The sequence below is a fragment of the Strix aluco genome, chromosome 31, assembly GCF_031877795.1.
Source record: "Strix aluco isolate bStrAlu1 chromosome 31, bStrAlu1.hap1, whole genome shotgun sequence".
In the NCBI taxonomy this organism is placed as follows: Eukaryota; Metazoa; Chordata; class Aves; order Strigiformes; family Strigidae; genus Strix; species Strix aluco.
Genome location: NC_133961.1, coordinates 1,762,026 through 1,834,114, shown reverse-complemented (window position 1 = coordinate 1,834,114; position 72,089 = coordinate 1,762,026).

The window sequence follows — 72,089 nt, the reverse complement described above, 5'->3', positions numbered from 1 at the left end:
CCATGACTACTTAAAACGTTACACTACTATCTTTTTATAAAACCCATTCTCCTGTTAAATTCCATTTAACTGATTAGGCCTAATCATTCCTTACCAAAATCACCAAAAATTCATTAAAATCAGCTCAAATCAATAACAAATCAGTAACAATCAGTAAAATGCTAGGGTGCAACATATGCTATGTTCTTAAGATAATGGATAAAATACTGTGTAGAAATCAAAGTTTATTCAATATTTAATATTTCAACCAAATTAAGTATTTGTAGGGTCTGTGACAGAATCTGGAGTCTCATACAGTGACACAAATCCACAGTAACTTCACTGAGACTAAAATAATTTTTCCGGAGTTGTGCTGATATCAGTGTTTAGTGTCTGGCTCTTCTAGTGATCAGGCACTGTTTTATTATCTTTTAAGATATTTAATACTATTCTTGTCATTCAACAGTTGACTATCTTGCGTTAATTGCACCTGCTAAATACTGGCAGTTATTTATCTCCAGTATTGTGTTAAAGGCCATTGTGCTGCTGGAAGACTGACTTTACAGGTAAGATGTAAAACTGAAGTCTTATCGCTCCTGTCTGCTAAAGATCCTACGACATGTTTTTGCAAGAATAATATGTTACCATCAGTTTCTTGTATAAACTGCAGTTAGCTTAATTACATTCTGCCTTCCTAAATTCCTTCTGTAGTGTCATTTTGATAAGACATTTTTCACTTTCTGTCTTAAAACTGTTGTGTAATACTGCTTTATGCTGTTAAACATCTGCTGTATTCCACCCCAGTGGTGTCTGATTCACGGGTAGATGAAGTGATTGCTGTGTGCCTGGTGTATAAAACACTTTGGTATCCTTTGGGATAAATATAAATGCAAAGTGTAGTCACCAAAGACTTTGTGGTTGTCACTGTGTTGCAAGTTATAGCAATTGGGAACATCACAAGCAGCAGTGATGGAACAGTAGAATCAGTTTTTAAATGGATCTGACTCTCAGCAGAAAAAATTGGTAGAAATAGGGATTATGACACACAGTTGAACAGCTGTTATCCCAGCTTTTAGAAGATTTCCTGACAATACTGATTCCTACCATTACCCTGACACCAAATAACTCTGGATGCCTCCTGAAAGAAGAAAGAGTCTTGGAGACCATGGAACAAAAAAGATCTGTCTAAATCCTCCTTCTTCAGCATATCTGAAATTTCCACGAACAAACTGGAAGGAGGGTAGTATACTCCCATGTATTGTACTTGTAAACTTCACATTTTTCATAACTGCCATAATAACAGTGATACAGAAACTGCTTCAGTGGCATTACATTATCTTGGTAATGAAAGGCAAAGGTATTGCAAGATGGTTGTTTGCCTTTGATTTTGCAAGTACTTTTCTCATTTTTTTAGACAAGAGGAATTTCTCCAATACTCTCCACTCTAATGTTTGCAGTGTTGTCCCTCAGTGAAGAGAAAAGTACCAAGAAAACTCTATTCAGAGAACTTTACAGAAAATTTCCTCCAACATCAGCCAATACATGTGCTTCTATGTCCGTTTTCTTTCATCTTTTTCTGTTGGTTTTCTTTCCCACAAGTGTCCATGAACCAAAGCAAAATTCACTCTTTTCCAAAGGATTATAACTGTTTTTATAACTGTGGGGTTTTTTTTCAGGCAGTGAAGTGTTTATCACACAACACTATAAACCCACTTTTGTCTTTCTGCATAATCTGAAGAATTAGCCTTGTCTCAAAATACTCTTGAAAGCACAAAGACATGTTTATCTTGTGTGTTTCAGGGGGAATGTGACACTTTGTAGTCCATTAGAATTCAAGTCACACTAGCATGCTGAAAAATACTTCTAGGTAGAAAATTACCTGTAAAATGACAAACAATTTAGGATACCTTAGATGTGCAGGAATGGCAACAACATAACTGGTTACTGAGCAAGAAGACTGAACTACTTATATATGAAAAACCTCTGCAGTACAGTGAGATAAATCCATATAAATTCTAATTATCGGGGAGTATAGTTCATAAAATTCTATTGCTGCCCATTGAAATTTTGAGCACTCTTGTTACTGATGTGTTTCAATTATAAATGAGAAACTTAATTTCAGTGTCTTGAGTAAATATTCTATCTTTCTTATAACAAATCATAAATTAATTTCAATATGCCCACAGACTCTGTAGCTATTGTTAAATCTACATATATATGCAATTTAGTTATGGGTGTGTAAAATAACGTGTCAGATAGGATCCAAAGAGAAAATTATGACAGTTTATGCAAGTGCTGGAATGCCAGTGATACCAGATCCCCCTGTTAAGATTAGGATGTGAATATGGCTGTTAAAATGTTGATGAAAGTAGCTCAGCTGTCATACAGAACGCTTGAGATAATAAATGCAGAGAAACTATTAGTAAATACAAGGGAACTTGTAAGCAAAAGGGAGGGAGAAAAAGTATAATGTGTTACTTCGTTCCCAAGTTTTAATGCACAGCAGAACTAAATGCATCATATTTATTATATCAGCCATGTCTTCTTCATGTGGTACAATAAAATGGTGCACTTAAATATATACTACAATGCAATATGCCACAAATGTATAATCCATCAAGAAGAATCTAGACTCAGTATGCTGCTCGAAACGTTTTGATTTAAGGATTTTTTTGTTGTTCTCATTAGCACTGAGGTGGGGGGGAAGAAACTCCAGGAACTTGATAAAGACAGGACTTTTCATTCTCCTTAATAAGCTCTCCTTTTTTCTGTTTTTTAAATATACTGACAGATACCATGACACATTGATCCTTCTATTATTGTTCTTCAGTCAGCATAAAAGGATGGCAATTTATTGACAATTAAATCTTCAAAGGGAGTATTGGGTTGGAAATTCTGCTGGATTTGAAGCAGCTTATTTGAACCTTTTGGACCTCATAAGTCTCTCTAATTAAATTCTAGAGTGAACTTTTTATTTTCTTCTGAGAATTACAGTCCTTTCCTACTAAATATATGACAAGAACAGTGGCTCTCTGTTTCCCTGATTCTTAGTGGTTCTTCCTGAAGCTGGTTACGGCTACTGCTATAGCAATAGTAAGATCTACAATGAGTAAATTGAGAGAATAGAACAAGAAATAATGCTTCTATATTTTAAAAATTATTCCTACACACATATATATATTGATTATAGGAACTCAGCAGGCTTTCTAAGCTAATTAAATCTCCAACAAGACATTGTTTTCTCATTCTTTTTCCCAGCTTCCACCTAAGCACATCTCTCAACATACAGACATGACTCTGTATATGCATTTCCTATTTTCATGGAAAAGAGAATGAAATTTAGTGGTGCTGCTTTCTCTATATCTTTCTACAGTGAGACAGAAGGCACTTCGGGGCCATTAACTTGCTGGTAATGGTGGGAACAAACCAAGGTCTCCTCAGAGAAAGGGTGATGGGGTTGCAAATAGAACTGACTTAAGAGGATTGCATGTCTCTCCTGAAAAAAAGTACCTTATATAAAGTACCTTGTCCAACAACCTTGTTGGCTATAATTCTGGCCAACACACTTCATGGAGCATTCACGGACTTTCTCCATGACAGGCGCCCTTGTAGTTATGGCTTGTTAATACTCTATTTAGCAGTACGTTATATTAAACTCTAGTTTTAAAGCTTAATTCAGGTTTAGGTGGAATAACTCTTGTGATTATAGACAAGGGAATTACCCTTGTGAATGCTCCATCAAGTCTGTTGGCCAGAATTACATCCAGAAAGGTAGTTGTAAAAGGTTCTTTCTTATGCTAAGGCACATGGAAAACAAGGAGGTGGCGACAGCCAAAATGGCTTCACTAAGGGCAAATTGTGCCTGACAAACCTAGTGGCCTTCTACAACAGGTTTATAGCACTGGTGCACTGAGTACTCTGAGTACACTGACTACTGCCCCATGCTTGGAGTGCTGGGATGGAGGGGGCAGGCGGGGCAGGCGAGGGGAGGGCTGGCAGGTGATGTGAGGGAGAGGTGATGGTGCAGGCCTGACAGTCAGCGAGGACGTGGTTGGGAGCCTCGGGTTGAGGATGAGGGAGATGGAAAACAAAGCAGATGTTCTAGTGGGTGTCGCTCAGCCGGGACACCAGCACTGCACGGTTCCTCTGGGGGAAGTTGGGAGAAATCTCTGGAGCACTGACCCTGGTCCTTGTGGCAGCTGTCAACTCTTGTTTGTTTTCTCCCCTGCCCAGTCTTGTGGCTGCCCACAGTGAAGCCAGGCAAGGGGATGAGGGTCCCTGCCTGGCTGGCAGCAACCTCCCTCGTTGATCCAGAGAAGGTGCCCTGCTGGATCTCCTCTTTGTGAACAGACTAGGACTGGTGAAGGATGTGGCAGTTGGAGGCCGACTTGGGCACAGCGATCATGAAATAATAGAGTTCTCTATTCTTAGAGAGGCCAAGAGAAGAGGCAGCAGAACTGCCATCCTGGACTTCCATAGGGCTGACTTTCACTTGTTTAGGCAACTGCTTGACAGAATCCCTTGGGAGATGGTCCTGAAGGGTATAGGGGTCTAGGAAGGCTGGACACTCTTTAGGAAGGAAGTCTTAATGACACAGGAGCTGGCTGTCCCCAGATGCTGTAAAAGAAGCTGGCAGCAGAGAAGACCACCCTGGCTGAACAGGGAGCTTTGGCTACAACTCAGGGAGAAAAGGAGAGTTTATGGCCTTTGGAAGAAATGGGCGAGCCACTCACAGTGATTACAAAGATGCTGTGAGGTTATGCAGGGCGGAAATCAGGAGGTTTAAAGCCCAACTAGAAATTAATCTGGTTTCAGCAGTCAAGGATAAAGAGAAATGTTTCTATATCAACAGCAAAAGAAAGACCAGGGAGAGCCTCCATCCCCTGCTAGATGCAGGAGGAAACATGGCAACGAGTGATGTAAAGACCGAGGTGCTTAATGCCTTCTTTGCCTCAGTCTTTAATAGCAAGACTAGTTGTACTGAGGGAATCCAGTCTCCTCAGCCAGAAGACAGAGACTGGGAGAACGACCCCCCCGCAATCCAGGAGGAGATAGTCAGTGACCTACTGCATCACATAGACACACACAAGTCTATGGGACTGGATGGGATACACCCGAGGGTGCTGAAGGAGCTGGCTGGGGTGCTCGCCAAGTCGCTTTCCATCATTTACCAGCAGTTATGGCTGACCAGGGAGGTCCCAAGAGATTGGAAATTGGCCAATGTGACACCCAAATATAAGAAGGGTCAGAAGGATGATCCAGGAATTTACAGGCCTGTCAGCTTGACTTCAGTGCCTGGGAAGCTGATGGAGCAGATCATCCTGAGTACCATCATACAACACATGCGGGACAACCAGGCCCAGTCAGCATGGGTTTATGAAAGGCAGGTCCTGCTTGACAAACCTGATCTCCTTCTACGACAGGGCAACCTGCTCATTGGATGAGGGAAAGGCTGTGGATGTTGTTTACCTTGACTTAGTAAGGCCTTTGACACTGTTTCCCACAGCATTCTCCTGGTGAAACTGGCTGCTTGAGGCTTGGATGATCGCACACTTTGCTGGGTAAAAAACTGGCTGGATGGACGGGCCCAAAGAGTTGTGGTGAACGGAGTTAAATTCAGTTGGCGGCCGGTCACGAGTGGTAGAACTGCACCAGTGCAGTGTAGAGTGAGACAATGACCTCCCTTGACCAGCAAGATGTGCTGTGCTTGATGTACCCCAGGACACAGTTGGCCTTTTTGCCTGCCAGAGGCAGGTTGACTCATATTCAACTCGCCATCAACCCAGACCCCCAGATCTCTTTCTGTGGGGCTGCTCTCCAGCCTCTCATCCCCCAGTTTGTATGTATAACCAGGATTACCCCACCCCAGGTGGAGAACCCATCACTTGCTCTTGTTAAATTTCATATGGTTGGTGACTGCCCAGCTGTCTAGCCTGTCCAGATCTCGCTGTAAGTCCTCTCTACACTCAAGGTTGTCCACAGCTTCTCCTAGTTCAGTGTCATCGGCAAACTTACTTAATGTACTCATGCGTCCAGACTATTTATAAAAACATTAAAGAGCACTGGCCCTAAAATTGAGCCCTGGAGAACGCCACTGGTGACTGGTCACCAGCCTGATGCAACCCCATTTACTATAACTCTTTGAGCCCTTCCCATCAGCCGATTGCTCACCCAATGTATTATGGGCTTGTCTAGCTGTGTGCTGGACATTTTGTCCAGAAGGACACTGTGAGAGGTGGTATCAAAAGCTTTGCTAAAATCTGAAAACCCCACATCTGCTGGCTTCCCTCGGTCAGCTAGATGGGTGACCTTGTCACAAAAGGAAATTAAATTAGTTAAGCAGGACTTTCCCCTCATCAACCCATATTTACTATGACCAATGACTGCATTGTCTCTCAAGTGTTTTTCAATAATTTCCAGAATAATCTTGTCCATATTTTTACCAGACACTGAAGTGAGACTGACAGGCCTGTAATTGCTAGGGTCTTCCTTCTTAACCTTTTTGAATATTTGGGCAAATTTTGCCTGCATCCATTCAACTGGGACCTCTCCAGACTCCCAAGATCATTGAAAAATAATGGAGAGAGGTGCCACAATAACATCAGTTAGCTCTTTCAGTACCCTGGGATGAATCACATCAGCCCCATAGACTCATGTGTATCCAGCTGGAGCAGCAAGTCTCAAACAAGTTCAGAGCCAGCTGGGAGTTTTTATCATCTCACCAGTCATGGTCTTCCAGCACAGGGCTCCAGGGGTCCCAGGGCTCCTTCACTGCTGTTAAAGACAGAGATGAAGAAGTCATTAAATGTCTCTGCTTTGTCTATGTCCCTATTTGTGAGATGACTGACCTCATCGAGCAATGTTTTGTCTGATCCTCCTTTTTGTTGTCCTTCACAAGTGCTGGCCAGCTTGAACTCTGGTTGAGCTTTAGCCCCATGAATTTTCTCCCTACAGTGGCGAACGCCATCTCTGTAGTCCTCCCATGTCACCTGTCCCTGCTTCCAATGTCCATACACTTTCCTTTTCTGCCTAACTTCTAGAATAAGATCCCTGCTCAATACTTTCCTCAAAAAATCCCCAAACAACCTGGTTTCCTTTATTTTCTTACACAACATGTTTGTTCTGAAGTTCCTAATCATGGCAAGAAGTCAGTTAGAGAATGCTTATCCTTTCAATTTTAAAACTAGTAGGTCTTAATATGATGGCTGTAAAAATAAATCACAGTAGATAATAAAATATATATAATTCATTAGTAAAGAAAAAAGATGCCCTTGCAAAGGTCAGCGTTTATAAAAATTATTTGTGTGGGAATTAATGGAATATTGGCTCAACATATGCTTTGTGATGCACTGTTGTGACTTCAGGCTACAATACTATGTCAAAGGTAATTTTTCAAAGTCATTCCATAGCCCATATTTTATATTTAAGAAATGTATCCAAGCAAGATAACTAATTAAAATTCTTGGAATTAGCTGAGAGATAAGACTACCGAGATTTTAACCACAAATGCAGAAGAACAAATTATTAAGAAGTTGCAAATATATTTTTATAAATTTGCTCTCCCCAAAATTTTTAAAATTTTGAGCTCCTGATGCATAAATTTAGATCAGCATCTCTAGTGTTAGAAAAACATCAGGTGCCTATTAGTATTAAAAGGCTCTGAAAATTTGATTCCAGCATATTCCAAAAACTCAGAAACTAGGAAGTCAATAAATGATTCATACTTTCTTTTAAAAAATATTAAGAACATAATGAAATCTTCTTGTGAGAAATTTGGAAAATCCAACCACGATTCCTAAAAAAAAAAAAAAAACAACCTATAATATTTAGCTCCTATCTCAGTTTCCCATGACACTTCCCACCTCTCTTCATTATTCCTCTTTGTGTCTTACTCCAAGAAATTCTCCCATTGCTCTGAAATCATGCTAGTGCTCCTCCTGTCATTTGACTATCTGTGTACTCTGGATTTTCCCTAAATGTATTTATTTCCACTTTGTATAATTCTTCTCTGCCACTAATCTATTGGGGGAAAAGTCATTGATTCTTTCTTTGCAATCCCTGTGAAGAGATGATGCAATATTATTGTTATGCAGAGTGGTTCTCTAATTATCTTTATTTTCTGGAGTTCTGCTGGAACCTTTATAATTTCTATACTACAACACAGATTTTTACTGGTATAAGTATGGATGAAATGCCCCAGGCCTCTTCTTTTCTTAAAAATAGAAATTGAGACTCTGTGCAGGAGTAGAAAATACTCTGGACTTATTCCAAACTAAAATGTAAAATGGACTTGGGAAGCAGAGGTGGTAGCAGGTTTATTACTAATATATATACACGTGTGTGTTTATGCGTTGCCATTCTATTTCTAGAGTGACTCTAGCGTTGAGACTAACAGAAGTTATGGAAGGTTTTACTGCCAGTGGCTACCTGAGGGAAGGGGCATTCTTTTTTCTATCAGTTCTAAAGACTCACAAGCACAATGTCCATCTGTGGGGGTTGAATGCTAATGGAGGTTAATTGGTCTTTCAGACAATCTATTTTTAAGGGTCACTCTCTGACCTTCTCTAAGAATTGTTAAGAAGTCCACTGTTGCTTTACAGCAGTGAGCCTTCCCGAGTTCGCAGGAATCTTTTTCACCTGAAAACATAAGACAAACTTGAAAATGCACATAGATGCAAAGGAGCAACATTAGCTCATTGAAAAAACAGAGTATCACATAGAGGCAATCTCCTTTGAATTGTTCACTAGCACACTTCTGTCTTTTAACCTAAGCCAAAGCTTCATTATAAATAAATAGAAAGAAAAAGTGGTGTCTATAAAGAGACTCCTGAGGGCAAGAAAACGGAAAAACTAAAGAAATCTCAAAATCCCTATGAGGACTAAACTGGAAATAATTACATATTTTGGCAATCACTTAAAGCTTCACACATCAGCCAACCTTTTAGCCTACACCCAGCAGTAAGTAGGCAGGCAACTCAGCAATCCCAACGCTGAATAATCATGCAGTGGGAAATAAACTTGTGAGTACAATGTGATGTTTTTCTAGGAATTGGATGGTGATAAATGATGATGATCAACCAGAAGATAAACAACAACAAGCAGGCTTAATGACAACATTGTGAGATTCATCGGCACCAATGCATTCATTGCCCACTGGCACAGCCCCCTGTATCTGTTGTTTTTCTTGTGCCAAATTGGAATTCCCTCCATAATTACTTTTTCCTCTCAGTCATCTTTATTATCCATTTTACTGTCCAAAAAGAATTTTTTTTTAGTTCAACACCAAGAAAAGCCATTCAGTTTTAACTTCATTTAGATGGAGACAGTAAGATACATAGACAGCCAGCCACATTCTAAGAGTTTGTTATATTTCTTTCTGTTAAAAAACCATACATATACAAACTATGGAAAAAAGAATCAAGGTTGGATTAATAAATATGTTTGGTATTGAAATCTCTGTGCTAAAAATGACCAGGATCTGGTGTCAATCAGAGGCAGAAGCGGTGCTGTGTTCACAAAATTATAGTTGGCTAGCAGCTTGGTCTGACTGGCTGAGATGTTTTGTTTGGAAGGAGGATCAAGGACTCAAGAGTGAAAAGATGCAGATGGGTGAAAGAGCTGGGAACCATCATGCCTATGGTGATGTTGGGGAGAACTATTAGTAGTTTGGGGCTCCATTTGCAGTCCTAATCATCCTTCAGTCGAGTTCACTTGCTCCATCAAATTGGTAAGCAAAAAATCACCAGCTACAAAAAAGAGGATTATTACAAAACATAGATAAAGCTGAAATTGCAGGCTATAAACATGCATACATCACTGCTTTATGTTTTATAACATACGCTTGTAAAACTAGAATTATTATAAAGCTATCTACAGTAAATACATAAAAAGGATATGTGGGAAAGGGAAGAAATCAAGCATAAAAATTCCTTTACAGCTTTGGAGATTGGGTAAGCATCCAGAAAATCAGGTTTTTAGCTAAATTTCTTATTAAGGCCTGCATTAAATATTTTGCACAGAATCTCAAACCGTTTGAAAGGAGTTTAGTTCTTGAAATGTCTGTCAACCTCAGTCTAAATCCATGGGATCTCACCAAATTAATTATGCTGATCACAGCTGGAAATCTAAATTCCCTTTCTCTGTTGCTACTTGTGACTGCTGCTCTTATGCTTTTCTTTCCCTGGAAACCATAAGAGTCTTATATTACTGTGAAATTTGGATTGTCCCTAACTTCTTGAAGGTCAACACTGATTGGTTCCGGGTGATTTTTGTGATCGCTGTGGAACAGAATCATTTTAGGCTTCTCATCTGACTAGCGAATTCCTCATAAAATACCTGAATTTTCCTAATGCGAGTTTCATGGTACTTCATTGCATGGTACACCAGACGCAGTGAATGCATGCATGAATAACAAGTCCTTCATTTTATTGGCTTGAGAGAAGCTTGGTTCATATTTACAGCAGAAAGCCTGGATTATTTTTCTTATTTCTTTTCCCCTGGGAAACATCCATTTGGTATGCTGTGTGAAATGTGGAAGCTGTTTGGTGCTCAGGAAATAAAATCAAGTTACTCAAAATGGCTGATGCTCTCTTTTTTAAGCACAAGGCGGCCATCTGCGTCCTTAAGACAAAACGTATTTATAAAAAAGTCTTCTTGTATCTGTTTAAATTTTGAGGTTGCTCCTGAGAAATGATACCAAATGAATTCAAAACGAACTCATTAGAAGAAAAAGAATTCATAGTAAATCAACTCTTTTCTCTCGCTCTCAAGTAAGAACGTACTGACTTTGGTGTAAGTTCAAATCATATATGCTCTATAATCCCAGAGTATTAAATACTTTACAAAAGTATTTAATTCACAGAGTAGTAAAAAAGTATAGTCTAATATACAAACAATTATTATGGAGCTAAAAGGAACCCAAACATACTACTACATTTAAAAAAAATATGTATTTCCTTGCCATAAATTTTTGAAGCAAAGGATGGAGAAGATTAAAATATTTTCACTGAGGCAATAACTACCTCAACATTAAGTTGTTTGAAAATGTTTAATTTGTGACATAAAAATAATCATGGATTACATTTAAAAATAATGTTTATGCAGCTTTCATTGTTGTTAATATAACAAATGAATACACTTTACTATGCAATGTATTAAATGAAAGCAGGAGGGGATGAAGCAAAAGAATATTTGATATTAAGACATTTATTTAGCGTCAGGTAGCACCCTAGATTTGAATAAATGGCCTGGGAATTAGAAAACTATTAAACAAACAACAATTATTGAACAGCTAGGTTTAATCTATGGGTATTACTAAAATCAAGTTTTGCCAGTACAAAAGTTTCTTTAAACGTTCTATGCAGGACATCCAATCCCCCCTCTAACTCAAATATAACCCCATACCAAAAATTTTATATATTCACAGAATCATCTAGGTTGGAAACGACCTTGAAGATCATCTAGTCCAACCGTTAACCGAGCACTGACAGTTCCCAACTACACCAGATCCTTAAGCACTATTCAAGACCATTCTGCTGTATGCAGCTACCACAATGAGAATTGTTTTAGATGCACTCCCTGAGACATTTTGGTCTCTTCATTTTTGCTTCTCTAAACATCTGCCTGTAGTATAAAATTTGTATTTTTTTTTCAGGATATTTCCCAAGAAGATCGCAATAGACCAAGCATAGATTACTAAAACTTGGCTTCATAAGGTACTTTTGTGATGTTTATACTTAAAGAACCAGAAGAGTTGCAGTAGATCAGGCCTGGAATTAAAAAAAGAAAAATACGTTTTTCTGATGAAAACCATAGGATCATAGGATAATTCAGTCTGGAAGAAACCTAATTACATTATCTAGTTCACTTCCAGCTCAAAGCAGGGTCAGCTATGAAGTCAGACCAGATTTCTCAGGGTTTTATCCACTCAAGCCTTGAAAGCCCCCAAGAATGGAGGTTGCACAACTCTCCAGACAACATGTTTAAGTGTTCTCACAGTCCGCACAGTGCAAGTTTCTCCTTCTATTCAGTCTGAACCTCTCATTTCAATTTATGCAGACTGTCTCTCATCCTTTCACTAGGCACTTCCATGTACAGCCTAGCTTCATCTTATAAATGACCTCAAATACAAATTCCTTTGACAAAGAAAATCTAAAAATAATATATAAACGTGCAACTTCTTGCTACTAGTTTGTGACTTTTATAAGGATGGGGCAAGACTCATAAGACCTATGATCCTGAGATACAAAAAAGTACTGTAATATTACACAAGAAGTGAATGGTAAAGAAAACTGGAATAATAAAAATGGAGTGATAAAATGCATCAAGTTATAGGTTAACAGAAAAATTTCTGTTGTAAGCTGAAGTGTCTTCAGTTGAAAACAGAAGGGAAGAAAGAAATAGGTGTATTAACTTATCAACAGATCATTAAGAGTTATAAATGTGATATGGTTGAGAAAAAGGTCAATATACTTCTGGGATGCTTGAGGCAAACTACAGATAGGAAAATACAAGTGATGTTGTACAACATCATCATCAAGACCTTATGTAGAGGGCTGTGAATACCTGTGATTACTGCAATCAAAGAAGATGAACTTGACCTGGAGCAGATATATTAAGTGCTATTAGGGTAGCTGAGAAATGGAGAGCCTGAAATGAAATACAGTTGCACTCTATGGGGGGAAAAAAAAAAAAAAAAAAAAAAATTTGAAAAAAAACATAACCTAAGCAGAGAGTAAGAAAATTTTATTTGAGGGACATAACACAGTGGTGAAGTAAGAGACTGGAGCAAGCCATCAAGTTTTAGAAGAGCTTTCCAAATAATACAGAAAAATCAGGTATTTTTTTACAGCTTTGATAAACTTTTGCATGAGATTAAGGAAGCTAATAGGAGAGGACCAGATTTAACTGTTTGGAAGGTCATATATTAGATGAGCATAAGATGGGAAACCATGTGTGTAATATACTATTTGTAAGATTCAAGACTTGATATACCAAAAAACCACCAAAATGAGTTTTTATAGATGGCTAAGATAGGCTCTTCAAAAATAAGCATTTATTTTCATAATCAGTGCATGTTGAAAAATATTAATGGGAAACTGTTTCCTTTCAGAAGCTAAAAAATACATTGCTGATTCTGTTTCTTGGAGAATAACACCGTATAAAGAATCTTCATGCGGCAACACCATGTACTCTGCTGTGAGATGATTGTGAGGTCTGAATTACTTCTTCCTGGCAACTTTCCTTGAAGCTAAAAGACTGTAATGTTTTCATACTTAAAGGTCAACCTTTATTAGAAACATAAACTGAAGTAATTTTTTTAAGGAGAGAAAACTCACAGAAATTAAGGCAGAATAGAGAGTGATAAAGCAGAAGAAAAATAAAATGGGTTTATTAACGGACTTTCCATACACACACTCTGTCCTTGTAAGAAAGAAATCTTTCCTGAAAGTGATTTCAGTTTATGTGTTGCAGAAAACTCTGCATCAGATCCTGAGGAAGTCTCTCACCTGACTTCAGGTATGCTTCCCACTCCTCTCTCTCCCTTAAAAAATGCATGAGCTAGCACTTGTTGTTCAGAAGTCCTTTTTTTCCCCGTTTGCCCCACTCACAAATATGAAACCTTTTTCTTCCAGCTGAGCTCTCTTATCTCCGAGGGAAGAATCAATCTTTCCCTAATTCCATCCCTCCTTTTCAAAACGAACAAAACATACAAACGGAATAAAACAAGTACCACATCAGAACCACACTTATACACAGACCCACTAAAAATATTCCCCATATTACAAAACTGAGTGGATGAAACTTGGTAAATATCTTCCCTCAGTGCAGGGCTTAATGCAGAATTTTTCAGACACAATCTACCCATGCTTCAAATCTACACATACAGCAAGAAGACTAACTCTGGTTTGATCTTTTTAAAGAATGTTTTAATTCTTCTTTTTCCTAATTCAAAATAGAAATGGCAAGTTCTTCTGAAAATAGTATTTACTAGCTGCAGGTGCCAAAATATATTTTATTCCAGAAAACTAGATATTGTTTTAGTAAAGTTCATAGGTAACAATAAAATATCTGCAGTTTTTAAAGTTTTTAACACTTCCAGTCATCAGCTGAAGTATTCTTTTCTACAGGTTTGGAAATGAAAGGACTTAAGTGTCTCTCCACGTCTTTGTAGGCTTCAAAACAAATACAATTGTCAGGAGTTTAAACAAAAAATAAAGAAAATGTATTAAGACCCTTTGTTTCTTCTTCAGAATTGCCGTATTGTTCTGAGGATCAAATCTCTTTCTTTTCCTCTGTTGCCAAAGGAGGAGCATCTTTTTATTTTCAAAAATTGCCATGATTGACAAACGATTAGACAATAATTATGATTTTGTCTCTCTTCAAATAATTTATGTTATTCTATTTCTTCACTCTTCTGCATTATGACAAAAGACTAAGTGACAGCACAACAGCAATGAGAAATCCCTGAGCAGTTGAAAACTTGAAATAAACGCTCATGATGTTCTCAACCCTGAGAACAATGCTTATTGCTACTCTTCATACACCCTGTACTTCTTTACTTCTTAACAGAGTATGTGAAAACTTTTGTAAATTTTCATTTACTTAATACTTGTTTGGTAGATTAACGATGCAGTTTTCAAGCCGATGGTTTTTGATATTATGTGCAAATACTGTTCCCAATTATGTTAGCTACTGGTCATGTATTTATGTATTTGTTTGCTTATCTATTTATTGTTGATTTTTCTTGACTCTAGAGTTTTCTCATAACAAAAATTATTTTAGAAAGAGATCAGTAAGAGGATGGAATACTGATTAAATTCATGAATAGCTGAAAATAAACAGAACTGTAATATTTTGGAAAGCCTAAATTGAGTACAATAAAAATAAATCAGTTTTATTGCAACTAGGTTTGATAATATCCATCATCTTGAGACTCTGCCTTTCTCCCCTTTTGTTACAGACATAAATTAATTTCCTATACCTGCATCCATATTTTGTTACTGTAACATACTAGCCATTACATAATACCTGGAAGCATCAAAATGTTTACCCAAATGAACCACGAACAGGGGTACATTAATATTAACTATTAATTAAAATAAATGAATGTGGTTCATACTGTTAGTTAGGAAGAACATTACATGCACCTTTTTTTCTACAACTTCAGACAATGCCTTTGTGAATCTATGCACTGAACATCAGCTGTTACACTTGAGGTGCTGTATCACCAACACAAGACATCTGGCCATCAGGTAAAAAATGTCTCTCAAATTGCAGTGTAAAGCCGTGATTTCAATGGGATCACATGCGTGATGATTACCAACTGTAGCTGCAAACAGCAAATGTGATTTTACTGACTGTACAACATAGTGGAAATGAATTCTTACATGAATGTGTCTTCGAAACGGGAAGTTCTCATTCTACAACATCTACTTTGGTCGGCAACTGCACTTTTGGCATTAACAACTTTATTTCAGTTAAAAAAAAAAAGGGTGAATTGCCCATTTTTGTACATATAAATGCACCGTGAAGAACTGAATTACAAGCACATTTTATGCAAGGAAGAAAGGAAGTTCTGTCTTTATGTCAGCTTGAGTTCATGAGTGGGTGTTGGAGTCACCATTAGCCGGGGTCCTTATTTCTCCGTGCGGGAACAGAAACGACGCAACACCAATGTGATGATCAGGTCGTCCATCTTTTTATTATAGTTATTGTTCTAGTAGTTTTAGTTTTTTTCTATTCCTTTTCTGGTTACATTTCTATTCTACTAAGTTCCGTACACGCACTCATCTATCTTCTAATAGGCTACAGGTCATCTACACGCGCTGTTCACGCACCTCTACAAGCATTTGCATTGGTTAATTGCAATTAGCACGTAAAGCCCCAAACTTGCCAAAACTCCCTTATCTCATACCCTGTTTTGCTCAGACTTGTGTGCTTTTGCTGACCACAGGTGTTTCTCACTTATCTGCTGTCTTGTGTGTTTTTGCCAGCCTTATTTTGCTGGCCTTGTCTTCGTCCTTGCATTCTTCTGTCTGCACTAACTTTCTCCCAGCGCGGCCCAGACTCCTACAAGTGGGAATCATTAACTCCTGTGTTGTAATCTCAGTTTTATTTGTATGATACTGAGCAGATAAGTGAAATGATGATTTTCAGATTTCCAATTAGAAAAATCAGTCAATCTAATTTGCTCAAATTAAGGACAATCCTCATTAAAGAATGGGTTACAATAGCATTCGGTTTGTCTGGAAAAGAGATTTCTGGTATAGAGTTTAATGAGAACTGCTATCTTTGAAATAATGGGCAAGATATTTACCATTCATATAAAATAATGTCCTTAAAAGAGCAATGGCTACAAAATAAATGATTAAAAGTCAGAAAATGACAAAATTAAGATAGCACTCTTAATTCTGTCCCATTTCTCGTATACATTAAGATACAGTCTCCAGTAACGGAACCATATGTTAGTTTTCCACTGAACCCTTACTTTTAAAAGTGTGCAAATTGGATAACATAAATCACCTGTTATTCATCATGTGTGGCTCCATAACTAATTTGCAGCATGCTACCCAAAGACATCCTGAAATAAGAATTTTACTTACTTTCATGATCAATTATTTTTCTTTTTTAGTATTGATAAAAGCTGAAATAAGAAAAAAATGACTGCATCTTCAAGTGCCCTGAGAGTGTTAAAATATATCAGTGTATGGTCATGTTAATTATTCCCATTTTCCGAGCTTAAATATAAGATTGTAGTTGTTTTTAATGTACTCTTAAATGTCGTGTGCTTAAATGTTAAAGCAGCAATTCTCTTCCACTGTAAAGAAGATGGGAAAATGCATTTTTTAAAATCACTTGCAATTTAGCCAGATGAAACTCTCCTTTATTCATGTAGTTAACCACCATTTCAAGTATTTATTCTGGGACAGAGACACATACTGAGAAAAAACAGAAAAGGAGACAGTACAGGAAAGAAAGGAAACAAGTAACTAGAAAAATTCTGTCTGGTGGGTTATAGTCTGTCAGATTCTTCTGTCTGTTTTTCTCTTAGAGGCAGGCATCTCTTACAGTTTTAGTTATGCAGTGTACTATCTATTGTCTCTAAACAATATATTATATAATTATATAATACATCTACAAACAATACAATAGATTACACTTAGTTTTATCAGTGTTAGCATGACGTATCTGGTCTTAGACTAAGCACCATGAAGATGCATGAGTAACAGCGATACTTTAAACCAAGTAAACATAAGTTTTCTGCATTCAAATGTCAATGTTTGGTTTGAATTGGCGGTTATTCTCAGTTCCTTCTAAATGTTTATATGCTCTAGAGAGTCCAGAAGAATCAGAATTATTAAGCTCAGTGCCAAATCATTTGGTGAGACTCTATTGTATATACATGCACAGGCTACAGAGTAACGTTGAAATAACCTGGATACCATTAAACTCCAGAAGCAGAGTCAAATTTCGTTGCTCTGTTTGTGGTGTTGTTGCTTCTAGACTTCATCATTATTTAATGTATTGAATTCTAGCTCAAATCAACTTGTAGTGCTGTTCCATTTAGAATATCACCACTATTTGAAAAAAGTAATTTAAATTCATTTTGGTATCTTTATACTACACAGCAGTCAGAAAAATGACACAGTTTGAGGCCTGTATTATTCAGAGCAATAAACACTGGAGTACTGGGTCTGGCAACAGAAAAATGAAAAGACAATCATTTTAGATTGACGTACAAAGTTTAATTAGAAAGACCATGTGAATTTCAATGCACATGGTTCAAAAATGTTTTCTCTGACATTATATGAAATCTTTCTCTTAATTACAGGTTATTTATTTTCCTTCCACCCTTTCAAATGGAATACTCTTTAAAAAACAGAACTATTTGAAATCCGGATGTTATTTTGATACAAAATATTGTTTAGTTTAGAAATGTCTCAACTTTTATAATGTTTCAAGATTTGAAACATAATTATTGGATTAATTCATTAGCTTCTCACAAAGAAATGATTGATGGAAACCAAAATACAAAAACTGAAATTAAAACTGCACTTGTAAATTATTTTAAAAGAAAATAAAATTAAAAGATTGGTTTAGTTTATTATGGTCCTACCTACTCACTTCTAAATAACTGTACTTATATTGAGACTTCACTCAAAACAAGAGCTTGATTATTTGGTAATTTCTGTTACAGAAAAATAGAAAGTGAGATTTGTTTAAAGCATGAGGTATGTGAATTAATAGCACATAAGAATGATCTCACAAGCATATTAGATCAAGCACAGATATTTGTACACATAAGCAAATACAGCACATTTTCTATAGTGGTTATTTTGGCATTAGGTTTACTCAAAAAGTCTATAGCAGGCTTAAAATGATCTAGTGAATTCAAACGGATCCATGGGGAGCTTTAATCCTAAGGAACTACACAGTGTCCAGTCAAAAAGATGTTTTGTTGGGAAATTCCAAACATTCTCATCTATTCATCCATTTTAGTCATTAATATGCCTGTAATTTCTTACCAAGAGTTTCAGAAGACTCATTTAAGTAAAGCTTTCAAATATGTGGCTGCAAGAGATTGCGCTGCCATTTTTAGACAGAGTAAGACTGGTTTTTTTTTTCATGGAGGATTTTAAAAGACACAAAATGAAACAGAAAAAAGAGACCGATGAGTCCTCTTCTGTATTTAAAAGTAATTGTAGCCTTATACAAATTGTTTACATGACTGGTACCAAATGATATTCTTTATTGTTAAACCTTCTTAAACCACTTGCTGAATAAGAATCCATTTAACAGAATGTTCTCTTTCTTCCTTAGCACGTATTGAACCTGAACCAGGTTGCTCTCATTACAATGACATTCAGCTAAAAAAGCTGCTTTGAAAATTATTTCTTCTGCAGTAAGTTCTGCATGTTTAGTGATGCACTAATATAGTGTGAAATACCACTGTTATGATTTTGCTGACAATTTGTTTACTCTCTATTTCTATGTAAAGAAGGAATAAAAGCAAAAGGACAGACTGTGAAATGCTTCCAGACATTGCTTCAGTTAAAGCAAGTCACTTCCAAAGAAATGAACAGAAGACAAAGAAGAAATTTAAGTGCAGGTGTGCCTCTGCAGAGAAACAAAGCAGGTTTGATGATGCCCACAATTCTCTCCCCCATCTGTATCATTCTGCACCATGATTAGCGGAAAAAGACTCTACAACTCCAACAAAGTTATACAGCAGGTATGTTTATTCCGGCACCGGTGTGCAAGGGGATTTCTCCACAAAGCTTGCACCCCAACAGCACATTGTACCAGAAACTTATAGAGTGTGGATATACGTATTCATTGGATTACAGAACACAAATATCCATATGCATAGGTAAGGCTGGGTTAGTTCAAAAGGTTGAACTAACTAGTTCAAAAGTTTATGTTATCTCTGCACCTGCCCATTGCCTCCTGGTGGGCGTCTTCGGGGGTCTGTTGGAGGAAGGCTCACAGTCTTCTTCACCTTGGGCTTTTCCTCGGAGCATGTGCAGATTCTCTTAGCCAATTTCTTGAACAACAAGAGTGGTTTCAGCCGGTTTACCCATTCTATCTTATCTAAAAGTACCAGTGTATCAATTTCTACTGCCCATACATGGCTATCTATCCATTACAAAGACTAAACTAGTTAGAGCACATCTGCTTTCCAAGGACATGTTTCTTATTTTTGCTGAACATTGTAGTTCTTGGTAGGTTTCCATGGTAAACTGCTTTGTTTTGATGAACACAGTAGCCCTTGGTAAAATTCCACAGAACAGTCTGGGCAAGCAGGATTATTAATCAATATTAGCAATATTCAGAAATACTGTAAGTAATACTATAAGTTGCTATAAGTAAATAAGTTGCAAAGCAGTTTCCTATAAATAAATAAGTCACAAAGCAAGTAATCATTTCTCTGTATCAAACACCACTTCCTTCCTTCCTTCCTTCCTTCCTTCCTTCCTTCCTTCCTTCCTTCCTTCCTTCCTTCCTTCCTTCCTTCCTCCCTCCCTTCCTTCCTTCCTTCCTTCCTTCCTCCCTTCCTTCCTTCCTTCCTTCCTTCTTTCCTTCCTTCCTTCCTTCCTTCCTTCCTTCCTTCCTTCCTTCCTTCCTTCCTTCCTTCCTTCCTTCCTTCCTTCCTTCCTTCCTTCCTTCCTTCCTTCCTTCCTCCCTTCCTCCCTTCCTCCCTTCCCCCGTCAGAAAAGATGGAAAAAGACCCTCCTTCTTATTTTGCCTCCTTCCTTCACTTGGAAGCTCTCAGAAGGAAATACATAACAATATGAACCAGTTTTGCACATACAGACTCTGGTAGATATAATCCAATGAAATCATTTCTGAGTGGTTTGGGATTTTTTTTTTCTTCACATCACTCTCAGAGGTAGAAACATAATTGTTGAAGAAAGGTAGAAAAAACAAGTGTAAGGAGTATGTAGTGCAGAATAATTTGATTTTATGAGACAGCCTCTCAGCTGGCATGTATTTAGGAGTTTGTACATTTCTACTCAGATTAGATGTATGGATTATTGAATCCAGCCCAACAAGATAGTGTGGTGCTTTCCTGACTGCTGCAGGCAGGACCTTGATGCTTGATGCAAAATAGCATCACAAACCAAATTTAACTTCATATCAGCCTGTTTTATTGAAGCGAGTCAATTTTTCTTTTCTTCTTGCTTGTGCTCATATTTCCAGCCCTACAACTTATGAATGGAACGACACAAAGGATGTTTAGATATATGTAACCATCCTTTTTAACTTAGAGGTTGTACGTTCAAGTGATTTACGTGTGTTGCTCAAGTTACCCATTTCCTGTTGGCATAACATGGTAATGTCTGTAATGAAAAATGAATGTTGTGAACAATGAAGGTAGCAAAGTCTGTGTCCAAGAAAAGCAATGATATACCAATATGTTCCTCCTAACTTAGCTTTTTGTGTCTCTGTCAGCACCTTTCGATTTTATAGCCATCCTGTTATTACAATCACTTTTGAAATGTATTCTGGACTCATTTGTGTCATACAGATCTAAATGTAGTGAGTGGAGTTCTCTGTAAACCAGGCCGTTACTTTGGCTAGTTGTGCTTAGTGTTGAAAAGTAACTCTTATTAGAATGCTGCTTTTTTAATTCCTTCTGGAGCTAGCAGAGTTGATCTTTTTGGTACAAAACGAAATACTGTAAGGAAAGGGAAAATGCACAAATTTAACTCTTAGGATGAGACAGCTTTAGGCAGAGTGTTTAGGCAAAGTATTTTATAGAAAACACTTCTTGCCTGCCCCACTAAACAAAGAAACTAAGAAACCTAATATAAATAGGGTGTGAGTTTTCACAAATTGTCTGAAGTAGACACCCTTACTCAGTGCCAGTTCAAAACACCAGAAAAATCTTCTCCACTTGCTATTTTCAATTTGCTTCAGCCACACAGAAACTCTGAACTACTTGCCCAAAGCCAGTTTTGATAAACAAGGCTTCACCTTTTTTAAGGTAAGAGAAACCTTTTACCCTAACGCCAGCTCCCTTGGCCTTGATGTCAGACAATGCTTCAAGCTAACCTCGTAGGTTAACTTTGCAAAAAGTGAAAGTGCAAGGTGAAGAAGCAGTCTTTACAATTGGTCAGGAAAATACAGTACAGCTAGAGTTATAAGCAAGCCAGGAGTTCTGCATATACAGGGTCTAATCCTGGTCGCCTCAAATGACTCCAAATTTTATTTTGGCTTCGCTGGGATACACAGTGCAAAGCCAGCTTTATAAAGCATTTGGAGAAGGCCCAAACAGTTTTTTAAACCAAAGGATTTCATAAACAGAACTTTTATCCTAGGCTGGGTATTTCAATAGGACTTATACATATAAAGACTTTGTGCTGAAGATAGTCTCTAAATGTATAATCCCTGCTGAGCAAGCTGGTTAGGGGAAACTGCCACCCTGTCTGTAGTTCTCAGCAGGCATGCCACTTAAACACTGGGGAGTTTAGGCACTCTTTGTAACACTGAGCATTCTACTTCAGAAAGCTTAGAAGTACAAAGGCAGTGAATGTAACTTGTCTTCTGTTAATGCTGCACTTTGGTGTGCTTGAATTACATTTTACTTTTTTGAATTACATTTTACTTTTCCTCTCTTGTTTTCCCTTCAGAAAATGGAGAAGTAAATCCCTGTGAATATAAGAAAGCCTATTTTTTTCATAGACAAATAGACCCATGAATAATATATGGTTTGAAGAAAATTTCGGAAAATGTACCCTACCGGAATTTGCCATAATGCTTCAAGGTGAGGCAAAATACCTCTTTACATGCTGTTCAGAGCCAGCTGCTAAAAAATGAGATCTGTGTTTCTCAAAACTCATGTGTCTCTGTAGGGTTAATTGGAAGAGATGAAACTGTGTTACCTAATGAAGAAGAAATTAACAAGAAGTGTCATGAGGTATTTACCATGTTATTATTAGACGACACGTAGAGTTGTTGCTACTAAATGTGTTATTCCTACTGTTTTCAGTAAACATGTATTTACTACATAGGTATTGTAAAATCCCATGTGTTACTTCCTTGGCTGGAAATCATTCTTATAACAAGGTTTTTGGTATTTGTTTCCTCATTTATTAGCGGGTAAGTACCCTGAAATGTGGGATTCTAAAGTAAAATTACACTTGTTTGGATTATCTCTTTAATTTTTAATATAATTTACAGCAAACCTTGTTAACCACTTTTTCAGCGGCTAAATATAGCTCTTGTCCCACTACAGTTTCCTATCCAGAATTTAATTATAACTACTATATTTCATTTTTTCACACTGTGCATTCAGAGTGTCTATTGATTTCAGACTGAGCCAGGGTCTCTGGACAATTTGAAGAGTAAAATCTATGTGTTTAATTAAGAATAGCTTTAAGTTTTCTTGCGTTAGATCAGCAGCAAAGGAATCAGTGAGAGCTGCTTGAGGCTGGAGTTTGCAAGTGAGATCTACCATTATCTCTTACTACGTATTACTAAAATATTTGTATATCTTGTGTATTACATAACAGCATGGACTAGATACAAGGATTCAGAGTTAAGTTCCAGGATGCACAGACTTCTGTGATATGATATTGGTACTCTGTGCAGTCAATGTGTTTGCTGCCAAGGAATGGGCAGGCATATTGGTCAAGGAGATGCAAGATAAAGATGCTGTTGACCTTGAACCAATGAATGCTGTATATCTTAATTCCTTATCTCTTTACAGGAATTTGACATGTGAAAACTTCTGCTCAATTTCCCAGGTTCCTCCGTTGGAGAGAGATATTAATATTCTTTCCTTCAAAGAACTGAGCAAGTGGACCTGCTTCTCCCCATACCCTCTCCATCTATGACCAGACTAGGAAGAGGAAAATGGCATTTTCTCTTTTATGCATTACACTGACAGGTAGAAAATTAACCAAGGAAGTAGACAACTGGGCTTCTGCTTCGAAAGGTTAAAACACAATAGTATATTGACACAATTCTATAAGCAGAAAACACCTTGAAGTTGGGCTGTGTTGTTGTGTATCAAGAAATTTCTGATAATTCTTTTGGGAATCTGGTTTTCTTTGTTATTGACTGTAAAGAGAGACTATAAAAGCAAGTATACCTTTGTAGCCTATCTGGAAGAAGCAGGTGTTTATCTGACATCATCACAGTTCACAGCTGAGAAGCCTCAGAGTATGAACATAAATGTAGATTGTGGCTAAACTGATGGGCGATAACTTTCTTAAGACACATTAACTGATCAATCTTGACCCTTAATATCAGAAAAATCAAGATTTAACTTCTTTTTAGAAACTTGAGGCAGCTTAGATTTGTGGTTTACTCCTTCCAAACACTTCCAAATTTGAGCTTAGGTTTTCAGAAGCTCGTTATTTGTTACTCTGAGAGTAGTTCATATTGTTATTTACATTGACACTAGGTACTATTACTTTTAATTTCATTTTTGAAGCAGATATCTTTCTGTTGTTGGCCACTGTGCTAGATTTCAGAGCAGACATGTTCAAATATCACAAAACGGTGATGTGTTGACGGTTATGCTCGCAGCACAATTTACCATGCTGTAGAAGGGAGAAAAATTGCTAACCCTCACTAAAGCAGAAGAATTCTAACAAAGACTACCATAAACAAATTCAGTAATGTTTTTTCACAACTAAAGAGAAGATCAGTAAACTAATATGAGTTCTTGTATATTCCAGATCCCAGTATTGGAGGAATACTAGCTGAAAGCCTGCTTGATTTAAAAAAAAAAAAAAAAAAAAAAAAATGAAGACAATTAGCAATGTTGCCAAACGGTACAAAGCACTGTGATCTTACTTGCACTTTTGGGTGCTTTTAATTAGGAAAAAATAAAATTACAATTTGATTTCAGAAGAAATAGTCAAGAAAGCATGGATAGATACCCAATACAAATTTCAACAGCAGAAACTGCAAAGAAAGTGATCTGATGACAACTGGTGATTTACTGGAATCTTTGGAAGATGCTGAGCTAGGGATGTTGTCGATGAGTAACTGAGGGCTTCACTTCTGTTTGCTGCCAAAATTGACTAAAAATGCAGGTTTCCAGTATCTTTTATTTCAGGATTTTCAAATGTTATTTTGAAAGTGAGAAATGCTTTCATTTTCCTCCCAAAACTTAAACATTAACTCACATTATTAGATATCAGTAGTAGTGATGTGTCATAAAATAACGGATAAAGAAATTAAGGTAAGAAAGCACAAATTGTTATTAGGTATATTCTATTTACAGGAGTTAGACAAATCAGATGGCATTTCTCTCAACAATGATATTAATAGCAACGTATGAGAAGTAATTGATGGCGGCCATATAAAGAAAAAGATCAGGATATAAATTTATGAAGACTGATGGCAAAATCACTATTGAATTGGATTAATAGTTCCTTTCACTTGGGTTTAAAGAAAGAAAATAAGCAGGTGCACAGTAGACTTTGAAATCAAAGAGAATGTCAGTAATTGACTAGCGCAGGATGTACTCAAGCTACTGCTAAATGTGTTAAATCCAGGGAAATAAAGTGGGATTGCTTGGAAGTTGTAGGGTAAACAAATAAAATATCGTGTAGTTATTCTTGCAGAATGACGAGACAAATATTTGCATAGGAAGAATAGTGCTGAGATGCTGTCAAGGGGTACAAAGGCGCCTTTTCAGTGGAAATAAATTTTGGGATGTCAATGCAGATAAAAAGTATTACAGTTTGACCCAGAAAGACTCTCTTCAGGATAGTTAAACATTTATATACCACCATATTCTGAAAAATTTCAGAGGAAAAGAAGAAATTTCTTGTTTAGTTAAAACAAATGCAGTTGTAAGTAAAAATAAGTCTACTTTTTAGCTTCATTTCCTCACCGCCCCCCCATTTGAACACCCTCGAAACATTCACTTTCATTTTTATGAATATTTGTGTGCTGCACTAAAGGACACATTAAACTTGGTTTATGCAAAATTTGAAATAATTACTAACACCACAAAATCATAACTGTGGAATTTATACTTCTGCAATTTATTTTACAAAATCCTGTAATCAGTAGGTAATTGAAGTCATCAGTGTAGGCAGATACCACTGGAATTAAGGGAGAACCTTAACTAGTTTGTAGCAAGGTAATTTTATCCTTTAAATTAGCCACTAAAGAACCATTTGATCACACATACATCTAGCTAATACAGAGGGCTGAGCAGGAAAAAAATCGACTATGGAGAATGGGAAGAATCAACCTTGCAAGCCATTTTCAGTACTAAGATCTGAAGTTTTCATAATAGTGTCAATAAGCAGCAACCCAGGACTTAAATCTTAAAAAAATGATCACATTGCTATCAAAACCATCACATTTATTAATAGCACAGCATGACATTTCATGAAGACAAATGCAAATACATTCACATATTCTTTGCCATTTTTTCCATTTTATTTTTAAATAAAGAGTTAGGATTAACGGCAAATCAAAACTTAAGCTTTCAATTGCAACCTGGATTTCAGGCCTGGACACACTGTTTAGATTGGAAAAATCCCTTCTTTCTTAATTTTTTCATGACATTTCCCCACACCCCCCCCTCAGTGTGCACAGCCTGTGCTGTATGCCTTGTAAGGGTCTTGGAAGAGTGACCAATTCTTGGGTTTTCACAGCAGAGTTTCCGTCATACTACTGCAGAGGGATATTGAGTTGGATACAAAAGTATGATGATAATACCATAATAGTCTTTGCCGAGTAAAGAGAACACCAATTTGAAAAAAAGACATAATGACAAGCACGTACTTATAGCACTGAGTCATATGAAGCTGGTTACCAAACTCAGATACTATCAGCATTCCAGCAGAAACATGATGTACTAAAAGCAGGCATTAGAAATAACAATGTGGCAAATGTCATTTTGTTTTCTTTCCCCTTAAAATGCCCTAAGAAGGTGGAATTAATGTCATTCATAAACCAAAAATTGCTTTTGGTTTTCTGTCCCTTTCTATAGAGATTTAAAGAAGTTTCAAAGATCCTAATTGAAAGAATCACTTTAATTTGTTTAAACTTTTTTTTTTTTTTTTTTCTGTGTAGGAATGGAAAAGTGTAAGAACTATTTAGAAAATTCTATAAAATGTTCTTTTTTTGTAGGTTCAGAAAATATTATTGCATAAAGATTACTTTTTTCCCCCAAATTCTATTAGGCTGCTGTGACATATCAGTAATGCACAAAATAGCCTACTGAAATCTCATAATGTGGTAATCTCATAATCTCAGTGTGAGTAAATATTTAATTAAATCCAAATGCGTGAGTAATGGGGTCTTGATACTTATCACAAGTCATGGGAGAGCTCAGAACTTATGGAAGCAACCCTTACAAGACAGACAGAAGTGATAGCTATCTAAATTAGCTCAGAATAAAAAGCAGAGAAAAGAGGGCAGATTTAAGAATAAAATACTGAAGAATTCCAGGGTGGAATTTAAGCACCCAATCTGATCCACAAAGGAGTTTAAGCTATCCAGAAACACACTTAGGTAAGCATTCTGGGGGAAATAAATACTGTGGAAATGACCTGCTGTTAACAGATTTTACACAGAATGTGGAAAACAGCCTTAAAGTGAAACTTGAACAAATGTCCCAGGAATACTTTTAGGTGTGCTGTCCAAGTCCTCTGTCAGTTTTGCCTTTTGAAGCTGTCTCACTGTTTTTAAATAACTACACCAACCAGGCCACTGGGAGAGGTGAAACATCTCTTTGGCTGTCTGGGACACAGTAGCACTTTCAGTTTATATTAAGAGCGTGCTTTTGAAGGAAATCTCCATCATTCGTATTTAGTGCAGTTTGGTTCATGTCAGAGAGCAGACCTGGAATGTGAAAACAGGATTCCTGTTTTAAAAAATTAAAATAGGATGGTGCCTAGTCTAATGCACTGCAACCACTAATGGTCATTGATTCTACAGGACCAGACTAGAACTACGTTGAGCCAAAAAAAATCCAAAATGAAAATACTGTTGTCACGTTTCTAGCACGTTTTTTTCTGCCTACAAATTTACTCCCTTTGAGTCATAGAGCTTGCTAATGGCGACAAAGCCTAGCTTTGTTATGATTCAGGAGGTAGGAGTTCAAATTTTTTACCTAGCTAAGAAGGTAGGTGGTACAAGAGGTTGGTTCAAAACACTTTTATAACATAAAGGCTTAAAAGAACAAAGTTCAATAGTACAACTACTTCTAAATTGCCAGTTTTGTTGCCATATGAATGAAAAACCTTTAAATGCTATTGTTGTCTGAAAGTTCTAGAACCGTAGCAGTAGCTTCCTTTAACAGTATTAAAACAATTCAAATATTGGATAACATATTTTTTCCCTGTCCAAATGTAAAAAAAAAGAATATTCTATAATTTTATGTCTTTGTAGCCATGAAGAAATGTACCATTAACTGGTATTTTATATTTTGCTTTTTGTGCTTTTAATAGTTAGTAGTTACAAAGATTTAGTTCTGCAATAATTGCTACATACCCAGGCTTATGCTTCAAAAATATACATTAGAGTGCGATCAAAACATCGCTTTAAAATGTTCACTCACATACTGCCTCAAACCTGAGGTTCAAGCAAGACTCTGCAAACAGGCATTTCTCACCTAAATTGTGGTGAAATTGACAACATATAAATAAACCATATAAAGAAAATCCTTCTCAAAGCATTTAATCAAAACATTTATTTATTATCATTTATTCGGATAAAATGATTAGAATTTTAAAATGTTGATGCATAAAGAAGTATGAAAGAAATGAGTGCAAAAGGAACCTTGGAATGGACTACCCTGAAGAATTATAGTGGGATCTTTTAAAAATCAGTGCAACAATTTACTGTTGTATGGAGTCTGAGTCTAATAGCTACAGCTCACCATTGACTAAGGTAAAGCCTCACTTGTATATATATATACAAATTTATTTATATATAAGATGTGGGAAAGAATCAAATGGATTCTACTGAGCTGCAGGAATCAAGGCTTAAAGGCATGTATCGTGGATGACAACAAATTTATTCTTTCTTGAATTTTGACAATATTTCTGCGAACAAGGGGGAGAAGAAAGGGCTGGTGATAAATTCAAAAGACTATTTTTGGCTCTGCTGTTAATTTGCATCTTGATCTGTCTTTTCATCTGCATCACCAAGATTCTAGTGAAAGCATGAGGTGCACACAGAAATGGATGAATGACAGACAGCTTTTCCTTTATCTTATATTTTTAGGTCTAATTTGACCAGTGCATGGACATACGACCCTTCCAGTACTCAGCCCTGCCCAGTAGTGCCTATACCAGGAATACTAAAATCCCTCTTGCCAGTTAGACATGTTGTGAAAGCGAGATAGAGTTGTAAGTCTATGTCTTTTCATAAACCTTCCCCTTTCACAAAAACATTAAAGCCTGTTAGGTTATTCCCTGATCTTGGCTGCTGCTCACTGGCTCCCAGCTATAGTCAGTCACACGGGCTATACAGCTTAGGTTTCTTCATGTTTATTCTTACTCATCAAAGTATTTCTGGCTTGGGCAAACCCAGCCCCTGATATGATCTTTCCACTTATTTAATGACTGTTCTATAAGATGGATCCATCATCCTGGAGCAGATTTGCATACTGATACTCTACACCAATTAGAGAGTAGAGGACGGGTAGGATTAACTGCAAAAGGGGGTGTAGAGAAAGAAATATTGCCATGGAATCACTATTCAGTAGACTTAAATATTTTTTTACCTTGGGTAGCTTAATCATCAACTTCAACCTTTGCAAAGAAGCAGAAGCAGACCCTCCTATTCTAAGGAAAAGAATGCCAGACTTGCAACAGGTAGCGGAGAAATAGCTTTGTTCTTTACTGCTGCAAATTTAGATAGAAGTAGAAGGTTGCTAGGTAGAATAACCAGATGCTATGACAACTTAGACTTCACAGGTGAGTCACACTGGTTTATCCAATTTGAAGCTTGCAACATGATCCTTCCGCCCAGTGATTCTTAGCACAACGTGACTAGAAGCTGTGAAGTATTTTTTTGTGCCTGACTTTTCCAGCTTACTTTACAGTGTAAAAAACAGGTCTCTGATACAAAATCCCCTTCTGTTTTCCTCAAAAAAGTCAAGTTTGTGCAGGAATCGTTTTGGACATCTTTCAGGTTACAGTGCAAACTTCTGAATACATCATCTGTAACTAAAGTAAACACTTTACTGTGTTTTTAACTTATCTTTGACTCCACACAAACGTAAGAAGGTAAAATTTTGTGCTTTGCTTTCTTTCTCCCACTGATTTGTTTGGGGAAAAATGGTAGTTTGTTGAACAGCTTAACTGGGCATCATCTAAAAGCATATGCATTTTTCTTGAAGTCATCTGGCAAATAGGGGAGGACAGAGAATAAATATCTTCTTGTAATACTTTTGTTGTTCATATTTCTGTGCACATTATTCCGTGTTACAGAATACACTCTCAAACCTTATACTACAAAATTCCCCTTTATACCTCTCATTATTCTAATGCGGTGATGCTCTTATCAAGTCTTAACTAATTAAGGATGTCCAGCTTCATTCTGCCAAGCCCAACTACCTTTCACATGAAGATGATAAATGTAAAGGTTAGGTGCTACAGTATTACTTAGTTATTTAACTACAGGTCCTGCATTTGAATTTTATCTCTTAAATCTGGGACTTCAAAATTTCATTTCAACCAGGACATTTACCCAGCTAATTTCTGTGTCACTTCCTAAATAATTTATTGTGTATAGAATTTATTTGTATTTTCATTTGACAGCAGGATTCTCTGACCTCTATCTGACCACTTATATGCTGACCCATCGGAAAGGATGGCCCTTTTCTAAAAGGGGGGCTTCTTACCTGAATTGAGCAATTTCAACTCCTGATCACAGGGTGGTAGCACTCCTGCTTCTTCTACACTGACACTAACTGCAGTCAATAGGCAAGGGTGTAAAATAACAGCTTGAAGCTTTCAGATTCTGCTCTCACTGACATGAATATGCCTTAAAGTCATGTGTAGAAAGGCAATTTTAATATGTGATGCTCACATAATGTCACTAACATACGCTGTGCCAGGAGCAAATTGATTATAGCACAGCCTCTTCCATTTTTCTTTCATCCTGACATTACAGCTGACAGTTTTTAAATGTTGAACACTGGGACAGTTCTAGATAAATCATGCACACAGTCACAGAAAGCAACCATGACACATCAAACTCATCATGTCTGCAATAGTGAGCCATTCTATTCATGGACAGGTTAACTTCTGAGGAACAGTGTTAGCTCTACTTCACATATACAATTTATCTGCATACACACAGGAAAAGTTTTGCTGCAGGCCAGCAGTCTGGGTTGCCAAACGTTGGGAAAAGCAACCTGTTCTCATAGAAACATACATATGAGAAGCTTCATCCTGTTTTATGCAGGAACTTGGTGACTGCATTTGATATATAACAATGAACATCTACATGGTGACTATCAGTTTTTCTTGAATGTAAGGGATTCTCCATGGGATTTCTCCCAGAAGTTGTCTGTATTCAGATATATCAATGGACTAAAGATGTAACGTACTTCAGTTGCCACGTTCATATCTGAATGGAAAGAATAGTACGTTGACCTGACTGTTACTTAATATTGTTTGTAAAGCATCAATCTTTTCTTGCAGAAATATGCAGACCAAATATTTATCTGTTAAAAACACACCAGACAAAAAAAAACCTCAGAAAGTTGGAACATTTATATTCTGGACTTCATCAGCATTGCTGCTATGCCTTCTGCAGCCACACACCAGAGCTTGAAATCTTGTGATAAATTACTGGTTTGTGGTTTTCCACTTCAACTCCAAAAATCACAATATTTTAATTGTTATTACTTTCATTCAGGCCAAGTAATCCTTACTGTGAGGTGGTTTGGCTTTACCTCTGACCTCGTTTGAGCTGGGGCCCAGAGCATAGCATCTGGGGGTTGCCCATCTTGGGGAGGGGGAGCTTCTCCCACTCCGCCCCAACACGGGAGTGATGGAACACGGAGAATCCAGAGAAATTCAAGGGGAGGAGGGAAGTTAATACAGGTCCCTAGTCTGGAAATAAATAAATAAACAAATCCAATGGTGGACTAAGCTGACAACCTGCACCGCTCCCATCCCCTGTGCAGCACTTGCAGCCCATTCCTCGGATGCCTCCCTACAGCATGGAGGTTTTTACATTAGCCTGGCAAATGTATCTCCCCTTTCTAGCCAGTTGGCAGGCTGTTTTATCTCGGTGTGTAGCACATTTGAGCTGGAGTTATTCCATCCACCTGCATAGAAAAAGGGAAGAGGAAAAAAGAAGGTTCTCATTTAATCTTTCAAGGGCAGGCACATCCAGCTTTCTTCATAGTGAAACAGATGTCTGAGACGTAGAAGCATGAGGATGGTAAATAGTTTGTTGCTCTGCAGTGGTCTGACCTACCCGCACAGCTGCTCAGCCTCTTCCTAGGGCTGAAAGCAGTGAGGACACCATGGCTGGACTTTTTCATTGTAGTTTTGAAATAAAACTCTCTTTTCTTCCATCCTGCTGCCCCCCTCCCCCCCTTACTATCTTTGCATTTTATTGAAACAGTTGTCCAAACCCCAGAAAATATTGACAGTCATTGGTCTGTGTCCCTAATTTCTTGATTTCCTCCCTGATGCTGTCTTACTGTAACTAGAGTCTTTTGACATCAAATTTTGCAATTACTTCTCTTCTCATGGCAATAATAAATATTGGTCATGTATTCTGAATACAACTATAATTTACTATTTTCAAATGATGTAGCTTCACCTGAAATCTTACTGAAGGGTGGAACAAAAAATATTTTCCTACAGTTGATGCAACCCTTCAGGCCAAAGGTTTTCTCTCATACATACCAGTGAAATCTCATTAATGGGTAAAACGAGGACTGCCACATCTTCTAATTCCCTGTCTCTCTCCATCAAGGGAGTTTTAGTGACTTTTATTTTTCAAGAAGACTTCCCACATGACCTCTAGGAAAATAAGGGCTTAATCAACATCTGAAAATTCAGTCTGTTGAACTATATTAGTTTTACTGGAGGTTGATATATTGATTGGGATCCACACACTTGGAGGAGAAAATAAATTATGCAGACTCGTTATAAGCCAAAATTAGAATTAATACTGAAAACCTCCTCAAAACAAATGAAAAACCTCCGTCCCCAACCTTTTTTACTATCCCCACCCAAAACACCAGGCAAATAAAATTTTGTTGAAAAGAGAAGCCTCAAGAAGAGAATCTCAATCATGATACTTTTAGGAAATAAAATTAAAACTACTTAGGAAATCATGACATTTCTTAGCTCCAGTTAATAAACTGCAGGTTCTTGGGTCTGTTCTGTGTCTGACAGGTAGAATAAAGAAATGGCCCGGAGATAACAAAGGAGTTAGAAGGTAATTTGGCCCTCATCACTTATGGAAGATGTTTGTTAGAGAAATGCCACGTAATGTCAAGTCATCTCTGAATCAGATAAAAAGCTATGCTACCACAGAGAAATCGTCACTATGAAATCAATCTGCATACTGCTACAAAGGAAATCTTGCACATGAACACTAGCACAGAAAGATTTTCTTTTTTTATTTTTAAATGTAAGTTCTTCAATAATATTAAAAGGTAAGCATTTAAAAAAAAAAATAAACCAGCCTTTCATTTGATGATTTGTATTACAGTGGCTTAATCATTATCTTTATAATTTATACCCTCTTAGCAGTTCCATTCACTGTGATTTCATCAAAAAGGGGAAATTTATGTGATAAGACTATTCGTATAATCACATTCAGACTCAAACCTTGAAAATATGATTCACAATCACCAAATTCCAGAGAAGATTGATTTAAGAAAGTTACTTTGTGAATGAAATAGTGCCTGTTCATACCCACTGGACAGACAGAGAACTTCTGGTTTCTGGGACAGCCACACTCAACCTCCTTTAACTGCTATGAGAAACATGTTATGGAGTGACATCTGACAACATTTCATGGCATTTGAATGATAGAGTGAGCAGAAATAAAAGTTCAAAGAGACCACTTTTCCTTTCTTTCTCCTTCCTGTTATCCTCACTTCACACCCACAAAAAATGACTAATTATTCATGGCATAAGAGTTTGGTTTTAATGTATGTAATTTCATATTCACATTAATAAAAATATCTACTTTCAGACATCTCAATAGCCATAACAAATTTTATTCAGAGAAATCAAATGCAGTAGTAAAAAGACCTTTCCAGTAAATTAATTTTACAGATGTTTTGGTGTATGTTTCAATGGGACATTTTTATTAATGAGAATATTACAGTATTTAAAAGCAAGTGCTAAATACAAACATTTTCACTTACAGCTGTTAAAATAAAACCAGCTACAATTATGGACATGCAGAAGTAGCTACTCTTTCTTCATCATTCATTTTGGTGGGCTGCTTTGAGGTCCTTTTCCTCTCCAATGGTGTTGTAGTGATGATATTTATAAGTATCTATAAAGCAAAAAGTAGATTTTGAATGCAGCTTCAGTTCTCAAAGTAATTATATAAATGCTTCTCTGAAACAGTCTGTTACGTGATCCCTCCAAACTTCTGAATTAATTTATACTCTTCACAGAATCACAGAATCGTCTAGGTTGGAAAAGACCTTGAAGATCATTCAGTCCAACCATTAGCCTAACATTGACAGTTCTCAACTCCACCAGATCCCTCAGCGCTGGGTCAACCCGACTCTTCAACCCCTCCAGGGATGGGGACTCCCCCCCTGCCCTGGGCAGCCCATTCCAACGCCCAACAACCCCTTCTGCAAAGAAATCCTTCCTAAGAGCCAGTCTGACCCTGCCCTGGCACAGCTTGAGGCCATTCCCTCTTGTCCTGCCGCTGGTTCCTTGGCTCAAGAGACTCATCCCCCCTCTCTGCACCCTCCTTTCAGGGAGTTGCAGAGGGCCATGAGGTCTCCCCTCAGCCTCCTCTTCTCCAGACTAAACCCCCCCAGTTCCCTCAGCCGCTCCCCATCAGACCTGTGCTCCAGACCCTGCACCAGCTCCGTTGCCCTTCTCTGGACACACTCAAGTAATTCAATGTCCTTTTTGTAGTGAGGGACCCAAAACTGAACACAGTATTTGAGGTGTGGCCTCACCAGTGCTGAGTACAGGGGCAGGATCGCTTCCCTGTCCCTCTTGGTTGATTCATTGTGTATATCTACAGAAATCCTTTTCATAGAGAGGAAAAGAATATTCGTTATGGTTACAAGAAATCAGTAAATATCAGGGGAGTGCATGGAAACAGTTTCTAAAAGGAAAAGAAAACTGTATCACTGAAGTCAGGAGTTTGCCCGTTACCATTTTGGAATCCTATTTCTAAGTCTGATCATCTTACACCAGCGGGACTGTAAATCAGAAAATGTAATGGTGGGAACTGAATAGCTGTTAGGTTCTAGTTTAATCTTCTGGTACTCAAAATATGCTTGTATGTTAGCATTCATTGCATATTAGCTTTTTTTTATCTTCTTTTATGTATATATTTAACTCTGAATTTCTTGAATTTACAGCTGTTACTGTAGAGAGAACTGCAAGATCTTTACATGTTTCAAGGTTACTGAAATTGCATGCTCCATTCATCTTAATACACCCACTTTCCCCCATGCTTTCCCTGAAAGCCTGCTTCAGAGTTTGTGCAAAATATGCATTCACCTGGCAACATGAATGTACCTCATCTGTATTGCTTGGTAGTTTCACTTCCAGTCACATTTTTAAAAGAAGCAGAAATTTGTCACTGCATTTCACAGGGAGTCAAAAGAACTTCTGCACACAAGGCTCGCTCTAAAACTATTAACTCCCTCCAGACATGAAGATTTTTCTTGTTCCTGGTTAGCCTAGGTGGACATTAGTAGCTGAGCTGCTCCTGCACATGAAAATCGGTACATCAGTGTATTCACAGAAATTCACACTTTTGATTAGCTTGTGGCTAAGCTTAATGATAATGCTATGGATCTAGAATTATCATTTCATTCAGTCCTAGGGTAGTTATCTTTGACTTGTAACATTAAAATCCCTTTTGATAGGGAAATAAACATGGAATTTGGCAGGCAGTTCCTCTTAGTCACAATTTGAAAATATACTGGATAACTACCACTCTCAAATTGCATCTCCATGTATTAAAATTCTCTCTGAGAACAGCTGATTTAATTAATTCAATTAAAACTAACTCACATCCAGAAAAAAATAACAGCAGCATCAGATCAGGGAATCTGAGTTTAAGTTATTTTTCAGTTGTCTTCTTATTTCAAGACTGAAGATAATAGCTCTCTTTTATCCCTCCTGTGCAATAAAGCATTTTAACACTGCTCTTGAACAGGTCTCAATTACTGGAAAAGTTGCAGTATGAGGGCACCAGGAGCCCTTGTGAGAAAATAACTGCTTAACAGTCTTGATGATGATGAGTCATGGGGCAGAAAGATCATTTTCATCCTCTTTTGCATAGCCTTGAAGACACTGCAATTACTTGCAGAACAATATCATTACCCCAGGCTCTTCTGGCAAGCCTGGTGATACCATAATGGACAGCAGCAGAAAAATAGTAACAAATACCAAACAAAAACCTGTGTGATACAGTTTCTATAAAAAAAAATAAAAGGGTGGAGAGGACCAGGCATTATAGGGATTGTCACTCTTGTTTACCAAATAGAAAGCATATTATTTTCTTCTGAATCCATTCATGGGAAATAAAGCACTAAGATAAGTAAACTGAACTTGGTGTTGCTCAGCACAAGACTTGCCTATAAACTCTGTGCCCTAGGGAAGGTTCTTCCTGGACTTTGGGGAAACTGGGACCTTTTTCTAATGAATAATAACAGATTAAGGAAAAACATATTTTTCCTACAGATTTTGCTTTCTTGAACTGTGTAGGAGAGCGTGCTGATATCTAGACAGACATCTGAAAGATTAGGCACTATCGTATTACACTCAACAGCACGTGTTTTACTTGTGAAGCAACAAAATTATACATTATGGATTTGAATAATGGTATCTCTGACATAGTACAAGGCTAACTGACAAGGCAAGATGCTGCAGTGCCACTGCTTCAATTTTCAGTTTACTTTATTCATTACGCCTTTCCTTTGAAATATTAAATGCATCAAGTATTTTGTCCAATTCCTCCCTTGGATTCCTCTTATATAATAATAATCTTGAGATGTATTACGAGAGTTTAATCAGTTCCCATCTCACCTATCTTTGCCATTGTCTAAGCATTTTTTTACATGCCACCCACCCGAGGTTGATTGACTCTTGAGTTTCTGGCATGTTAGATAGATAGCATGAGTGATTTAATAGCATGACCTGCAAAGAAAAGCCTGAAGAGAGGGCTTTGTTTGTCCAGCTATTAGCTGAGGACAGGATTTATTCACCTTGTCTCTCCTGTATATATTAATCTCAGAGTTGCAGTCTGGAACTCCTGCTATGGGAACATACCATTAACAATCCCTAGAACATGGGATTTTACATCGCATTTTAGAAAAACTTCTGACAGCTGCAGAAGTGCCATACAGCTCCTCGTCATCCAGGAGCACCGAAGGCAGCTGTGGGAAAAACCCCACAGGGACTGGAGCCAGGACCCGTCCGGGCAGGCTATGAGGAGCCATCAGTACCCAGACACTCACGGCTCGTAAAGCTTCAACTTTCAGTTTTCAGGAGCCTTTGGAAGTGTGCCTTATGTTATAGCCATATCATATACTGGTTTTGGAGTTCATACAACAACCGTCGTCTTTACAGCAGGATTCAGTATGTTTATCAGCTGTGCAAGGCTAGTTGCCATCCCAATCTAATTGCTATGAATAAGTTGCTTATGCTAAAAATAAGACTCTTTGTGTTCGGGCAACGAAGCTGGTGCAGGGTCTGGAGCACATGTCATATGAGGAGCGGCTGAGGGAACTGGGGTAGTTTAGTTTGGAGAAGAGGAGGCTGAGGGGAGACCTCATCGCCCTCTACAACTCCCTGAAAGGAGGGTGCAGAAAGCTGGGGATGAGTCTCTTCAACCAAGTAACAAGTGATAGGACAAGAGGGAATGGCCTCAAGTTGCACCAGGGAAGGTTTAGACTGGATATTAGGAAGTATTTCTTTACAGAAGGGGTTGTTGGGCGTTGGAATGGGCTGCCCAGGGAGGTGGTGGAGTCCCCATCCCTGGAGGTGTTTAAGAGTCGGGTTGACATAGAGCTGAGGGATCTGGTGTAGTTGGAAACTGCCAATGCTACGTTAACAGTTGGACTAGATGATCTTCAAGGTCCTTTCCAACCTAGACGATTCTGTGATTCTGTGAATGTGCGTTCTACAGTATCCGATTGAGTCAAAGGTAAGAACTTCCTTCTGAATTAATAAATATTAGCTAAACGGTCTTATCTCCTCTTCTTTTTTATATTTTTAATGGCCAAACATTTTTATCTCTTGAAACACGTTACAATGAGTCAATAACTTTGTCGTGTTTACCAAACTCTTAAATAACAATGCTTAGTTCTAGTCTCTCCTTTTGATATCTCTTATTATTTTAGTATTTCAGAATAACTCATAATGTAGCATTTCTGAAATTTCACATCTCTTTCTCAGTAGTAGGTAATTTTCCTTTTGTTTTCAACTTGTGACTATTGAAAGTACAAGACAAGTTGTATTTGGATCTTCCTGACTGCTGTTTTTCTGTTTGTTTTTCAAAACTTGATATTTTTTTTTTTTTTTTTTAACAGGGAGGTGCTAAACATTTTATCCCTGTTCCACGCTGTATTTTGTTTGTTAATGTGTCAACAGTGAGGAGCTTCTTCATGACTCTCTCCACTGTCCTCATTCATATAAATGGCATTCCTTGTCAGCAAACGAAAACAATCTCTAATTTGTTGGGTTTTTCTTTTAATCTGTTGCCAACAAAATGCACAGGGCTTAGTCAGTTCAAATAGATTTGTCCATATCCAACACAAAGTGTTTGTCAGCTGACATTTGCCATCCACAAACTGCTTGTGGAAAACAAGCTTCCTAGCTGTCCTTGTACAGCATTTCTATACAGTTGAGATTTCCTTTATTCTGTTCGTGTCCTAGAAATTCAGAGGGTTTCTAATACCACAACATAACTTGAACTTATCATCCAAGACTTTATTTCTCCAATAAAGGAGCCTGAACCAGAATCTGCTTTTTTTAGACAATAAAATATTACTTTTATCCTGAATATACTTAATGTCAAATCTGAGCCATGCAAAGCTAAACATGAAATTAAATTCTACCTACCTTGAAAATAAATTTCTGATTTCCTGACTCTAACAAATTTTCTGGGAATTTTGCCACAACTTCAGTAGGGCTAGGATTTACTTTTTAATGATAGATGTCAGTGTTTTAACCTTCAGTTTTCTCTATTCTACCTTCTGTATTTAGCATGTTATGTTTTCAAAATGCTTTAAAGTCCCATAAAGATCTTGTCAAAAATACAGACACATTAGAAAATTCAAAATTCAGTTTCTGCACTGAATCTGTTTCCTCAAACTTTAATCTGCTTCAAACTCAGCTCTGTTATATTAACCCTATTGCCCTTCTATACAGAGCTGTTTTCATTTGGTAACATAAAATACCAGTCCTCTGTTCTTTCACCTACCCAACTCTTACACATCCAAAGAAAAAAAAGAAACCCCCAAAAAGGAGACGTAAAGCACGATAAAGGTGCAAAGAGAAATAGGAAAAGGAAAAAGGGTTTTGACTGTGCAATACAATCAAGAGCACCTGTGCTGGAATCATTAACTCCAATGAGCAGGCAGCTGCGTATTTGCAACATCCCGATGAGGCAGGGGAAAAAAAAAAAAAAGGAAAAAAGGAGAGCAGTTGACTGACTGTACAGATTGGAAAACATAACAAAACATTTAAAGTGCCTCATTTTCTTACTCAGACATCTGATTATCCTGTTTTCTTTTTAGAGCTGCTGATTTCCTTCTATTTCTGCATATATAATATGTTTGTATAGTTCATTTTACAGGTATCTTCATTATAAACACAAAAAAACCACTGGAATAGTGTTTTTCAAAAAGTATGGCTTACACTACTGGTTCTGCAAAGATAAATACTTAAAGTAGTGCTGAACACCTTTATTCTACAGGTTTATCATTTAGGAGAGACCATTCTAATTAGCAATCATCCTGTCCATATTAGGCAACTGATAATTTTTTTTTTCCTTATCTTGTTTCTATTCCTATTTTCCCTACCCCAAATTTCACTGTGCTTGATGCTAGACAGGTAAGTTTATAATCCATGGAAATTTTACTTGGACCTCTGTCATGGCCTGCAGTGTGGAAGAAGTCCATTTTCCTGATTCATACACCTGTTGTAATCAAGGGTCATCAGACAGATCTTGACCTCACTGTCTCCTTTTGGCCTCTGTTAACAGTGATTATAGAAGTTATTTCCAAGCATTTATTAGATTCTTCAAGTGGAAATTCTGAAATTAGCTGATCACGGATGTCTCCTACAAGTAACTTCTCTGATGCTGGGGGAAGACTGGAGGTATTGATGCTTCTTCAGATTGTACTCAGTTCTACTCACATTGCCTAAAGGAATATGGAGTTGAACAATGGCCTCTGAAAGCTGGAGAATCACAAGGTTCCCATGAACTGATTTCCTCAGGTTTAGCAAGGGAAAACAGATGCATGCTGTTAGTCACCTAAACTTCAGTGGGGTTTTCCAGTAACATCTTCATAAATGAAAAACTTTAACAGGCCTCCATGATGCACTGAGTTTTGTCTCTTACCGAGGTATTGTGTTACAGGACATCATGTTTTGCCTTATGATTTGTGGTCCCTTGTTTATAACTTTTTGAGACTCATTCATCCATATAGAGTACTCCGTATGTTCCACTTGGAGTGGAAGATAAGTGTATAGATGTGATATCCCATTCACATCTCTCACACTTCAGCGTGCCAGAAAGAGCTCTACTGAACTCAATCAACTGGCATTGACGTTGTGTAACTGAGAACAAAGGTAAGAATTGGCCTCTTTTCTGTAGTCTCACTGGTAAGATCATGTTTACTAATACGACATGCTCCCCAAGGAAGAGATGTAAAACAAAAAGATTGAAAAAGAGAATGGTTGAAAATGAGTCTCAAGCACTGAAATACTACTGAACAATGTATTTCCTTAAAAATTAGTCTAAATATAATTCCTCTTCTCAAAATAGCTCAACATTATTTTCCTATTCATTATCTCCTTTGTTCATTACTACTTGATTGAAATAGTACTTTTTTGTCCTTTACAAAGACTCCTATTTCTCGTATCTTTATTTTAAAGACAATCATGTTATTAATGTGACTTTATTAACATGTTTAAGGTCAAACACCTCATTAGATAAGCTCTTCCCCTGGAAAGCATTTACTATGTGAGTTGTCTTACTAAGGCAAATTCACATTGAACAACGGAAGCAGCACAGCTAACAACTAATTTAAAAGATGAACACAGCAACATCCATTAAGTGTTTGTTACATGACTATGGTTGAAACAAAATAACTGAAAAATTTTCGTGTCTCAAGCAATTTGCTTCATATAAATCATTATACAGACATACAGCTGAGAAGTGTCTTCACGCATTGTGGGCCACAAAGGGAGTTTAGGGGATGCCTAGGGCATGTTAAGAAAGCATGATCTGGGACCCCTGAAGGGAAATCTTTGAGCTGGTACATTTGTTAAGTATAATATGGGTCCAAATAAAGATACTTAGGATCCAAAAAACAACGAACCTGTATTAATCTAACACTGTACCTAAGGTGGCAGGCCCCAGTCCTTCTGTGAGGGTAATTAACATGTTCATGGTTATTCCGTTTCCAATTTCAGACCTAGCTCAGTCAGCTCTGAGATAGCTACCTCACTGTATGGGCATAGGTACTGCAGTGTTAGTCACCTACTCTTGCTCCAGTTTTCAGCTGTTAGCCCTCATTTGGTGCTGATGTATATCCGAAGTGTGCCCTTCCCCAAGGAGACATCCCTCCTTTATATCAAAATAGACAGTCTGAATCCATGCAAGTGTACTATCTGATTCAATCCTAGGTCTTCTCTATCTTAGATGAATTTGCTACTCCTATATGAAAGCTCTAATTAACAGGATATATAGAGACATACACAGATTCTGACTCTCTTTTTTGCCTGCTTGAGGATCTTCATGTCTGACTTTGTATGGTTGCCATCAGAAATATAAGAAACTGTACTGGTCCTCAATTTGGAAGTTGTTTTTACCAAATTCTATCTCGTTTTGCTTATTTCCATATTTCATTTAAATAAAGATTATTTATTAATAACGTATTAGAAAGCCGCATTTGCAACAGTTTGTTAGAAAGCTGTTGGATGCTTTGTGTTTCTGATTTTGGTAGGTGACATCAGAATCTTTGATACACAATTTTAGCCTTGCTAGAAGTCTGTCCCAATCCAGTGTCGGGGGAGGTTTTGATATGATCCCAAAAGTGAGGTTAAGACACAAACGAGGTCAAATGCCATACAACCAAAACAGTTTTCATCATTAAAATGGAAGAGTGGTAGTGATAGGACAGAAGGGAAGGAAAAGACAGAAATCAAGCAAACCAGAGGTGCAAGAAGAGTCACCACCATGGAACCAACAGCATCCAGTTGGTCCTGTCTTCAGTGGTAGGTGCACCTAGATCTAGCAGCCTCCCATTGATCCTCTTCAGTAGTGGGTGCACACACAGCAAGGTTTAAGTTTGTCTTACCAGCTGATTAACATACCTGCCCACCTTTAGTTTTTCCTCTGTTCCCACAGGTTTTTGCTGGATTCGTGAGCAATCATCTGGCTTCTGGGGCAGAAACGCTTAACTCTTATCAGTTCAATGGCAAAGGCACAAAGTCACTAGCAATGCATGCATGGTATCTGGCATACACAATAGACCCACAAAATATTGGGCTTTTCCTTGTGCTTTATGAGAAACACCTGGTTTCACTCAGTCCACCTCTCTGAGGCTTATCTAAGGAGTCTGTCAATACAACTGCAAGGGAGTGAGAAGGTGCATCCTTCCATACACTCCTGCTTCCTCGGGTGACATTCCTTAGACTAATTACAAATGCCACAGCTGCTCCTTGATGAATGGTCGAGACGTTACTGGCACCACCCCGTGACTCAAAGCACACACACAAGCAAGTTTTGAGACAATCATTTGACATTTCAGTCTCTCACAAAGTCCAACTGGGTGACCCCGTGTTCCATAACTTATCAAAATGCTTGCAAAAAAAAGTTGGTACAGTATATTTGACTTCCAAGGAGTTATTTTTTAAAATTTAAGAGCAAACAGGCTATGCTGCCATGGCAAGAGAGAGCTGTTTTTCCTCATCAATTAATAACTGATGAAAAACTAACAAAAAAAAAAAAAAAAGGCAGAACGAAATAGGGGAAAGCTATTAGATTGTCCACAGAAATTCACACTGGGACCTCTGCTTTTCAGGTTTAGAACAGTCAAAACCAGAGTTGACCATGAGGAGTAGCAGGAAATCTCAAAGCACTGAATGATCTAGCGATAAAATGGCAGATAAAATCTGGTGTGAATTGAATGCATGTGGAGAAAATAATTAAATATATACAGCGATGGCTCTGAATAATGTACTGATACTTGGGGAAGGGATTTTGAAGTCATGGATAGTTCCCTGAGAATGTCAATCAGTATTCATTTGTAGTCAAAAGAGGAAATTTTATGTTGAGACTTACTAGGAGAGAAATTGATAGCAAAAAAAAAGGAAATGGCACTATATAAATTCCTTATAGACTGCTAATTATAAGCCCTATGCAAGTTTAGTACCTGCTAAAGTCCATTTTAAAATGCCTAGTTAGAACTAGGAAAAATAGAGAGAAAAGTGACAAGGATAACCAAAAGAAGAGAATGATAGCGATTTGGGGCAAACCACATATATTAGGATTCTTCACTTTGGAAAAGACATGAAGAAAGATATGAATGATATGCAGAAGGTGAATAGGGAATAACTATTCAGTTTCCTTTAACAAAAAAAACCTGTCAGGGACCTCGTTAAATTAACAGGCATCTCATTTAAAACAACAAAATAAATTCTTTTTTGTCATCCACCATGTAGCTACACAGTAGAACTGTGTGCTATAACACGCTATATTGTGTAAAGAATACTTGAGTTTAAAAACCCCACAAAACTAGCCAAATTCATGAAGCATAGATCCATCAATTATTCCTTTGTTATCTTCCAGGTTACATTCTTCCACAATCTCATTCTCAGAAGTGTTCAACCTAGTTTTAGCCCAAAGGAGATTATAGTCTCCACTGAAGTGTTCATTCTGTGTCACAAATCTGTCAGAGACTGTATTCATTGCTTTGAAAAATCAATTTCATGCATAAATTTTAAAAAGTTTCTCTTGCAGAAAACAAATGCACAATAGAAGTCTCTTCAGGTTTACTTTAAATCTTACTCTCCAACAGGGCCTAAAACACTTAGGAAAGATTCTTCTGCTGTTCCTTCACTCCAAAATGGCATGAACATTAATTGATTGTCGGTAGATATCAACCTGGGACCATTAAAGAGTCTTATATGTAATTTTCATTCATTTTATACCAAATTATGCATATAAACACTTGCATTACATTAAAAAGACTAAGGTTGCAATGTCAGTGATTCAAAAGCTGACAGACTGAACGCTCATTGCATAACCATCACCGGTCCAACTCCAAAAACGCGTTGTAAAGAAGTCTCGATTACATGGTTGTGTATTTTTTCCACAGAACTCTGTTGCTAGGACTGTGATGTGATATGCAGCTCTTCAGGCTTGAAAAACATTTAAACAAATTATAATAAATATACATACACATAATCTATCCTAAATAAAATAACAATAAAAGTAATAAAATTATTGTTACAAATATATAAAAATCATTAAATTATTGTTTTTAAAAAAGAATGTATTGATAACAAATCCCCTCATGTGGTGTTTTCAGGATAAGTCACTAGTATTACAGACTTCACATTCCTGCTCTTCATGACCAAACATCTGGGACTTAACTAAGGGCTGCACTGGTGTCCGTTCTTATTGTCAGTATTGCCCCCTCAGGGACATTTAATATGGAATTATAATTGCAGGGCAATCATCTATGAAGGGACGGATATGCTCAGTGAGAATGGAATTTTTACCAATTTCAGCTCCTAAATACTAAGAAGCATCTGTTGAAGGCTGGCTTTCAAAATAAAAACAATCTATGAGAAATTCCAAAGAATTTATCTTTCTTGAGAAAGCGATATATACCGATTATAGTAAGAAATTCTTTGGTTTATTGGAAAATGCCCTCAAGTGGAGGAATGGCTGTTTTATAAACAGGAATGTTTGGGTTTTTTTTTTTCCACATAGACATTGTGACTTAATTTTATTGCAAACGCTAACAAAGTTCTCCCTGCTGATACCAGTACTCATGCAAACTCTGTGAAAGTTGTTTATGGCATCAACGAAATGTAGAACAATGAAGGATCAAATAGTCATATAACTGCCAAAACCTGGAAGAGAAGCAAGAATAAGAACAGCTATGACTATTTCTACAAGAAATCCTTTTTTTTTTTTAAATTTTTACTTTTGTTGGATTTAGTTACTTTTGTTTTTCTGACAAACATTAAACCCAAATAAAAGAAAAAGTAGCTTTTCCTCACAAGTTTCATACTGAACCTTATGACATATTCATAGTGGGGAACTATCAAAGGAGATGAAGGAAAAACAGGGAGAAATGGTGCAACAAGCAAGGAGTAAACTTAGATAGAGGAGAGGGTACAAACTCACATGCTCCTTCCTGCTCCTGGTGCACTTTTTAACACACTAATTATGTATTTACCAGCCAGTGAACAGGAGACACATTGACCATCTCAGAACAGCAATTTTTTCTTAAGTTGCAAGTTGAAATGAAGAATACAATCTGTAGTTGAATTTACGTGGGGAACTTGCATGGGTGTTAAATAGAGTTAACTGCAGTCTAATATTTGGCTTACACACCTCGTTAGAAATACCCTCAGTCTCCTCACTTTCCTCATCCTTTGGGACAAGGGGAGGAAAAAAAAAAAAACCAACGTTTCCCACAATTATTTTTCATATGTAATCCTTTTTAAACGGGTCCTCCATTTCTTTACAGGGTGCGTGTGGGCTGCACTGCAAAGCTTTCCCACTACATGCATCTTCATTTGAAAAAGCTTTATTCATCAGATTTTATTATTTCGTTAAATGTCTGTAAACACAAATACTAAGATCTGAACATGCCTGTATGAGGGGGATGAGACAGAGTGGGCGTTTGGCTGAACTAAGGAGTTTTAACAAATCTAATATTGTGATGAATAGAGAGACAAAGTGCCATCTAGTAAAAGCAGTAATTGTTAATGTAAAGAAAAGGTTAAGGTCTTACTGAAGATTAGTTCAACAGTGTCAATTCCCAGATGTGTGTGAATATAGCTAGTGTTTTATTAATATAAATCTCAATATATACAGCAAGCCAATTATTACAATTATTCAAATTATGAGTACTCCATGAATTTCTGCAGTTTTCTTAGAAAAAAAAAAAAAAAAAAAAAAAAAAAACCCAAAACAAACAACCAAAAAACCAAACTATTTTAATACATTTTATTTTTACAAAATGAAGCATGGTTAAGTTGTGCTGGAAGTGCTGTATTTATTCCATGAGACACTTTCCCTTCTGAGACACCAGCACCCCAGTACAACGCAGAGTGTAAACTGTGAGCCACTCTGCAGGACTGAACCGCTTGAGGTCGATAAGCAGTCCACATGCCTTTCAGAAAAACAAGGGAAATTACATTGGGAATTTCTACCTGTCTCTATCCTAGCCTCTCTTGAGTTCATCTGGTTTGAATAGATTCTTCAACACAAATTGCCCAGGGCATTAATCTCTGAAATCATCAATGCTCAGAACCATTGGTTTTAGGGTGTTGTCCATTGGTAAATAAAAATCTTTTTTTAAGAAATAAAAAAGAAACTCCACCGAGTCATTAGGAAGCAATCTGAGGTTATTAAACCTCAGATTAGAGGTAATCTGATACATTAAACCAAAGATTACCTGTCCTTTCATTTATGAAACTCAACCTTTCATTTTAGGCTGGAGTTGTACAAGGCAGACACTGAAATAAGTCTCCCTGATTTGTCTCACCGTAGAGAGTCCCACCCAAAGCTTAACATGTTCTGCTTCGAAACTAATTTTGAAAGTGTTTCAGTGAGAATTCAGTCAGCGCTTAGACCTTGCAGAGATTCTCTGCACAGGGGAAACTTGCATGTTGTACAATCATGATTACACATTTTTCAGTATCTCAGTTTGAAACACTTTATTTTACCAACAAATATACTTTAACGTTAGCACTCAGAGAAGCATAATTAGCATATGAATCACTTTACTCAAAGTTCAGAGAAGAGCTCTCAACCTTGAAAGATGTTTCATCATTTGCAGAAAGCTACAGTTCCACACCATAGCTTATGGTCTAGTGAGTATCAGTGACTCAAAACCAGTCTTGAATATGGAGGCTATGTGCAATGAGCAACCGTAATTCAATTTTCTTAGCAAGTGAACATTAAGCCTACTTAACGCAATTTCAGTAATTCAAAGTGAAGTGGACACAAGGGGACACACAGCTAGTGAGGAATGTTGGTGTGTCAGGATAACAACTGTCATGTCTGTTATTCTGGCCATGACTCCTTAAGTTTCTAAGAATAAGTCAACATGGTATTTAATAAACTGTAGTAATTCATGAAACAGCAGTCATGCTACTTGGACACCAAGTTAAAAAAGAAAACTACATCTGCAAGGAATTTCTTCAACAGAGCTGCATCAGCTCCATTTATTATGTCACTCAAAGCTTTTAACAAAAAATCTGCTTTTAGGGAATAAATGCTCCTTTATTGAGGAATATGGGGTACGTTACCCAACTTAGAAAAGCTCTTTAGCCTTCTGACTCCTGAAATAGGTGGCCTTTCTTTGTTTTTATGTTGTCCACAGCACTCTAGCATCTGAGTTTCTCATAATAATTACCGAATACATTGTCTAACACCTATAAAATAGTATCTATAATCATCCTTCTTTACATAAATTAATAAAGAAAACAAAGGTCAAAGTGGCCTGGGTCCTAAGCCATTAAAATAAAACTATGATAAGACTGGGATCTCAAGCACAGAACCAGCAAAAAAGCAGGACTTTAAACATTTTAGGGGAAAAATCTCTCAGCAACAGACCAAGAAATAAAATTAAGCTAGCACTCCCTGTTTCAAATTGCCTGATTTAGCTACTAAACATTCTCCCTATCAGACAAATATTGGGGTGTGTACCCCATACAGTATATGCTGCAATACCTACTTAAACATTGTAAAGCTAACTAAAAACACCACAGCAGCCACAGCTTGAATTTCCCTCGGCATTTGCTCTAAAGAGTTAAAGATTCTTAGGTGGCTCTGAAAACATATGGCAAGGTGATGGTTTGGTTTATAATTTGTATATTGATGATGGCTTCCTTTTCCCCTTATTCCTATCTAATTATCTTTATGGATCTTTAAGGTTTTGTCTGCTTGCTGGTTTTTCCAGTTGATACCTGGGTATGTGCCATAGGTATGATACTTGGGTAAGAATGTTATGACTAACTTCAGATGAGTTTTCCTCTACCATCCCGCTCCACTGCTTAGAAGTGTCTTTTTGCTAGAAAAATAATTTGCTAGAATTTATTACATTCTCAAGTATTATGAGAGGCAGGGCAATATAAAAGTAAATATAAACAACATTAATATAAAGGAAAGAAATATTAACAGTAAAAATCATTCACTTAAGTGTGAACGAATACATGTCAAAATCTCTTTGAAATATTGCCAATCTCTTTTCCTAGAACGAGGGGAGAGTGATTCTCTAATTTGCCTTCCAACTTTTATGACAAATCTGGTTTCTAAACTTCTAATGACATCAGTTTTCAGCAGCACAGTTTATCAAATACCAAAAAAGTTTAAGTTTTTCATTATGAATTTGAGTCTTTGCAAATTATTTTTATTTCGACATTATCAAGCATGGTAGCATGGAGAAAGGGATTCCCAACCCCCCAGATGCATCTGTCTTCCTCTTTTGTTGCAAATTTGGAGTGGTTGAATCTAAATTTTATAAATGTTGCTTAAACTATATTTGTCCATGGCATAGTTATTGGTTTAACAGGAAAAATACATCCCTTTTCTACAAAGCAAAGGATCCCAGCTACAGTAGCATTAGCAGGCATCATTTGGACACTGCTAGGTACAGCTGAATAAGCTTTGCCTCTGTTATGTCATCTGTCTTCAAGCCATTAAAAATAACATTGTAAGCTGTTATGTAGTTGTCATATCAGGAGGAAGTCTTATTCTGATTTCATTAATTTTTTCTGACAACAGGTAAAAATAGGGAATGTAAACAATTAAGCCCATATAGATTATTCTCTTCTGCTGTTAAATCATTATTCAAGTAGAAAACCTCCTAAGTTTTATCCTTCATTGGGCATTTTTAGGAGACTATTTTCTCAGGTTCCTGCCATTTATTAACATGTTGATTCAGTTTAGCAGGATTGATATCTCTAGGGGACCGTAATTAATTTCTGTTGAATGCCCAACATGCAGAAGCTGTTTCAGAGAATTCTTACCAAATAGTTACAGATGAACTATCGTCTGAAATCAGTGTGATATATTTAAAGTTGAAGGCAGCTGCAATGCACAGATTTGGGGTAAATGGCTTGGTCACTGCCCAGCCAACTATCCCTCTGGAAGGTTTTCACTCAGAAGTAGTGTGAATAGGCTGCTCAAGAGTAGTCAAGGTCAGATCCAAGAACTTAGAAACCCATTACCCCATTTTAAGGCAGATGCAGCAAAAATGAACACCAGAAGCCTCTGTTAAGTCTCTCTACACTGCGTAGAGGGTCGGACATCTTCATATGGCATCCAGAGGAGTTCAAGGAGAAGTGAGATGCCTTAGGTCAGTCCTGTACATTAGAGCTTCCAACAGCCAGCTCACTGGGAAATGCTGAGTCTAAAATCCTGGCTTTATTCAGCTATAGAAGAAATTGCATTTCCCTGACCTTGGATTCACTTCCTCCACCCATTGAAATTAGAAATGTCACTCCCTAAACAGTCTTGAAGGTAGTGACTCTGCCACCCCCTTTTTATTTAAAAAGTTTATTGCTAGACCACAGTAATGAAGTAGGAAAGCAAGTTTAAGTTTTTCTCTCCACATACTGGAATTTACACACATTTTCCTCACTTCCATGCCTAGTTATCTGAAAACCAGTCTATTCTTTGTTTGTGGTTATAGAGGAAATAACATTGCTACGTTGTAGCAAATTTGCAGCAAAGCTACAAGGAAAGAAGGAGACTTAATTGTAAAACCAAGTTAATTTGACTCACGTGCTTGCTATCCTACCTGCATACTCACAGGAACTACACCTTGTGTGTATGGCATCCAGCCAAGAGACACGCCTCCAGGAGATTTGACCATGATCTCACACGGTGGCCTGAGTGACAGAGGACACCAGCTATCCAGTCCTGGTTAGGGGTTCTTTCAGATGGTAACAACATGCTGGATTTGGATGGGGTTTGCACCACTGTGGAGTTCACAGGGATTTTAGTCTGCTGTTTTGTCCCACCTGGGTGAGTCATTAGCATTTACCCATTGTCCTGTCTCCTGCACTGGGTGTCCTAAGATGAACAAAGTCATTAATACACAAAACTGCTATAGACCCTTCCTCTGCCATTTGCTCTGGTGCTTTCACACCCAGTCAGTCCTGGCTGTCCCTTTCACATCAACCTTAATGCTCCAGGTACTATTTCCTAACAGTTTCAGGGATATATGGAAGGAAGGAAGACACAGGGATGAAAGGCAAGAGACTTTCCCTTGGTCCTGCAGTTATTTGACAAAGAATGAAAGAAGAAATTAGTCACAAGTGACCAGTTCCACAGCCTAGCAGTTAGTGCACTTTGTTTTCAGAACTGCTGTAGTTTAAAATCAGGACAGAAAACCAGACTAGTTACTTGCACCTACTTGACACAGTGTGTGCACAAAATGGATATGATTGATATTCATTTGCTGTTTTAGATACAGTTGGGAGGGAAAGCAGGTAATATCATGTGAATTGCAGTTGCAAAACACCTGTTCCAGGACTAAAAGACATGGGCTCAGCATTATATAAATTGGCAAGGGCCTGCATTATCTTGTATGCTAGCTACACAGTTTACACAGTCAGATTTCATTTCACCTTTGATTTCCAGTCCCCTTCCAGCTTAATACTATAATAGTCGGGAAGAGATCCGAACTCCTGGGATGTACATCACTACTATATCATCCTGGGACATCTGCTTCTTTTTCATTTGTCTCCTCCTTGGACACACAGATCATAAACACATGTTTCTGCTAAATACATAAAAAGGAATACAATTTCACATCGTAACTTCTGTGTAGCTGAAAATGATCATTCCTCATTCCTCTGCCAAGCAAGCTATTGTTCAGCTGTATGTTTCTTACTGTGCCAAGAAAATACTTGGCTACCTTATAGTACTAAAAGCTATGTGGTTCAGGGTATGCAATTAACACAGAAGAGCATGGTCATAGTTGCTTCCTCTCCATCCGCCTGCATAGTTTCTAAATTGAAAGTTTTATCACAATACTGAACAGCCCTAATTAAGGGTAGATAGGTTAAAGTCACACAGAATCACACACACACAGAATCGTCTAGGTTGGAAAAGACCTTGAAGATCATCCAGTCCAACCATTGACCTAACACTGACAGTTTCCAACTACAGCATATCCCTCAGCGCTAAGTCAACTTTACTCTTAAACCCCTCCAGGGATGGGGACTCCACCACCTCCCTGGGCAGCCCATTCCAACGCCCAACAACCCCTTCTGTAAAGAAATGCTTCCTAATATCCAGTCTAAACCTTCCCTGGAGCAACTTGAGGCTATTACCTCTTGTTCTATAGCTTATTACTTGATTAAAGAGACTCATCCCCAGCTCTCTGCACCCTCCTTTCAGGGAGCTGTAGAGGGCGATGAGGTCTCCCCTCAGCCTCCTCTTCTCCAGTCTAAACCCCCCCAGTTCCCTCAGCCGCTCCCCATCAGACCTGTGCTCCAGACCCTGCACCAGCTCCGTTGCCCTTCTCTGGACACACTCGAGTCATTCAATGGCCTTTTTGGAGTGAGGGGCCCAAAACTGAACCCACTCATCGAGGTGCGGCCTCACCAGTGCCGAGTACAGGGGTCAGATCCCTTCCCTGTCCCTGCTGGCCACGCTAGTGCTGATACAAGCCAGGATGCCATTGGCCTTCTTGGCCACCTGGGCACACTGCTGGCTCATGTTCAGCCGGCTGTCAATCAACACCCCCAGGTCCCTCTCTGACTGGCAGCTCTCCAGCCACTCCTCCCCAAGCCTGTAGCGCTGCTGGGGGTTGTTGTGGCCCAAGGGCAGCACCCGGCATTTGGCCTTATTGAAACTCCCCCAGTTGGCCTCAGCCCATCGCTCCAGCCTGTCCAGATCTCTCTGCAGAGCCTCCCTACCCTCAAGCAGATCAACACTCCCACCCAACTTGGTCATAACCTGTGAGATGTTATAGCACTGAAGCCAAAAGGTGAACTTACAATAATAAAGTATATTTTGCAGTTACGTACAGTTTTTCATCTTGAATGTTATCAAAGTGTTTTGTAAACCAATACATACAAGAACTAGGCATTCTCAGCTAAAAGAGGGAGTGTAAGTAAAAGAACAGTATAATGGTAGGAAGCATACATTTTGGCAAAAGTATTGCCCTTCTGAAAAGTTCAGTTAAATCCTTTAATTTACCTAGCTCAGAAGTAGGAACTGCTGAGTAATACTTGTAATATTTTTCTGTTCACAAATAATTAATTCAATGAAGGTTTATTTCATGAATATACATCTTCCCAAATATTTACAAAATACTCTTTGTCACTGCATTTTATCTGATGGAATATTTCATGTGAGCAGTGCCAATATATTATCTTGCAAAAATTAATCTTACTGTGTACCTTTATAATTATTAACTAGTATTGCTCCCATTTTGAATAAATGATTTAAACCTCTTAAACTGTAGAATTATGAATAAGGAATAATACCCCTTCTGACAGCTTATTTTTTTCTTTTGAATACATTTGTTCCAAAAACTTGAGTAAACATCTTGATTTCATCAATATGGGAACATACAAAATGTTAAGCCTATTTTAAAAATGTGTTATTGTTTCATCTTTATTTGGAAGCATTTTTAAAGGCATAATGGCATGAAATAGGAATATCTGGCTGAATTTCTCATCTACATTTTCTGTTACAAATAAACTTTTATTTAGGGAATTATTTCCGATGTAACACGGATAAGATAACCAATGTAAATGAAATGTTTGTCTTGTTTATTTTGCACACAGAGAACTTTTATGGAGCAAGTTTAGAGTAATATTTTACATTTATGCATCCCTCCACTTCTCCAAGAAACTAGGAAGTCAGGGGTTAGATTATGAATTTCCCTACATTTCCTCTTAAATATAATATACTTTGGGCCTATACTCTCATCAGGTTGCTGTCTCACTTGGATCACGTAAAAGCTTTATCCCGGCAGCCATCCTGGCTAAGCAGCCTACATCAAGGCTGCACACCTCTGACTCTGAGATCTCCCTGTATTTCCCTTTGTCAGCTATAGGGCAAAAGGATAATCTCAATTTGTACAAATGACTGCACTGAAGTGTATTCACCTCCAAACTGATGAAACAAATGTACCTCAGGCACTATGTGCTGACCGTTAAAATAATTCATTAGAATTCTTCTCAGCTGTGCTAGTCCAGGGTTTCAGCCACTAATCCAGGTTAATAGTTCTCTATTTTTTGAGAGAGGCAGTAAACAAGAAGATAGCCTTCATCAGGCATTTGAGAAGAATCATTGGAGGAAGATATCAGGCAGAGCACAGCTTAAATTAACATTTTTTTCATATACATACTTGCTTTAATAAATTCTCAACTTGTCAAGGTTGCAGCTGAAACACTTCTAAGGTCCAGCACTTCAATGCAACTAATATTCTTCTTGACGTTTGATATGAGGAGCTCCAGGTGTAAAATGCATTGTAGACAAAAGACCTTCTTGCCTCTGGAAGAAACTCATAAAATGGTTGAACTGTCACAAAAGTGACAGTAAGGGACGAGAATGCAAATGGATTTAGAGCTGTGGGAGCTCCTGAAGGACACAGACATTGAGTTAAGTGGCAATGTGGAAACATCTCTGGACTTGCATCCTCCTCTCCAATAAACTCTCATCCTTGATTGAACACTACAGACCACAAGACCAGCAGAAAACACAAGGCTTGAGACAGGTTAAAAACTAAACCAAAGGAGGAAAATACAATCTATTGACTTATGACACATCTGAGCTGGATTGTTAAAAGGGTTCAGTTCAGAGAAAATTGATTGAGGGGCATACCACATTTGAGCTTTGCCTAGAGAAAATAAGCATATCAAGATATTCAACTGGCATTTATGCTGGCATATAAAATAAAACCCAGTGATGCACTGGGTAGCCATAAATGTTAGGAAATAATGTTTCCCAGTAAAACAAAACACTCTCTACCACCTAATCCCAAATACATGAATATGGTATTTGGTGGTTTTGGTTTTCGGTTCTCCCCACTCTCCTCCATTAGCTGTTTTAATTCCTGGGCATCAAAGGTGAGAAAGAGCTACACAAACTCCTCTGTAGTACAGCATAGACACCCACTGATTCAACACTTTTTAATCTTCAGTTCCCCCATAATATATTCAGAATTTTTTTCCCCAGACTATTTCTAACAACCTTTGCTATTCTCAAACTATATTAGTAGTGAATGCAGCTGCCTCACCTCACATCTCCCACCACCCAATTTTTTGTATAATAAACCATGTTGGAGTATCCTCACAGTTCTTACATCCTAGCTCTCACTATCTGTCAGCAGATCCAAAGGTGGATCTCTTTAGGAGGTGATATTTTCCATTGCCCCTGGCGCTAGCACTTGTTGTCGCAGGTCTTGTGAGAAAATCAGAACCCCCTGGTTCCAAATTGATGCCATCTAGGTACCATATATGGCTGGCTAATGCACCACTGGCTTTTCTACTTTATATGCCATTATGAACACCAGTTTAATCTCTGACATGCTTATTTACTCTAGACCTGATCTACCCAGGCTGCCAGATGCACGTGAGGGGAGGGCAGCTGGCACAGCAGCTGAGTATACTCAATATCACAATTTCCACACCATGAATCCCATTCTCTGAAGAATCATTAGTGTCCCTGCTTTTGTCAGAGACACTAAAACCCATTCTGCCCCCACTTTAACTAGCCTCTTCTGATCATAAGATCATGCTGGCCACAAGGTCATGCAGCCACATCAATGTGGCAATTTGCCCAAGCTACCAGCCCAGGTCCAAAGGCAAGCAAACATAGGTCTATCTGAGGATTACTGGGAAATGCTGGTACAACAAATCAGCCCTCATCCAAACCTCAGCTCATACTCAAAGTACTTCTGTGAGAGGACATCAGAAATACTCAGTTGTTGACTACACGACCTTTTCTGACTCTTTTTGAAACTTCACCCTGTTGCCAGTACTTCACAGAAAGGGACACATTAGTCCAACCTTTAACCCACTGAATACAAAGACAAAAAAAAAAAAGAAAAAAACCAGCTTCCATTGACACGTTCCAATTCTAAAGATATGTTTTTCCAAGAAAAGATCTAAAATTGGGGCTACGGAATATGACACTAGTGGAGTACACTCTTTCTCATTACATCAGTGTCAGCTTACAGTTGCAATGGCAGAGTGGTGCTGGAGAACAAGTAGCTTTTGAAGATCACACAATAACTTGTTAGATATCTCCACAGGAACCAGTTCATTTTCTTCTCAGAGGGAAGGCAGGAAGACTAAGTTCCAAAATCATATTATTAAATTCAAGCAGTGAAAAATACCTAGTATGACTCAAGCACATAACAGCAAATTCAAATATAATGGCACTTCACAGATAGAGAGTGACAGTGGGCTTTCCTCCATGTTGTTATAGCACACTTCCTCCCGTCCCAACTAATTTCAAAAGTTTTACTTAAGTCAAATCAAGTTTTCCGAGATTTGAAGGTTTCCTAAGAAAAAAAAATGTAATCTGCTACCTTGAAGGCAAAGCCACACCAAGAGATACCATCCCATGAAGTGAGATATTGTGGAGCAGGAGCAGACACAGAGCCAAAGCCCCACAACAGCATTAAACTGAAGACCCCAGGATGAGCTTAAATGGCATCTCAGGGCAGTGGTCTGGGAGACAGAGGTAGGGGAAACTGGGTGGGGCTGCTCAAGGCCAGTATGGCAATCAGTGCTCTCAGGGCCCCGACACACCGAGCCGGCACGATGCATCAGGTGGGGATTGCATGAGAACTATAAGAACTGGAGGAAGTTGAAGCGAGATTACCTATCCCTTGAGGATGAAGTTAAGGGTGGGGGTAGGTGGGTGTAGGGAAATTTGCTGTTCCTTGAACCTTTGTGTGTTTGGTCAACTGCACTACTTCAGAGTAGTCATTTTGTGGGAGCTTTTATTGTAGGTTAGAGTATTCAAAATACATTGGGCTTCTGAGTTTAGAGTGCTTAAAGACTTTTCCTGCTCTTCCTCTGATTTCAGAACTTTGTAGGAAAGGGATGGTTTCCTTTCTACTTAAGACTTATTTGTGATTATCACTATATAAATATATATATGATAGTATATAACTGTTAGACAAGATAGGAAATGCTTTACAGTTTTGTCAACAAAGGTAAATGTTAGTTAAAAACTTTACTAGAAGTAAGGACTGTTTCAAACCAGGTGTGTTGTTTTAAGTCTTCTCTGCCACTTAGTCTACTTTTCTGTTTTTGCTAAGGATTTTAAAATTTTCTGAAGCAACTAGTTTGCTAGTGATATAATGTACATGGACATGCTTATACGTTATATATGTGCTAATACATACGTGAGCAACATACTCTTGTGTAACGCCTTTTATGTCATGAAATCTCTTTATTAAGTACTATGTTGTCATTTTAAAGTAATTGTAATATACACAAGGGTTAGAAAAATATTTTTTTTTTGCAAGTGAAGTTCAGACTTCTGAATCCATAATAAAACACCAAAATTAAAATTACTTTCTCTTCTCAGTTGGTGAACACCCATGAAGATATAAAAATCATTATAAGGAGCAGGTGTTCAGGCACTACTCTTAAGCACTGCTAATACGCTTTCAAGTACATTTTTTTTCCACTCATAAAATGGTGATCCTACTGTGCTAGCTATGTCAGCTGCACAATCTGCTGACTAATTCTATTGCTGTTAAGAGAAGAAATGTAATTTAGCAAAGCATGATGAGCTTCTGTCAGCCTAAATGGAGCTGCCTGTTCGTTGTGTTGTTGCCCAGCACTTCAGACAGTAAAGACTTGCAAAAGCAAATTGTTGGCTCTTCGGCTACTTGTTCAGGCCAGATGGAGTCCCACTTTGTACCCTTAAATAGGAAGGACATAATGATTAGCTGGTAATTTTCCTTTCTGTCTCTCTTTGCCTCTCCCTCCTTTTACTGAGATTAGAATAACATATTCAGCAAATACCATATGTTCTTGTATGGTAAGAAACATTCAGGTGCTCATCTGCATTAGCACCCTTTGTTCCTGTGCAACTTTGTTAGACTGAGGAAACATTTCACAGAGCAAACAAGGAAAACATTGATGTAACGGAGTCTTCTTCTCATACTACTCCTTAATCTGTTTTTTCCTCTATTTTAAACTATCCTTGCAATATCCTTTTTTCCCCACTTGCTTTAGTTTCCAGTAGCTCTTGAGACTATTATATTAATATTCACGATTATATTAATGTGAACATTTTGTAATTGCAATTCTGTGCGCATTCTTCCAGTTTTGTGTGCTGCATCAATGATGAAAACCTGCATTTGTGTGGATTTCTTATAAAAATTTTAAGTTCTGAAGTTATGTGTATATGATATATGGGTAATGTCACGTTGTAATGGTAGGTAGGAACTCAGGTCTTCTGATCGGCTGCAAAATGGCTTTGGAAGAGTACTGGCAACTGAATTATTTCTGTAATTTCTTGGGAAGCTCACTGCTTCAAAACCAAGTGATGACACAGAAGTATATCAGTGTTCCCCTTTGGCCTCTGCCAGTATTGAAGCTTAGTAAGTTTTAATGTGCCAGGAAAGAATTTTTGTCAGCTGGCGTTAGGAATAAACACAAGTATGAGGACTGCAGAATATTAAACAGTAGGGTGTATTTTTATGTTAACAACTCCTGAACATATATTGTTAGCTCATTCTGTTTGACGCTGACAAAACTCTCTCCATAGGGTGATAGAATGTTCTAAACTTGTATTTTTTTTTCCCAGAGTAATTTAAAGAAATGTAAGTGGGTTTCTTCAAATCCTCTGGAGTTCTGTTTCCATATAGACTATTGCAGGTGTTGTTTCTTTCAGCCAATGTCTTTTAGTGCTGCACCACGACATTCAATAAAGTTATCCAGTAAAAAGGTAATAAAACTGGTATTAACCTCAGGGACCACTGAAGAATAGAGTTAATCAAATAGGGGTCAATGACACTGATTACTTCTCAACAGTTTACCTCAGGATCAAAAGTAATGAAACAAACAGTGATTTGAGTAGGATAGAAAGAACCTGTCAGTGTAATATACTGCAATAGCAAAAACTTTATGCTATTTTTTTAAAGGTTGCAGCTGCCATTCCCTCACTGGGTGACCCGATGAATCTAAAGCATATTTACTTCTCAGCCCTATATCTAAGGATTATTTGATGTGATGTTTGATTACCAGTTCTCTGAAATTCAGTGATGAATATGACAAAGGTCATTTAGATTCTCTTTTAATCTTGCTTGTTTGCATATAAAATGGTTTTGTGCCAGCCAAGTTGCCAGTAAGTTTTGCTGACACTGGAAGTAATATTTGTAAGTATTTCTTGATATATTGTTGGGCTGACAATGCATCTGATTCACCTTGTTTGATTTTTTTGTTGTTGTTGTTGCATGTCCTTCTCAGAAAACATTAGTGTTTACAATAGTTCTGACTATATATAAAGTCCAATTTGATTAATGTATGAAATCTCTCCAAAATCTACATGGAATAAATTTTATGTGTACACAACTTTTCCAGTATGCATACTTAGGAATAATTTCTTTGGGAATGTTGAATGATTCAAATACTAATGAAGAAGAAACTGTAGTTTAAAACAAATGGAAAAGGACCTACAGAGAAAAATACTACCCAAAAAGACAGAAGAGTAAAATCATTATAGCTTCTTTCTTTGACGATTGTTTCTTGTAAAGTAAGAAGGGGGTTGGAACTAGATGGTCATTAAGGTGGGTTTTTTTCTGACAGAAAATGAAATTTTGTAAAAGCTGAAAGTTTGTAATTTGGTTATTTGAAATAAATCCTCACTAGAAGGGTCACTTTCAGGTCAGAGATCTCTTTCACATCACAGCCAGTACTGGATAGATTGCGTTAAGTTTGTTTTAAGGAGTAAATATCTACATGATTATAGAAGTAAAGCTTCAGGTAAAGCACCATCTGCATGCAGAGGTACTAGAATAGCTAGTATATTTAAAAAACTTAGGTGGCTGTTTTGGACACCCATGAGGTTTTTAGAAGCAAATCTTTTACATCTTTTATACCATTGCCAAATGCAAGCAAATTTTCCACGCTGTAGTTTCTAAAGACCATTAAGTGAAACAAGTTCTTTACCAGATTCTTTAGAATATGTGCTTAAGTCTGCCAAAAGCAGGAACTGTGTATATGCTAATTTAATTACAGTGAGTTTTTTCTCTTATCAGTACAATCAACTGTAATCAAAATTAGAGCTATATATTTTAAAAGCAGAGTCAACCAAATAATCATTTATATTTTAGTTCAAAAGGATACATAGATGTTCATACGCTTTTGCCTCTATCTTACCACAGTTCTTGGTGTTAAAACTTTTCAAAACCATTTTCTTTTAAGGAATTCAGAGACAGTGAAAGTGGGATTGAGTGCATCCTCAGCGAGTTTGCAGATGACACCAAACTGAGTGAGTCAGTTGACGTGCCTGAGGGATAGGATGCCATCCAGAGGGACCTTCACAAGCTTGAAAAGTGGGTTCATGTGAACTTCCTGAGGTTCAACAAGGTCAAGTGCAAGTACCTGCACCCGGGCTGGGGCAACCTGACTAGGGGATGAAGGGATTGAGAGCAGCCCTGCCAAGAAGGACCTGGGGTACTGGTGGATGGAAAGCTAAACATGACCCGGCAATGTGTGCTCGCAGCCCAGAAAGCCAACTGTATCCTGGGTTGCATCAAAAGAAGTGCGGCCAGCAGGTTGAGGGAGGTGATTCTCCCCCTCTACTCCACTCTCGTGAGACCCCCCCCCCGCCCCGCTGCAGTGCTGTGTCCAGCTCTGGGGTCCTCAGCACAGGAAAGACATGAATCTGTTGGAGTGGGTGCAGAAGAGGGTTACAAAAATAATCAGAGGGATGGAACACCTCTGCTATGAGGACAAGCTGAGAGAGTTGGGGTTGTTCAGCCTGGAGGAGAGAAGACTCTGGGAAGACCTTATTGAGGTCTTTCAATGCTTGAAGGGGACTTATAAGAAAGGTAGGGACAGACTTTTTAGTAGGGCCTGTTGCGATAGGACAAAGGGTAATGGTTTTAAACTGAAAGAGGGTAGATTCAGACTAGTTATAAGGAAGAAATTCTTAACTGTGAGGGTGATGAAACAGTGGCACAGGTTGCCCAGAGAGATGGTGGATGTCCCATCCCTGGAAACATTAAAGGTCACGTTGGAAGGGGCTCTGAGCAATCTGACCTAGTTGAAGATGTCCCTGCCTATGTCAGGGGGTTTGGACTAGATGATCTTTAAAGGTCTTTTCCAACCCTAACGATTCTCTGAATTCCATTTGAGTCCCCTTGCACCTTTCAGATGAAACTGTATATGGCTCATGTGGGGACTTCAATTTCTAACACTTGATAGCAAAAAAGCAGGAAAAGGTTTCTATAGGCTGGACTAGTCAAATGTTTCTTAAAGCCAATTCAGATATTTCCGTGCTTCATTTCAGCAAGTAATTCAAACTACTCCACATCTGTGTTTGTACAGTTGATACTTAGTGGCAGATACAATTGCCTTTGAATACTACGCCCTTTGTCATATTCAGATGGCCATATCAAATTTTCTAAAACACATCTTGAAATGGTGATGCCTCCTGGATGCTACTTAAAATGCAACCATCATGAAATAGGTACTTAGTCAGACAGCATATGGAACGTTCTTATCCATCTTGAACATTTTGAGAAATAACAGCAGAGAAGAAATTCAGGAAAGAGCAGTTACAGATGATTACAGATCAGGAGGAATCAAAATATAGCATACAAAAATGTTTTTAACTTATCCAAATGAAGAAGCTGTGAAGAAATGTATTTGAAAACTGTAGTGGGGCTATTTGTCCCTTCTAAGCCTGTTCCAATATATGATTCCCCTTAATACTGGGAGTTCAGGAATTATTCTGAGAACCAGAGTTACTGGCTCTGATAAGCCCATTAAGGAAAGATTTTGCTCAGCCTCTGAACTGTGGGACTGTATTAGGAAGGAAAATGCAACTGTGAGAAAGATGTTGAAGAAAAGGCTCTCCAGAAAGGTCAGGGTAGCACATGGAAATAGGCCTTAGCACAGCGAAAAGGTAAGTTTGTTTTGGAGTGCAGGATTGAGTGATGTAGTGGATTCCTGTGGCTGAGTGGGGCTCCTGGCCAGGAGGTGAGAGTGCCATGTTAAGGTCTTATCCTGACACCTACTGACCCCTCTTTATTTGGGGGGCAGGAGGAGAGTAGAGGTTACTGATATAGCTTGACAAGTCAGGATGACCTGTCCTACCCTCACCTCTGTTCAAGTGGGAGTGGAGAGCTCTGGAAAAGCCTCTGGAAGTCCTGGAGTTCACCTGGGGATAAGGACATCTCTGAGAGAAAGACAGGCTCTCAGACCAACAGGCATTTGATGTGATGCCTGTGGCAGAGAATTTCATTGCTGTGTACTTTTTTGTTACCTTGGAAGAAGTGGTATTTTTGTATCCGGTTGGCTGATGAGTTACCTGAAATCAAACTGTCACAGCAGCCTCAAGAATAACCATGAATCATGAGAGACTGAAGGAGGAAGGAAGAAGCAGGTGCCTTGATCCATCAAGATGGAGAGTGTTTTTAAACAATAATCTACAAATTGTTAAAGAAGGTCTACATACCAGTGAAAAAAACCTGCTTAGGTTCTACTGATGTTAAACTAAGGATAATCGTAAGGTATGCAATGCAAAGAAAAGATGTTTTAATGTTGATAGCTGGAGAATGTAAGATATCACCAAGGTAATTGATGTATATTTCATCAAATGACTCACTAAAATAACACTGGACAAAGCACTGAAAATATGCCTGCATTAATGGGAAGATGAAATTAATGATCCAACACCAAGAATTCCTCTACCAAGATTTTATTGACATAAACTACTGATATGTCTGTATACATCTTTGCAAATCATCCAGAATGTCCTTTGCCTAATTAAAATAAGGGGCTCAATGCATCTCATATGCAATATTTGAAGTGGATTTAGTGGGGCTTCTGGGACTCTCTGCTCTTCTGAAAAGCTTGCTGTGCCATTAAAAAACCTGTGAGAAGTTGCCACGAATCTTCATTACTTGATCCAAATTTTTAAGCTATGATTCTTAAACATTATTTCACTCAAAATAAAGCATACGTCAAACTGTATTGTTACTGTGATACTTTAACCACAAGTACTAGCTCAGTACTTATTTTTTATTCAGTATTTCTAAGACTTTTCTTCAGTATTCTGAAATTAGGTTAATACAAACATAGGGTTTCTATGGCTGTTTGGATGAAGTAAAGGACAAATATACTTCCTAGAATTGTGAGTGGTATTGCAGTGCCATCTGTGCCAGAGTCAAAATTGAGATCATATACTTAAAAGAAAACATTATTACTTAATTATTAAGAAACGTCTGAATCATGCTTCAAGAAAGATTAAGTTTAAAAAACAATTAAAACAATTAACTTTAGCATACATCAGTCAGTAAAATAATAAAAACTAAAATTTCAAGGGAAAAAAGCTAGGCACACTTCACTGCCACCCACAAACAGAAGGAAAGAGGATAATCAGAATATGTAATTAGTAGCAAGAAGAGAGATACACTCATTACCTTCATGAAATGTAAAAAGAAGTCCTGATTAAGATTTATAATTAGTGCTTTTCAAACAGAGGTCTCTGAATCCTAGTTATTTTATGCAAAAATATTCTGCTTGGTCTTAACTTTTCAGTTTGTTGTTGATTCACTTCCATCTTTCTATCTGGAAAATAACTGATAGTTAAAGATGCATTAACATTTTTTTCATTTTTTTTCCATGTCAGTAGTCTCTAGATTTTGTCACAGGGATGTCAGGAAATTGGGAAAGGAAGAATTGACAAGATAATCTTTCATTAGGTAGTGTTTATCAGATAAACTATTTCCTAAACTTTTAAAAAACCCTCTTATTTTATGCTTTGGGTTTTGCTTTAATGTCTTCAAAACTACAACTTGAGTGATCGAATGCTAAATGTAATGATATAGAGAGACTTGATTCTAGTGCAGCTAACTTAGGGGAAAGCATTTTCATCTTTGAAAGAAAATTCAGATAAACGATATTTATTTGTCTATATTTTCATATTTTTTTCCATATTTACTTGAAAACAAGTTAAAAATTTTATTTATTTAATTTATATATGTTTATTCAGTTCATATTTCCTTGAGACAGAACAGTGATTGCAGACTGCAGTGTGTTTTGGGTTAGTGCCATAGCAATGAAAGGAGCCATTCAGCTAGGTCTTACGTGCACGTGCACTCTTCTTGGTCTCAGGTCAGTCCTATGGCATCAGTTAAAGCCGCCTCTTTGACACCGTTCTACAGTAACATGGGAGAGGACAGACTCTTCTCCTAACTACATTTGCTTTCTGGCTTTTCAGCACAACAAGGATCTCAATTCACTGCTGGAAAAAAATAAAAATAAATAAATAAATAAATAAAAACCAGTAGACCTTCATGAAAGATGTTTTAAATTCCCAAGTCAAAAAGTGTAACCAAAGTATTTTGTTATTGCTTAAAACAATCACAAAAGTCTTGAGATAACCTGATTTTTGGAATCTTTGGAAAACTAGATGATGCTAGGAGGTTTTCATGCCATCATAGAATGATCGTTTGCTGCAGTCAGAATCTAAATGAAAAGTCCCTAAGCTCTGAGTTTAGAAGACACTTCAGTCTTATGACTCTCACATGAGTAGTGCATCGTGTCAACTCCGTTACTGCCAAGATAGGAACAACTAAGCAGGTAAGAACACTTTGAAAAGAATAAAACAAGCAAATACCTTAATCTGAGAACATCTCCTTTTTGTTCTTGTTGGTACAGAAGCTTTAATATAAAATCAAGGTTCAAAATAGGCTGATGTAGGGTCAGAGTATTTACTTGCCTAGATGAGTTCCTGTATCTGTACCTGTGGGAAGTAGATATGGCTGTAAAACAAGCTAGGGAAAATTCCAGCTATCCAGAAAAATACTGAGTTGGCTTTATGCATATTATCTGTGGTGGTACAGGAGGAATAAAATTCTTCCACAAAAGGAATGCATGATTCAACTAAGAAAGATTAATGAACTGTGTTTTCCTTTGTGTTAAAGCAAATAACCTAGTTTACTAACATGAACCTAGTCCTCTAATCCGATTGTGCTTTTTTTTTGGTCCAGGCTGCAAAGGGAAGGACTATTGCACTGAGTTCTAGAGCATGGCAGATGGTGTATCTTCACCTTCTGTTTCCTATTTCTCATGCATCTGAAGACGAGTAAGGTTGTAGGTTACTCACTTGAATACGTAGACTGTCATTAATTTGTTAACCTTCAGAGACAAAGCAGAAATGATCTAATGTTAATATGTCTGTGAAAGGATATAAAGGAACTTAAATTTAGAATACAAGGTTAAAGTCCAGGAAACTGATGAAATAAACTGACTATCCTTGAAAAGTAATTCAATTAAACATTTGTAAGCCCTCAATCCTGTCAACATCTGTCTTATTCAAAACTGATAAAAATGTTGGAAGTGTTCATTCAGTACAATAAATACTAGTATATATATAAAAAAAAAAAAAACCAAAACAAAACAAACCACAACCAACTGAGATAATAAATACTAGTCCTGCACTGATTTATAGAGATAATTTACAAGAACTGACTTTCAGGTGTTGCAGCATTCAAGTCAAAGGGAATTGGCACTGATAGTGGAGTCACTCCTAAATATTTTGAAAGCACTGCAAAGAGCAAAAAGATGAAACAGCTTACCTGAATGTCATTTAGATCTTTATCTTTCCATTTCTGTCTTCCTCTAAGTCACGCTGAAATTTACTTTAAGTTTGGATAGCTATAGCAAATCTTCCCTTGCCTGTTGTTGCTTTTTGTCTTTAGTCAGCACCAGTTATCCTTTCTGTTAGTGTGACCAGTTTCTTCAAGCCTGATAACAAAAGAGAAAGCTCAAGTCTATGAATATAAAAATATGAATTTAATTTAATCTATTTAGGGTACCTATTTTAGGCAGCTAAGTTTAAAAGTTGATTTAATCTTTTTCCTTTAAGGCTTAATTCAGATATCAGTTATTTGCTGGAATTATACTGGCCTCATATCTCTCAAATTAGATCAGAATCAGACTAATCAGCCTTTGAAAAGAAAAGTTTTATTTCCTTGCACACAGGGTTCAAACACACTGTTGTACTAGTATAAATGAGAAATAACTGAGTTTAAAAAGGAGGTTTGGAGTTATTTAATTCTGATGTAAGTAATGTCTAACACCAAAGTTTTTCAGTGATTGGAAATATCTTGAGCAGCAGTTTGACCTTGTGTTATTTTATGCCTGCATAGCTTTGTAATTATGCTAACATAGGACTACACCAGCATTTAAAGGACAACAGCAACACTTACCTAGTTAAGAGAAATTTTATAACGGGACAAAAGAACAGTAAATATGTAACCTACATATTTCAAGGATTCTTTTCTATTGCTCTTTTTTCTTACACCAAAAATGGTATAAGGGCCTTATTCCTCAAGATTAACTAAGAGACTCTGTTGAAGTGAGACAAGCTCTTGCATTAAGACCTGAAGAGTAAAATACTATGAAAGACCTTCTCAGTACTGCAGCCACGTTTGTATGGAGAAACTTCTTGGTTTTCTATTTCCTTCAGGTTTTGTGCTGATGAATAAAACACATTGCAGAAGAGATTATGGTTTTTTAAATACACTGAATTCTCACTGGGTTAGAGACACCAGTGACCAGCAGTTTTATGTTAAAGGAAACACACCTTTTGTGTATGAGCTGACAAATCCTTTTAATATTTTTACCCATTTCTAAGAATTCTAATTTTTTTATGCCAGGTAGTGATGCTGAAGAAGTTTTAGTTGGATACTGATATAAAATGTCAGATTTTGATTGAGACTTTCATACAAGTGTGAGTAACTTAAAAGCTTTCTTGACTTGCAGTGAAAAAAACTTTCTCTCTGCATTTATTAACAAATGGGATTTTGTTCCTAATTATTAAAAATTCATGAACATTTATTCTTGAAGTTGTATGGCTAAAGTTATTTAATAATAGGATTCTAGAAACAGGGAAGAAGCTTGAGTACATAGAGAGAGGTATTTGTAAAATGAGTGGTATCATGAATTATAAATTAATCCAATCTAATTCCTGAATGTAATATATTTTTTGGATATGCATATTGGAGAAACATATATTAGACTCAATGTCAAAGTGTCTCTCTACAGAGAATTCTAAGCCTAAATCTTGCACTACTGGTTGTATCTGAGTTACACTTCTGGGACTGAACCAAACTCAGTCTTTAGTGGGACCTTACCTCCGTGGTTCTTCCACTTCCACTGATTACTCTTACTGTCCTGAGAGATAAACCAAAACTGAAATAATAAACCAGTCTAGCCAGAGGCTGATAAGCTTGCCAGACACAATTCTTATTTATTTGGATGTTTTGTCTGACTTATGAAGATGTTTAGTTTACAGAACACTTAATATATACATAAAAAGTATATATATATTATATTTTCCCTAATATATAAGCTTATCAGCAAGTGTTCTCATGATTTATTTGTCAGAATAGCTGTTTCTGTTTTAGAAAGTCACAGGGTTGCATTCAATTTGGGTACATACTCAATGCTGACCTTGCAGGTAAGGCAGAATTATTGCAGACAGGTTGGATTGTGGTGTTAGATTAAGGACTGGTCAAATGTTACATTTAAAACTTTGAGGTTTAATATTTTTCAAAGTCAACTGCATCCATAAATTTCATTCACTTCTACGGCCATCTTTTCCATCTATACCCATCAAGTCTCCCTTTTTTCACCGTGATAACCAGAAGTTAATTCACTTAAGTGTCATTTAGATTTGTCAGCTGAGTGTGTTATAGGGAGGGAGGTTCCTATGTCTAATGTTTTTTTGTGAAGTAAATAAGCTTTGGATAATAAAAAGATCAATTTCCATATCCAGGAGACATAAGTGGCCCCAAAACAAGCTTATAGGAATGTCCTGACTACTTATACACAGAATATATATACATATATAGAGATCTCTTATGTGACTTTCCTTGCAGCCTGGTAAGATGTATTTGGTGGCATATTTTGGGAATACATGATTTCCTTTGAGCTCTGACCAACAAATCTTCCAGAGAAGTGATGGTTTGAGTCTTGAGCTAAAAAGTCCCATCTTTCAGCAAGGGTTAGTGGTCTGCTAGAAGGTACAGCTTTCAATAATTACTTTTTCCCATTGTATAGTTCATAAATTAAGATATAATATTGCTTTTAGTTCATATGTCTTTGTATACTTCACTGTGCATCTGTGAGCACATAATGACTCCTTTGTAAAAAGTTATTTTAAGCTAGAGAACATGGGGTTTCTGAAAACGATCACTCTTTAAAATAGAAAGGTCAAACCAGATCCTTGATAGATGAGTGGAAAAAACATAGAGGGGCACTTTATTTTTTTTTTCCACTTAAAAGAAAAGTGGTCTGGGCCACAGCTTCATGTGATAGGCAGTCATTGTTCCACTAAACATGAAGTTAAAATTGAGCATGCACTTATAGGAATTATGTAGTTTTTAGAGAGTCAAGACTGTTGTTCCCTTAAGTTGTCAGTGCTTCTGTAGTGGCATATGCATTTTTGGTCTCAGTGTGCACCATTTTGTCAGAGGCAATGTTCATCCAACAGTTTCCCTAGAAAGTTCTCAGGTGTTTACATGTAACATGACTGAAACACAGAGGTATTCATCTTTCTTGAAGACAAGCTGGTTGAATTAATGATAGTGCTCCAGTTTTCTTTGTTCTGCTGCCAGATTCAGTAACCACAAAGATCTGGAGGTATTATGAAACACTTGATTATAATTTTCATTATTAAATGATGTTTTCCTATGGCTTATTGTACATGCAAATAAAGAAGTAATTCTTGGGTGTACAAACATTAGTTAGTTTCTAGTAAAAAAGGTACCAATACAATCTGTATGTGGAAACAACTGTGGCATAGTTTGATATATTCATAGTAACGTCTTCTAACAGTAATTCTGATAGTGGTGAATGACAGTTATTAGGCCCTAGTAAGTATCCAGAAACAGCTGACATCTAATAGAAGAGTACTAATTACTCTTATTATGGTGCCAGGCTGTACAGATTGGAAAAATTTTTGAGATGTTTAGGGTGATTTAAAAAAGTTAACATGATCGTTCAAGACAATGTGCAACATATATATCCAGATTTCTTTAACATTTAATCATAAAGTTCTACTTTAAAAAGCTGTAAACATATATCATGTTACTGTTAATACTCACTGACTATCAAGGCCCATTTTAAAGGAATAAACGAAACTACTGTTGTCTAGTGTAGACACAAAAATGATTAAGTTCTCATCAATCAGTTCTTCCATTCATAGGGATTATTTTGTTCTGTAACTACTTAGCAATTCCTAGATCAACCTGAAATGATATGACATCTAGTTTTTGAGTCCCTTTTTTTGCCTGTGTTCTGGGTGACCTCTGCATTCAAACAGTTGAAATTTAAGTTAGATGGACACTTGCAGCAGTTTAGGAAGGAGAAAAGCCACCCAGCATGAACTTATTTTTAACAGTTCTGCTTTTTCTGTATCTAATATCAATCAAGATTCAATCACAGAATCACAGAATCATTCTGGTTGGAAAAGACCCTTGGGATCATTGAGTCCAACCATCAGCCCTACTCTACAAGTTCTCCCCTACACCATATCCCCCAACAGCTCATCTGAACGACCCTTAAACACATCCAGGGATGGTGACTCCACCCCCTCCCTGGGCAGCCTATTCCACTCTCTGACCACTCTTTCTGTGAAAAATTTTTTCCTCATGTCCAGTCTGAACCTCCCCTGTTGCAGTTTAAAGCCGTTCCCTCTTGTTCTGTCACTAATCACCTGTGAGAAGAGACCAGCACCAACCTCTCTACAATGTCCTTTCAGGTAGTTGTAGAGTGATGAGGCCTTCCCTCAGCCTTCTCCTCCTCACACTGAACAGTCCCAGCTCCTTCAATTGCTCCTCACAGGATTTATTCTCCAGGCCCTTCACCAGCTTCGTTGCCCTCCTCTGCACTCGCTCCAGCCCCTCGAGATCTCTCTCGTATTGAGGTGCCCAAAACTGGACACAACACTCCAGGTGTGGCTTCACCAGTGCAGAGCACAGGGGGACTATCACCTCCCTACTTCTGCTGGTCACACTATTTCTAATACAAGCCAGGATGCCGTTGGCTTTCTTGGCCACCTGGGCACACTGCTGGCTCCTGTTCAGCTGCTTGTCAATTAGAACCCCCAGATCTTTCTTTTCCAGACAGCTCCAGCCACTCCTCCCCAAGCCTGTAGTGATGCATGGTATTGTTGTGGCCCAAATGCAGGACCTGGCACTTGGCCTTGTTGAAGCTCATTCCGTTAACGTTGGCCCACTGATCCAATCTATCCAGGTCTCTCTGTAGAGCCTCCCTACCTTCATGCAGATCCCACTTAACTTGGTGTCATCTGTGAACTTACTGATGATACACTCTATGTCCTTATCAAGATCATCAATAAAGATGTTGAACAGAAATGGTCCCAACACCGAGCCCTGAGGAACACCACTTGTGACCGGTCGCCAGCTGGATTTAGCTCCATTGACCACCACTCTCTGGGACCGTCCATCCAGCCAGTGCTTGACCCAGCAGACTGTTCGTTCCTCCAGGCCACAGACAGCCAGTTTTTCTATGAGAATCCTATGGGGAACTGTGTCGAATGCTTTTCGAAAATCCAAGTAGACAATATCCACAGCTTTTCCCTTGTCCAACAGTCAGGTCATTTTGTCATGGAAGGAGATCAGGTTTGTCAGGCAGGACCTGCCTTTCATAAACCCATGCTGACTAGGCCTGATCCCCTGGTTGTCCATTATATGACTTGTAATGGCACTCGAGATGACCTGCTCCATGACCTTCCCTGGCACCGAGGTCAGACTGACAGGTCTATAGTTTCCTGGATCCTCCTGTCTGCCTCTCTTGTAGATGGGTGTCACATTTGCCACCCTCCAGTCCAATGGGACCTCCCCAGTCAACCACGACTTCAGGTAAATCATGGAAAGCGCCTTGGCGAGCACATCTGTCAACTCTTTCAGCACCCTTGGGTGTAACCCATCCGGTCCCACAGACTTGTGTGCATCCAAGTGGTGTAGCAGGTCTCTGACCACTTCCTTTTTAATTGTGCTGACCTCATTCTGCTTCCCCTCCCCATCTCCTATCATGGTTAATGCTCTTTAAAGCTCCCAACGTTAATGTTGATAGTAACATTAAAGTCATTAAGATGCTTTTCATAGACAAGTCTGACCTGTGCAACCATCTTTATTAAGGTTCAAGTACTGTAAGAACGTGCTTTAAAACGAAAGGGCACAGATGACAGAAGTTGTACATCTTGTTTTTGTCCTTAAAAGGGGTGGAACCACTAGAAAGGAAAGAAAACATTTTTAGAAAAACAAGTTTATTGGTGTTACACATTGCAGGAACATATCACCCTATAGTTATGGTTCCACACTTGGCTGTTTCTCACTGTGGCACCACAAAGTTTATCTCTACACAGCACTACCTGACTGCACACCATGACAAATCAAACTATTCCATAACACTTGCCACTAAAAGCCTGTGGGAAACATTTTCTCAAAGACTAGTATTTTAAAAAGCTCTGATGTTGTTATACAAGTTTGTATCTTTCAATCGCAGTATGAAAAATACATCCCACATCCTAGCTAAAATGTCTATTACAGTGCTATGCTATAGTTAGGTCTTATTCTTTTTCTTCAGCTGATCTTGCAGCAATTAACATGTCAGAAAAACGCAAGTGATTTTTGTCGTCCGTGAAAGATAGACATGTCATGTGCTCCCAATCAGCAAAGGACTGTTAAGATGGAGATGACAGTGCACTGAAGTAGGTCTGTAGTGAAAGCAGAAAATTACCTAAGTCACTTCCTTATTTTGCAGGAATGATTTGATCGTTCTTTTTTCTTCAAAAAAACTGTGCAGGCAATGACATTTTCTTTAAGACATCAGATATGCAGTGTATTTAATGCATTTTTCGTTCCTCTATTTGTAATAGAAAAACATTATTCCCTTCCTTTTTTTTTCCAGATTCTTAGCGTTAACATATTCTATTGAGTTTTCTGTTTGAAAACTGTATATAGTTTTCTTATCTCAATATTCAATGGGCTCTATCTGTCCACAGTAATCTTTGTCAATTTTGACTTAAAATTCAACAATATTCACATCAAGCACTACACAATAGAGTATTATGACAAACTGTAGTTTCCCCAGAACCCATAATATACAACAGTAGTTCACTTCCTAAGCTTTCTTTGGAATGGTTATCTTTCATTACGGAATTTGAATTATATGCAGACACCCAAGTGAATGTTCCTTTCTTCTATCAGCTTTTTTTGGAACAAACCACAGGATCTGGTATTGCTTATATTTAGAGCTTAGCCTTAGGCTGAACACCATTGTGACAGTCAATGCACTAGCGCTGGGGTGAAAAATGTATGTATCAAGGAAAATAAGACTAAGTAGATTTAAAAAAAAAAAAAAAGAAACCGCAGATGTTATATCTACATGATCAAGACATAATTCCTTTTTAATGCATATTTGGGTGTCCCTTGCATGAAATAACTAACTACACTACATGTGCTGTCATGCTAGAATAGTCTGTAATGTTTTTCCAAGTGGGGTTCATCTAATCTAACTATTTTTAGTGTTTCCATTCATGCTTTCTCAATCCCTTAGAGTAGAAAGGAATAGACACATCTGGGCGATGGTTCATGTCATTTGAAAACAGACTTCTAAAATGCTATTGGAATTACTCATTATATGTGATTTCTCTTATGTTTCTAAAAAAAAATAAATAAATAAAAGCCCCTTCACACTGCCTGACTTGCAATGGGGACATCTACACTACGGGTGTTTAATTATTTATCT